Genomic DNA, 58,857 nt, shown 5'->3' with positions numbered 1-58,857 from the left:
ATTTGGAATTCCTGGTAATGTTCTGTGGATTTTTGCTCTGCACTTTGTCTTCTGGTTTTGACTTGAGAGTTTCATTATCTTTCTGGGCCAATTTCCCCATAGAAAGGCCACTGCTTTGTACATTTATGTTAATCAGAGTGAACTTTTAAAAAAATTTTGATTATATTTCAATATAATTTGCTTCCTTTATAAATCCTGTTTTACTTTATATATTAAAAATATCCTGAGAAGGGGTCCTTAAGCTTCTTCACTAGACTGCTAAAGGCATCTGTGATACACAAAGAAGCTAAGCGTCCTGGCTCTAAGCTAAGGCCCTGGCCTTTGAAATCTGTTCTCCCAAAGTCTTACAGGGCACATCAGGCTATAACCACTTTTACTCTCCTTTTCTATGATGAATTTTAAGCTTAATGTTCACCCCCCCCCCAAGTTCCTATCATTTTTACTTCATCCATTAGTTCCTCCTTAGAGACCAAAATTCAGTCTGGTGGTGTAGTTCTCCCTCTCACTTCTTCCACCTTTTGAAGAATGTAATTCTATTAAATAACAAATTTATGAGGTTCCCTGTTTTTGGAAGAGAGCTCCACAAATGTTTCTGCATGGTTGAATTTCCCATCATATCTCCATGCCAGGTTTTTGTGTTTCCCAAATTTCTCACCTGTTGTGTCCTCACTTACTCCTCCTGTCTGGGTGATATATCCCCCCCTCCCCCAACAATATCACTTTTCCTCCTCTCCATTTACCCCCACCCAAATGCCCTCCATCATGTTTTCCCATCTTAGGATCCTGGATTTTATCACATGGGCTATGTTCTTAGTAAATAATGCTTCTCTACTACCCCATTTATCTATTCTGTTCTTTAATATGAGGTAAGCCCTTTCAGAGCCAGCCATGAGTTCCATCCCACACAGACTCAGTGATACCTGCGAAATCTAATTTATCCCTAATATTAGTATCTCTGGTGGCAGCTAGGTGGCACAATGGATAGAGTGCTGGGCCTGGAGTCAGGAAGACTCATCTTCCTGAGTTCAAATCTGGCCTCAGACATTTACTACCTGCGTGTCCCTGGACAAGTCATTTAATCTTGTTTGCCTCAGTTTCCTCATCCATAACATGAGCTGGAGAAGGAAATGGCAAACATTTCAGTATCTTTGCCAAAAAAAAACAAAAACAAAACCCCCAAAACCCCTAATGAGGTCATGAAGAGTTGTAGAGGACTGAAAAAAACTGACCAACAAAAAATTAGTATCTCCAGCTTACTCTGTTTCTTTCCCATATTTTATGTGTTTATGTAGACATCTGAGACAATAGGTTTGGTAGCTGCTCCTCTTCCTGGATATTGTCTCCCTTAAATTGTTGGTCCTCTCTTCCATGATTTTTCCTAGATTATACTTGCTAGTCCCTCAGTATTTGACTTGATGTTTTCATTTAAAGTCTTCTTGAAGCAATGTGGTACAGTGGAAAGATGACTGCCTCTGAAGTCAGAGGATATGGCTTCGAATCCTGTCTGTCACATTCTGTGTGACACTGGGCAAGTCACAACGTCTCTGGGCTTTGGTTTCCTTGTCTGCAAATGAAGGGATTGGATGAGATGGTCTCTGAGGGCCCTTCTAGCTCGGTGATCCTATTATCAGGGTCAAAAGACTGAAAACATACATTTTATCGGACGTAGTTAGATATGATCCTTCTCTGGCCAAGAGCTTATCATCATTCCTGTATCTTAGGGTATATAGAAGTCCGAGTCTTGTTTTCAGAGACCATCTCAACCAAGTGTTCACCTCCCAAATCTGCCTTTGTCTTCTTGAAGCCCCCACTTTCCACTGTAAGCAGTGAGAAAATACTGCCTGTGTTCCTAAAGGCTTCATTTACACGTGTAGGACTTTTGTAATCTTAATAACGCTTTCTAGATTTCATCTAGTGGAATTATTTGTCTCTAGGCTACTTTTCATGTTTTGTTTTGTTTTGAGACAATTAGGATTAAGTGACTTGCTCAGGATCACGTAGCTAGGAAGCGTCAGACAACGTTCTATCCACGTGTCACCTAGCTGTCTCTTACTAGGCCGCTTTCAGAAGTGGATTGTGGTTGTTGGGTTTGACCAATCTTGAGACCATCATTAATGTCCCAGATAAATGGCCCAGTAAGACGGTATCCTTCTCTAACGTACGTGTCAAGTCAAACGTGGCAATCTTGGTATCCCTCAGTAGAGTCAACCACCGTGACGTCTCTTCTTTCTCTGACCAGTACTGGATGGTCTGTCTCCTAGTGATGCTTGTGAATTCACAGCATCTTTCAAGATACTCAAGAAGTGGCTTTCTTTTCAAAGGGTGCAGGGTCTACCCTTGTGTATCCTCATAGTTATTACATAGTTCCAAGGTGGAGTAGTCCATCCTTCTTCTATTACATTCTTCCAGCCTCCTGATGCAAGTGAAGATTCCCCTTCGCCTCTTCAGATTACTTTTCTTCTTTATTTTCACTGTGAAGCATTTCTTTCATCTTTTTAAGGAATTCTTCATTCTTCCAGGAAGTAGAAATATATTCCTCCAGCCCTTTTGTTTTCCTCTTAAGATACCATATTGCATTCTGTGCATACATAGCTGTTACTTGCCACTGGCAGAAATACACACAGATAATTCTCTGCAAGTTACTATAAAATTCACCTTCCTTCTCACATTTGCTAGAATCGAAAACCTTAATTTTCTGGCACCCCGGTGGCTCCGCCCATCTGTTGATTAGAGACACCATCACTTGAGACTCCTGAGCAGGTGGTTATCTATAATGCGCTTTTCTACATTTTCTCATATACACACATATCTATGTGTGTATATACGCATATACATATATTTATTTTTGTGCTTGCTCATCTGCAATTAGTCTGTAATTCCCAGATTCCTACCAAAGCCCTCATACAAACAGATGCTGTCTGCTGTGCATGAGAAGTCAAATGTTCAGCTACTTATTCCTTTCTTTTCTGTCCTCTTGCCTCTGGGCTACTGGATTTGAGGACACTGAGGGACTGTGATGTCAGAATATTTGAAGGGCCATTGATATGAATATTAAAGTTGCTGAGGCTGATGGCAGAGATATAGAAGAAAGAAAGGCAGAACCTGATGTTCAAATCAGGAAGTAGGGAGTATCTTAGAGGTTGATAGATGACTATCAGAATAGCAAAAGAGAAATATAACAGGATGGCATTAACTTCAAAGGAGAGATGGTTGGCAGCAATGAAATAATGGTCTGGAAATGGCAAAGGGAAGGAAGGAGTGTGCCAATCCTTTTGCCTTGAGAGCAAGGGAAAAGATCAGTTTTCCTTTGGAAGGTGCCAGGTTTCACTTAGTGCTGAGAGGTAAAGGAGGCAATCAGGGAAACATCTGGGAGCTGGAGGGGTTTGTTTCTAACAGAGCAGTGCTTCTAAAGTGTCTTGTGGCAGGAGTTCAGAAGAAAAGCAGATGGTGGTGAAGTGGGAGTAATATTTATATAGTGCCTTGAGGTTAGCAAAGTGCCTTTTGGAAATTGTCATTTGCTTCTCAGAATCCTGGGGGGTAGGTGCTATTAGTACCCTCATTTTGCAGGAGAAGAAACTGAATAGACATAAGTTTAGTGATTTTGCCCAGAGTCACACAGCTAGTAAGTGTTTAAGGCTAGATTTGAATTTAGGTTTTCCTAGCCCTAGGTCCTGTGTTCTGCCCGCTGTCTCTGACTTGGTGAGGGAGAAGGGCCCAGCAAAAAAGAGATTTGAGTCTGGAAGGATACATCAGGGGAAGAGAGTTTTCAGTAAAGTGATGTTGCAGGAAAATGAAGATTCTACAAATAATACATTTGAAAGGAGGCTGAAGGGGAGAGAAGGGACTAATCCTAAGAGTCAATAATTGTTTCCCCAGAAGACAGTGTGGTACCTCAGGTTTTAGGAATGAAATATATTGGTAATGAATCATTTGTGCCCATTTCTATATGCATAGGAAAGTGCTAGGTATTTTCCTCATTACATAGTGGATGCTCTGGATTGGGCTCATACTCATTTTCAGTACCCATGATGTCTTGCATCTTCTTGAAGACAAAGTACAGTATGGGAAGAGTTTTCTTTTCCAACATTAATTGGCTTTTCCTGTCATAATTGAAGCAACCTCGAAATGTTCAATAACAACAACAAATGCTTCCACAGATGGTCACAGAACTCACTGATGGCGGACCTGACTTCTATTAAGAGGGAGAGATGAAGTCTTGCCCTAGATGGTCACAAAGCTCTGGTGATGATGGGCACAGCTTCCAGTGCAGGGAGGGGTCTCAAAGCAACAATTCCTGCCTGGGTCTTCAGAGCTGGGGGCCAGTGCTTTCACTTGACCACAGAACATGGAAACCAATCAGGTGAAACACAGGCCTGGATCGCTCTTATCCAGGAACCATCTTTTTATAATCTAAGTCTTTCTAAGAGATAACAACTATTGAAATGGCTTCATGTAAAGAGACTCTTAAATAAGAAATATAGTTATACTGTATTTGGGTTTGTGCTTTAGAAAGTCTGTTTAGTGACTAGTGGGGCCTCATAACAGAGGCCTGATGTAATAGCAGCAGTGGTCTGTTAGGACCTTGTGAAAGAAGTGGACCTCCCCAGCCCACCTTAGGGGGTTATCAAATGTACAGTGCTTTGCGACCCTCAAGGCACTATAAAAATGCTAGTTGTTGTTATTAGTTATACAACCCATACCTTTGCTGTGGAGTACACCCTAGGGTAGATGGGAACACAGTGAGGTGGAACAGGGAAGTTGGATGTTTTTGGGGTTAGGGAGCTCTCTATGTATTTTGTTACCTACTGTGATGGAATATTAGGTTCTCTCCAAAACATTTATTCTGTGGCAAGGTTCCCCACTTGGTAAATTTTATTGGCTGGGAGTCTGAACAGATGTTGCTGTCCTCATCATTACATAATTACATAAATCTCAAATTTGTGTTTCCTGCCTTGGTCACCGTAGCCCTATTCATGGCCTCTTTGAATGTCTAACTTCCTTCAAAGCATGGCTCAGGTGCTAATTCCTCTATAAGACATTTCCTGAGTTTGCTTGTTACTTCTGTACCCAGAAAGAGTAGTCCCTGGATGGAGCATAACATACCCACCCTTAATTCAGGACACAGACTGGGGCTTCAGAGGTACTTTCTCTCTGCTCAAACCTGTCTCAGCCTGGAATTTAGAGGAAAGATCAATCTCCCAACAAGCTGGAAGAATTGTTTTTCAAGGTCTCCCATTGTTACTGATGGCTGGGGAACCTGTGAAAGACAAAGGATCTCAACCATTTGGGGAGCAATTTGGAACTATGCCCAAAGGGCTATAAAAATGTGCATACCCTTTGACCCAGCAATAGCACTTCTACGGCTATATCCCAGAGAGATCATACAAATGGAAAGAGGACCCACATGTACAAAAATATTCATAACAGCTCTCTTTGTGGTGGCAAAGAATTGGAAATTGAGAGGATGCCCATCAATTGTCAAACGGCTGAGCAAGTTGTGGTATATGAATGTGATGGAATACTATTGTGCTATAAAAAATTATGAACAGGCTGACTTCAGAAAAACCTGGAAAGACTTGTATGGTCTGATGCCTAGTGAAGTGAGCAGAACCAAGAGAACGTTGTGCACAATAACAGCCATGTTGTGTGATGACTAATATTGATAAACTTAACCCTTCCTGGCAATACAAGGATCTAAGACATCTCCAGAGGCCTTGTGATGGAAAATGCTATCCACATCCAAAGAAAGAACTATGGAAGTCAAATTGCTATTTTTTTTTCTCTTCTGTTGAGTTTTGTTTCCTCTTTCTGATGGTTCCTCCTATTGGTTTTAATTTTTACTTACAACATCACTAATGTGAAAATATGTTTAATGTGAATGTAAACGTATAGCCTGTATCAGATTGTGCGCCGTCTTGGGGAGGGTGGTGGGGAGGAAGGGGGAGAAAAATTTTAAACTCAAGAGGATATGGAAGTGATTATTGATAAATCAAAATAAATTAATAAAAAAAAAAGACAAAAGGATCTGCCTTGGTGAGACGTGACTACTGTCACTAGAGAGGAAATGGGCAAGAATCTTTTCAGAAACACTGCTGGTGGCCTACTTGATGTGAAGGTTGACATACCTTTATTTCCCTCCCCAGTCTGTCCCAACAGCCATGTTACTTCTAGATCAGCTGTTTCTCACAACCAGGGAAACTCTGGAATGATAGTATGAAGCATTTCTAGGGGGGTGGGGAGGAAGGGGGATGGGGCAGCTTCAAAGTTTCTTCTCTGGAAAAAACATCACCTCTATTATGATCCTCATCTGCTAGTGTAAGGTACTGCCCCCTTTTGTATTTGAAGAGTTTGGTTGTTGATCCTAGGAAGGAGCCATGGCCCATTGGGCTGTTAAGAAATACATCAACCAAAATGGAAAACCTTGGACAAGCAAGCAGGGAAAGGCCAAACCTTATGCAGCAGACCAAGGGCCACCCACCGCCACCAGATCCCAAAGCAGCACACAGACCAGGTCACTAGTTTGAAATGAATTTTGTTACCTGAAGTGTCCTGTGAACTCTGGCAAAGTCACAGTCCCTAGTTCCACACAAAGAGTTCTTACTGACTGCGACAAAATCCCCTGCTTGATGCGGACCCCCTTGGCCAGGGCAGCACCTAGCGTAGCTGGGCCTAGCGATTAACGGGTCACCTAGGGATTCCCGTACCAAGGAGAGAGAAATCTTCCCTTTGCCCCCATTATTCCTTTTTTTCTTCCAAGTCAAAACTGTTCTCAGATTCCTTTTTACACACCCTCATCTTAGATTTCTCTAGACCTGGTTATCACACCAAAGTGTTTGGTCTCCACACAATCGCTGTACTTCATTTCAGAGCCAGCTCTGACCGATGGAGGGATCATGATTCCCTTTTCCTTGCATACCTGCCTCAACTACTCCCCTGAATTGGAGCAGAGACTACCTCTCACTCCTTGCTGCCTCACTCAGTTCTTCTCTACACTTCTGCTCTTGGTCCCCCATAAAGCTAACATCAGGGAGACAGTAGAGGAACCAGGGGCAAGAACCTCATGTCCAAGTGGGCAGCCACTCATGCACCTCAAGGCACTGCCCAGCACCGTCTGCTCTGGCACTTAGGGCCAGCCTCTCACTTCTGAGCCTACCTGCATTTTGCCCCATCTGTCTAATCCTGGGCTTCTGGGCAGCCCCTCAAACACTGTAGCAACAATAAAGAGAGAACAGCGGGGCAGAGCTCAGTCTGTTATAGTTGGGGAAGGTGGAGTAGGTCGGGGCACTCGGTGTAGTTGTCCATCCCAGCTTTATTCTGAAAGGTGGTCTGTATGGATGTACTTCCTCTCCTGGCCACGAAGAGCACTAGCCCAGGCGGAGGCGAAAGGTGGAAATCTCCATGGGCTCCAAGTGGACGTCCATGCTGCTAGAGGGCGAGCCCAGCGCGTACAGTAACGTCAGTGAAGTGGGCTGCAGGAAGCCCACGTCCAGCCCTTGGAAAAGGCTCCCCAGGGCCACCTGCAGGAAGAGTTGCTATGAGCCAAGCACCCAAGTGACAGCATTGTTGGAGCCCGAGAACGTGGGGTTAAATCCTGACTCCTGTCACTTACTACTTTTGTGAGCTGGGGCTTAACCTCTGGGCCTTAGTTTCTCCATCTGTAAAATGAACTGCTTGGAGACAAGATGATTTCTAAGATTGCTTCTGGCTATAGCTATTCTAGATACCCATGATATAAATTTCATCATATAAACATTATCAAATATAAACCGTTCTTTCATTTAGGGGTCTTTTAAAACTTGTTTTTATGTATAGCTTTTATTTTTATATCACCTTCATCTCTGAATGTATCCTTCCCCTCATCTACCCAGCCAGCCACAAGGTTTTGTTTTTTTTTTTTTAAATTTTGTTAAGTTTGTCGAGGATTTTATATAAAAGTAGCTGTGGATAGCGTGTCTATGTTCCATTTATCTGGCCTATGAAAGATTCCTATCTGAGTACATTTGGGGGGTTAGGGTGGAAGGACTTAAAGAACAATGGAATATTGTTCATCCCCTGTCTTTCAAAGAAGTCTTAGAGAACATGGGCCTCCATTTCATACTCCATCATCCTACCTCATCACTATCCAATTGTCCTTTGCCTTGCTATTCCCCAAGCCATCCCTAGGCTTCCCCTTGGCATTTCTCAAAATGAGTTGTCTGCCATGCCAAACAGCTGACATAGACCCATGTGTCATATGTCTGTTTGATACTGTCCCATGCTCACCTTGCCTTGACTTGTGGTACAATTGAAACCCAAGTTCTTGGCCTCCAGGCCACAGTCAAAACCCTTTCGGTGTAGAATGAGTGCAGTCTCAGATGAGGGTAATTTGTCATCCTGTGAAATGGAGGGGATGGTAAGAGTATAGATACTGCCAGGGTGTTTGGACCACTGCACACAAGGGATCTAATATACAATCTTGGAACTCAAAGAACTTCTCTCTATACAGGAGGGCACTTCTGAGATAGGAATGGGTCAAGAAATAGTTGCAGTGAGTGAGAATACAGAAGACTGGTTTAAAAAGTACAGATCAGAGGCTGAAAAGTGGGACAGGGGCACTCACCTCAGCTTGGAGGGTTCTCAAGTTGAGCAGGTGAATGTCACAGGGAAGTGAGGAGGCCAAGGGCTGAAATGAGCGTAAGGTAGGGCCTCCAGGCTGCTCCCTGGCCACAGGTAGGGCCATCACTGGTGTGTTAAGATGCATGGAAGTCAGGTGGCTAAGAAGAGAAGGGAAGCTGGTTGGGCGACCATCTTGCACCTGCAATGTTAGTACCAAGACCTGGGTGAGGCAGGGCAACTGAGGTGATGGTAGGTAGGAGAAGAAATACAGCTACATTCTATAAGATAACCTTGCCTTTCCTCCTGATCCAGGTATAACTTCAAAACATTCTATCCTGCTTTTATCACAATTCATAGTACACAGCCAATGCTTAATAAATGCTTATTGACTAATATCTGATATTTTCCCCCCCAAGCCCATCTAGTGACTACCATCCCCAGACAAAAAAGGTACTACTCTCTAGGCAACTTCTCTCTTCTAGTACTAATTATCTCCCCTACACACAGACACAAGGGACTCTGCTACAGGATCTGAACTTGACAGGGCTCCAGATACAATTACCACTGGCTAGTACTAGACAAAAACTACTTTTTCTGGACTTTACCTCTTGGTTGCTGCTCCTGCTGCTGGGAAATACCAAATGCCTAAATGCAGAGGCCAGTTTGGAAAAGAAGCTAAGTGGCTGATGGCAAAGTAAGTTATGGAATGAAGAAAGATGGATAATCAGAAGGAGTATATCAGACAGCAAGACGATGGTTAGCAGAGTGAAGAGTCGGACAGTAGTGGGATGAATGAGAAATCGACATGCCCCCACCCCACAACCCCGGAAACAGGTCCCACTCCTTGGTCCACTCAAATATACTAACTGCATTAGCTCATCCTCAAGCTGGGGATTGGCAAGCCAATCTGGGGCACTTCCATGGTCTCAGACGGGCCCCAGGAATGGTACCTTATTGGCAGTGGTACGTCGTTCCAACAGGAGGCGAAACCGGTTACAGGTTCTCTTGTTATCTTTTAGGCCTTGGCCTAGGCCCCGGTTGTCGTCCTGCATCAAGCGCCTGTCTAGGATAACTTCCAACTGGCCTGAAGAAATTAAAATGATGAGTCCCCGGGGCATATCTACCCACCTGCCCTGACAGAAACTAAACTCCAAACATAATGGTAGGAGAAAATATCAAAGCTCTCCCTAAGGGAAAAACAAGACGGGATGAGATGCTGAAAGCCTCAGGATAGGAAGATGTCATCACAGCTCGGCTGCTAGAAGGGACCTTCCAGGCCACGTAGCCTAACACCCTTCATCTTGCAGATGAGGAACCTTAAGTCCAGAGAAGCTGTCACCTGTCCCAGGTCACACAGCTACTCAACGGCAGAGCCAAGACTCCTGACTCCCACCGAGTCTAGTGTTCTTTCCACTGTACCATGAGTTAGTAAAGATGACAGACATGTCCTGAAGGTACTTTAATGAATACTTATTGTATTATTGAAAGGTTATTGGAAATTTTGTCCTAGGTATCCTAATTGGAAAAGAAAACCTATTTTTGAAAACAGGTGAAGTGGAAAAGCTTTTGCATTTAAAAAGTTACAAGCTACTTTCTTGATAGCTTGTCTAGTGGTCATGGAAGAGTCAGAGAGCTGAGTAGACACGTGGAGATTCCTGCTCCTTGCAAGTAAACTGCCCTCTCTGAAGTATGAATGACACAGCAGATCCCTTAATTGGCTGAAGAGCAGAACTATTTGTCTGGTCTCTAAAAGAATGCCACTTAAAATTTCTTAACTACTAAATCCAATGACCTTTACTCAGTCCTTGTGATACTCAATCCTCTTTTCTGCTTTTGGTGCTGTTGACCACACCCCTTCTCCTAGATCTGATAGATCATCATGTATTTCCTGCCTTTTTTTTTTTCCAAACTGTGGTAACCCTGAAGTCTCAGTCCTCGGCCTTCTCTCTCCTCTCTCGATGCTTTCCTTCTGCACCCAAGCATTCTATTATCATCTCTATGCAGCTGACTCCTAAATATTTTTCCAGCCTCCAGTCTCTCTTGAATTTCAGTCCTGAACATCTTTACCAAGGATGTCCAAATGGCATCTTAGACTTATGCACAGAACATTTCATTTTTGTTTCTAATCTGTGATCACATCACAGGGAGAGTCTGATGAGCAAATTCCTACTATCAGTACAGAGTGATAACTGTTCTGGAATTTGGAAAACAGCCCAGGGTCACACAGCTAGGAGAACTTGAACCTGGGTTCAAAACAGCTATTATCCCTAAATCCTTCCCATCCTTGAAGACTTCCTGATTTCTGCTGCCACTATTCTTCCAGTAACCTCCCTTCACAGCCTTCGAAGCATCCTTGCTTCTCTCCCTTTTGCATACCTCCCCATAATAAAAGAGTTGCCAAGTCTCAATGATTCAACCTCCACAACAACCCTTCCATTCATACCCGCTTCTCTCTCCTCACACGGCCACCAATCTAGGTCAGGCCCTCATTACCTCTTATCTGGACTATTACAGTATCTTCCTATTCAGTCTTCCCCTTCCAGTCTCTGCCCTCTCTAACCCATCTTCCACATGGCTGTCAAATTAATATTCCTAAAATACAGGTGTGACCTGGGTGCCACTAAATGGTTCAGCAGATAGACTACTGGGCCTGAAGTTAGGAAGACCTGAGTCAAAATCCAACCTCAGATACTAACTAGCTGTGTGACCCTGGGCAAGTCACTTAACCTGTTTGCCTCAGTTTCCTCATCTATAAAATGGAGATGATAATAGATAGCACCTGATTTCCAGGGTTGTTATGAGGAACAAATGAGATGATAACTGTAAAGTGCTTAGCACAGGCCTGGCACACAGGAAGCACTATGTAAATGTCAGCTAACATTACAGTGGAAAGAGTGCTGGTTCTGGAGTCTAAGGACTAGTGTTCAAATGCTGCCTCTGATGCTTACTACCTATGTGACTTTGAGCAAGTCACATAAACTTCCTGGCCTCACTTTCTTCATCTGCAAATTTAAGAGGCTGGATTAGATGGAGGTCCTTTCCATGATTTTGTCACTCACCTATTCAGGAAACTTAGGTGGCATCAAGGGTAAAATGCAAACTCTTCAGCCTGGTATTTAAAGCCCTTATACAATCTGGCTTCCACCTACCTTCCCAGACCCATTTCATACTACTTTAAAAAATTAGGATTATACTTTAGGTAAATAGCTACTTTCCTTGGGAGCAAAGTGTTTATTTACTTTTTGGAGGTATACGAACTCAGGCACAAGGGTACCATTTAGGAAATGCCATGGATTATCTTCAGTCTCAAAAATGGTGTTGCTGGCAGTGTTGCTATCCATCTTTGCAAGTGGAATTGAAAAGTCCAAGATATCAGCAATAATTATATCACTGAGTTGCATATAGGGACCTTAGACTGCTTTACAACTATAACTTCTTTTCCATTAGGGAGTTTTTGGTTTCATCACCTGGTAGACCCATCTATGAGATAGGTCTGTAAGATAGCCTAATGATAAACAGAGAGGATTATGGTTTATATGTGACCAAACTCAACTGCCAGTGACCGCATCTTTTCCCTTATGGTTTTGCTCAAAGTTATTCCCTTTGTTATTAGCTTGCTGCATGTAATCTAATGAAGAGTTCTTGGCCATCATTCCTTGCTTTTATCACGTTGCTTGAACTTTGACTTCATATTGTCCTCAAGGTGTTGCTTTTGCTTCCCTTGCTTGTGATGGTCACATGTCAGTCTACCTCACCTCACATCAGCTATCAAATATCTATCCTTGTTAGCTTTTCAGACCACTAGCTACGTTTTCCAAATTTCTTGATTAAATTTATTTTAATGATGTCATTTTTCATTGTGCTCTTTAGACATAAGAACCTGATAACTTTTTAATCTTAGCAAAGAATTTCTTTGGCCACATGTAAGATTTCTTTTTAGTAGGTGTTAGGTTTCTTATAAGCTCTGACTCTGCATTGTCCATAATCTTATTTGGCTACTTATGATACTAGGAGGGACAGAATAGCAAATTAAAAAAAAAAATAAAAAGAAATTTGCAAGTATATTACAAATTAGAAAAATTTCTAGGAAAATTATGTTAATGTTAATTTCCATATTTCTTGTTAAACCTCAACTGTAGCTGTTTAAAGTAGGTTGACTAAAACTACCTCTACCAGGTGATTAGTGTTGGAGAATGGCTCAGAAATCTACTGAATGTGGGACCATAGTGATTAGAAAGAGTTAATTCATATCAACATAGTAAGCAGTATACTTCTTCCAAGGAAGACCACGGTCATTATGTCATTGTTCAAATTAATAATACTGGAAAATTTGAATTTATTTCCTTGTTTCTTCAGACTGTTTCTGCAGTCTTTTGTTTATGAATGCAGGTATGAAATAAATCACTTTTGCTTATTCCATTACCATTATTTCATACTGTATAGCATTAATCTAAGTATAAAAGAATATGTTTTAAATGTATTTTCAACAGGGATGTTCCATAGAAAAATCAATAAAGTATGTGTTTCATGTTTATAAAAAAAAAAAAGAAAAAAGGAGCTGCCAGGTTGGACGGAGTGTTGGACTAAGGCTGTTCTTCAGAAACAACCTGCTATCTCTTTGGAACAGACTCTGTTCCTCATGCCTAAAATGCACTCTCCCCTTATCTCTGCCTCTTAGAATCCCTGGCTTCCTTAAAGGCTCAGCTTGGGCTCTATCTTCTTCTAGGAAGCCTTTCCTTATCTCTCCACCTGGTGTTCTCTCCCTCCTTCCAGTTTCAGACTGGGACACAGTGTACTGAGTACAATGGGATTAGAACCCGGGTCTACTATCTCAACAGTCAGTATTCTTTCTTTTATTACATAACTGCATTGTTAATGAAAATGACTACAGTATTAATTGGTGGAGCTATGGGACAATTAGTACAAACATTTTGGAAAGCAAGTCAGTATTATGTAAATTAAGTGACTAAAATGTGCATGCCCTTTGACCCAGAGGTTTAACTATTAGGCACATGCCCTCAGGTCATTAATAAGAAATTCCCCATATGCACCAAAATATTTTATGGTAGCAAGGAACTAGAAAGTAGATAGATGCCCATTGATTGGAGAAAGGTTAAACATTGTGGTACATGAAAGTACTAGAATATTACAGTGCTGTAAGGAACAGGATGAATACAGAGAAATATGGAAAGACATATAAACAGTTGCAAAGTGAAGTAAGCAGAGTCAGGGGGGAAATATGCACACTGACTAAAATAATGTAAATGGAAAATTAGGCTGCATGTTGCAAAATTATAAAGAAAAACTTAGCCCCCAAGAAGAGGTAAGAGAAGACATCTCCCCCCCATCTCCTTTGCAGAGGTCATGTTAAAACATTGCATATAACATCAGATTTTTTCCAATGTGTTGAACAGTTTTGCTGAATTTTTTTCCTTCATCCTATTTTTTGGTTAATTCTTTGTTTAAAAATATTTTGGAAGGGGAGAAAGGGAGTGATACAGGGAAATCTAGATGATGCAGAAACAAAGATATCAATAAAAAAGTTTTTTAAAGTGACTATAAGGCCTAGAAGACAATGGCCCTTGTAAAGCTAACCTAAGTCTTCAAGATAAGACATATGCCTGCAATCTGTGTCTCCCTATTTTCTCAGCTCTTTAGTAAGAGTTCACAGCTGTCTTCGTAACTTAACTTAGTAACTTAAGCCTTCTATTCTTTTTATTTTTTCTACTTCAATCTCAGGGCATACATGCTTGTTCTATCTTCTGTGGATTTGACTCTCATCCTTTTTTTTTCTTTTCTCCTATTATATCGTTGAAATAGAAAAGAAGTTTTGTTTTTGTTTTTTTTTTTTTAAAAGAAGTTTTAAAAAGTGGATTACCCTGTACAAAGATCTAAATAACTAATTAATATTTACATTCACATCCCAGAGGGAGCAGAGAGGTGGATCATGCCCATTATAAATTAGGCCCACTGCTTTGTTATAGTAACAAACTCCCAAGTAGCTACACAAAGCAGAGTGATGTGAATTTTGTGAAGGCCTCTGGTCACTGGGCTTGGGATACGTGGCTCTTCAAAGTCATAAAGGTACAGAAGCCAATGAGGGCCATGCCGGTCAGCAACATGCCTCATGACAATCAGCTGCTGCCCCTGACAGTACCTTATTACTGAGGCTTGTAACGGTTATGTCCCATCTGCACCCTGAATGGATCCAACTCCTTACTTAGGTCAGAGATCACAAAATTTTAGAACTGGACCTACTAAAGGTATCCAGGGCAACCAGTTAATTTTTTATGAGACCCAGAGAAGTTAAGTGATTTTCCCAAGATCAAGCAGCTAGATAGTAGCAGAGCTAAGACTAGAACCCAGATCTCCTGACTCGCGGGTTTTTTTTTTAAACCACATCTCTCCAGGTAAAAAAGCATGCATCCCGGCCTCCTTCCCCCACTCCTCATGGATCTGCTTACTGCCAATACAGCTGGATGGGTGGTGATACAATTATACAAATACCACACTCTTTTCTTCCTCCTTTGTACCAACCCTCTATGTGAACAAGTCACGCTAGGCTGAAGACATGGTTAGAAGCCAATGAAGGGATAGGTCCCATTCCTACTGTGCTAAGTCATAAACTAGCTAGAGCTGGTGCAGTTGAATGCTCCTTCCACCACAACTGCAGCATGGCATGCCCACTCACCGTTGCTCAGGCTGGAGACTCCGAGGGCTTGAGCGGTGTGCAGGGTGAGGCGACTCTGGCTATCCTGGATGTAGGCCATGGCTGGCATGGGGTAGAAGTTGGCCTGCAGTGGAAGCTTCTTCAGATACCGACGGGGCTGTATCTGGAGAGGATGGTTACACATGGCCCATGAGAGGCAGCTGGGTATTTTCCTGGGACTCAGACTCTGGTTCCCCTCTGCCCTTTATCCCCCATACAAGAGGCTTTCTTGTGTCATGGATCCCTTTGGCAGTCTGGTGAAGCCTATGAACTCTTTCCAAGAACAATGCATACAGTAAAATATGCAGAATTATAAAGGAAACCAATCATAGTGAAATAGTTGATCAGTTTTGTTTTGTCTTTTTAAAGCTCACTGGCTGGCTAATACAGAAATACATTTTAAATGATTTCACATGTATAACATCATGTTATAGCCTTCTCAGTGGGTGAAGGAGGAGCTGGTGGAGAGAATTTGGAACTCAACATTTTTAAAAAATGAATGCTAAAAATAAATAAATAAATAAATAAATGCTTACAATAAAAACTCACTGACCCCAGGTTAAGAACTCTTTGCCTGCCCCACCTCCATAAACGAGGACTCACAACTACTGTGTTCAACAGAAGTAGGAGAGATGGAGAGAGCCCTATCTAGAAGGATTCCCCAAGTCCTATCCCAAGGTGTCATACCTGGAAGCCATTGAGGTCTGTGAAGAAGGTGCCTTCACTTTCAATGTCTGTCTGGATACGAAGTGCCAGCTCCTTGTTTACATGATCTCGGATGTCCACAAGGGAAGAGACATCTAAGGAGAGACCCTCGACCCCTGGGGGAGATGAGCGAAGCAAATGGACAGGGAGATGAGATAGTGTTGGAAGAGGAAGGGAATGACTTTTCAACCATGAAAGAGATGACTTGCAAGGCCATTATATGGATTAATTTTGCTCGATTGCTTTTGGCTTTGTTACCATCCCTCTGCCTTTCTCTTCATTAAAGGGGGAGGGAGGGAGAGAAATAGTGATTTCCCCTCCCCCCAAAAAAAGAATCATTGCAACACTTTCAGAATAAAATATAGAAAAATTTTAGAAGGCATGCCCTGGTTGATATGGCAACATTAAAGGTAGAAGCGTAGGCCTGGGAGCAGCGTTTCTCCCTTGGCAATACCACTCTCCCTAAGGACTACTTCCGGTCTCCGGGCAGACATTTCTCCCTTGGGACTCACCTGGCAAGTTGTAGAGTCGAACCACTTGCTGCATGTGCTGGTAATAGGCAACGACCTCTGAGAAGAAGGGGCCTTCAGTGACCCGAAGAACAGGGGGCTCCTTGGGGACATAAGGCTAGGAACAGAGCAGGCAGGTGCTGAGCATCACAGCACAGTGAATAAACTAAGAGGAATGGACCCCTTAACCTGCTTAATAACAATAACAACAACTTACATTTATACAGTACTTGACATATGGTATCTAATCGCATCCTGACAAGACCTCTGGGAGACACGCATTATTATCCTTCCATTACAGATAAGGAAATAAGTTCTGGAAATAGCTAAGAGACTCTTAAAGTTAGTCAGGGGCAAGAGAGATTAGAACCCAGGTCTTATGATTCAAAATCCACTGCTCTTTCCACCAGACCACACTCTCTCTAGCTATAATCAACAGGACTCTTCTCCCATTTTACACAGGAGGAAACAGGCAGACAAGGGTTAAATGAGTTACAGGCATTACCTCATTTGATCCTCACAGCAATCCTGTGAGTGAGGTACTACTTTTACCCCCATTTTACAGATGAGGAAACTGAGGCCAAGAAAGGATAAAATGATTTGTCCAGGGTCACACAGCTAGTAATTCTCTGAGGCAGGATTTGAATTCAGGTCTTCCTGATTCCAAGTCTAGTACTCTATTTACTGAGCTACCTAACTCAGGCCCTGTGACTGCCACTTGTGCTGGGCCTCTCCATGTATATTTCTTAATCAGACTACCCAAGGTTCAACTGATGGTGCAGTAGTAAGCTTGGATTTTACTAGAGATTTGGTTTGGGCAAGAAGTGAGATGCTTAGGCTCAGTATCTCACTGGCACAATTCTAAGACTGACATGCACCTGTACCTTGGCCTCACCATCAGGCAGGAAGAGGTAGGCGCCACTCTTGTCTTTGGAGGTTCGGGTGCCGTAGATGAGGAACTCGGTACTTAATCGGTGCTCCTGTGCTTCATCCACTCTTTTGACGCTCTGCCAACAAACACAGCCCTGACCCCTGGCCCCATCCCAGAATATCAGACCTGCCCACCCAGGGAAAAGACTGACAGTCATCTTAAAGGAAATGCATTCCAGGTATTCCCTAGCACACTGTGGTCATTCTGTTTTTGAGTCCCAAATCTCTCTCTCCATCTATCAGTCAGGGGACCCCTCCCTCCCCAACCCTGGTTACCTTTGGAGCCTGGTGACATCTCTGACTTACCCTTAGGGACCTCCCCATTTAACTCTACTAATCCTGGCCCCATTGTCCCCAGCTCTCCTTTCCCTCCCTTCACCTCTTCCCCTAGCCCTCTCCTTTACCTTGAGGAGCCCAGTTTGGCCTGAGAACCAGACTTGCATGTAGCGATTGCTGAGGGCAAAGTCACTGGCCCCAGCCTCATCAACACGCACAGGGAAGATCTCATGCTTGCCAACAGATAGCTGGCGGCCATGCAGGTAGATACGCACAGAGGAGGGCAGAGTGCGGCGCCCATCTAAGCCTGGATGCAACTGCAGGATGCTGAGACCCAGGGCAGGTAAGCGGGCTGGCACAGATACCTGCTCAATGCAAGGCAAAAAGTAAGACCAGAGTAGCCTCCTCACCTCTCCCAAGTTCAGGTTGAGTTTAGCTGCTAAGCTCTCAGCCCATAGCCTATCCCCCAAAATGGGACCGAGCAATGCAACAGGAAAAAAGGATGAGTAAAGACAGGAAGACTTGTGCTGATGAACACAATGAGGTGCTAGTATAGGGAGAGGCTGGGGACTCCAGAAAGAGGCAAGTGTTCATCAAGGAATCACAAGATTCAAACCTCAAGATGACATTTATTCCGTTCCAACCTGAAGCTTACCCTCTTGATCCCCCAGAGCCACTTTGGGTCCCTCCCCTCGGCACCTACCTGATAGACATCAGGCACAATGTCAGTGGCAGAACTCCAGCGGGCACTGAGCTGCACGGCCAAGGGCTGGCCCTCCTCAGAGAGGACCCGAATCCGGGGAGAGTTAATAAGCAAAGAGACAACACTGAGCCTCTCCTGATCCAGGGGGTTGAACAGTACCACAAACCTGCCAGGCAGATGGGTAAAGCTAGACTGCAGAAGGGGCTTCCCAAAGGGAGTTAAACATGAGAACTGGTCTTTGAAGATGGGAAGGGGCTGGACACAACGGGGTTGGGGTGTTAGGAGTACAAAGAATTCCGAAAGAAGCCTAGTCTAACTGCTCACCGGGGCAAGGAATCCATCCGAATCACGGTCTGCTCAGGCAGGGCATCCTGGCTTAAGCGTGTGTCATCCTGGGATAAAGTTATGCATTTATTTTATATATAGATATATGTTTACAGGTCTCTCCCGATAGAATGTAAGTTTCTTGAGGGCAAGGACTTTCATTTTTGTCTTCGCAACTCCAGTGACTATCATAGTACCTGACACACGGTAGGCGGGTGATAAATGCATACTGGTTAAATGACTAAAGGTAGTAAGGAAGAGAAAATAACTATGGAGACAGAAAAGGCCAAGATCAGAGCAGATGCCTGTAGCTACCTTACACCTAATTTCCTACCAGGCTTTGCAGCTGTTCACTCTGCAAAGGCAGAGAGACTCAGGACACCTGCTCTACGCACAGGGCTCAGAACTCAGAGCAAGTATGAGGGCAGGACGGCTCTCCCATACCACTCTTAGGACAGGATTCCCAAAGACAGAAACAGGGAATAGTAGCCCAGTGGCATCTCTCACCATGCTGAGGAAAGGTGTACTGGGATCAAAATGGTAGGTTCCTTTGTCCCCCAACACCAGGTAGTGCGCAGCATTGATGATGACCTGTTTCAGGCTCACAAGAGAACGCAGAAGCCTATAAGGCAGAGGTAGGAGAGGCAAAGAAGGAAAGAGAGAAGGAAAAGAAATCAGTTCAGGGAAATGTCTTGTTCTCAAACTTTCCACTTTTTCCCTGACTCTTCCTACTTCCCACCAAACCTATCTATCTAGTACTGTTTGCCCCTAAAGGGAAAGTACTGGGGTCCCACCTGATCCCGTAGTCCACCACCACTGCCTCCTTGGCAGTACCAGTGATGGCATCATGATGCTGGAAGAGACCTAGGGTGCGACGGGCATCAGTCAGCAGGGTGTAGTCTGACAGTGGGTACTGACTGGTCATGCCAGAATGCCGGATGTGAGCAAGTGCCAGACTGTACAGGATCTCTGCGCCCCTGCCCCAGAGAGAGATGTTACTATCCTTTTCCTTGATACCACCCACACAATTTCCTAGTTTCTTTCACCTTCCCAGTTAACCTGGACCTTCCTTCCTTCTTTAGCTCCAACCCTAAACCCACTGAATTTCCATAGCCTTATGAATTGAATTTCCATATTCTTATGGATCTTACTATTTAAATGGCCACTGAGGTACATTCCAACTCAGAAATTCTGTGATCCTACCCCACAGTTATCCCACCCTGTCTTAATCTCCTTTCTATTACCTTCCACTTTCCAATGGTCCACCTGGCCCTCAGTCCTATCCCTTTCTTTGAATCCCAGGCCCCAATCATTCCTTTATTTATAAGCCTGGTCTCTCACCGCAGATGGGCCTCTAGGACCCGGTCCAGACTCTTGTAGAAAGGCCTGGAGGTGTAATAGCCTGTCCAGTAGTGATCCTCCCGGTCAGCGTAAGAGAAGAAATCCCCACTCAATACAGGAAAACCTGGAAGCTGGGCACCAGGCTCCACCCCTGTCTTCTTGTACAGGGCATCAAAATAGTCAGATAGAGTGCCGAACTGGGCCTATGAGGACATATAATCCCAGCTCCCATTAGCATCGCAGCTAGGAGAGCTCTGTAGGGACTCTAGCCACCTACAGATGGCTACAGATAATTCCCATTTTAGACAGACCAACTCAACCTATCCCAGCTGTTCCCAGGGGAATATTTGGGTATTTTGATATAAACTCGGAAACCTACCACATGTAATGTCTTCTTTTTGAGTCAGTAGTAAGGTGTGCTGTCCCTAACAGGGCTGCAGAAGTGCTAACTACCCCATACACTAATCCAAACCTTGCATTCTCCAAGTCAACCCTAACCCTCAGCTCTTAGTTGCAATCATCACACCTGCACATGGAGCTCAGGCTGGCTATTGAGGAAGTCAAAGAGCCGCTGGTAATTGAAGAACTGGGCATCCCATTCTTGGGGCTTATCATAACGGAAGTCATCACCAAGTGGTACCAGTAATACATTGCTTCGAAACAGCTTGGATTTCTTTCGGTATTGGTCCAGAAGCAAGGCTGCCCTGTGGGGAGGTGAAGATAATACGGTATAGGGCCAAGCACAGGCCCATAGTATGAGGAGAAAGGCAAAGCAACATGGGAGGCTACAACTGGAGGCATTATGGAATCACTGATGGATGTGTTCGAAGAATCCTAAGATAAAAAGCTGACTGTTCAAGCTGCTACATTCTGAAGCAGAAATTCTTAACTTTTTGTGTGTCATGGATCCCCTTTGCAATCTGGTGAAGTCTAGGTACCCCTTCTCAGAATAATTCTTTTAAATGCATAAAATAAAACATATAGGTTTACAAATGAAATCAATTAGACTGAAATAGTTATCAAATTTTTTTTAAAAACCAAGTTCACAGAGCCCAGGTTAAGAACGCTTATTCTAGTGGCTGTTCTAGATCTGGCAAAAACCACTTGGGTTTGAGTTTGGACCAGTCCCAATAAGTTTCCTCAAAAGGTGTGGTTCCATTAAAAATGACTCTGGTCTCAAAGCTTTCCACTTCCATTTTCCAAAGAAATACATTCTAAGACTCCAATCCTAGAATAAATAAAACCCCTAGTTCTGTTGAACACTGAGGACCCAATGATCCAGATTCCCTATGAGGAGGTTTGGGATAACTAGAAATTTATGATTTATAAGGAAGTGTACCAGCTCTGGAAATGTTTTGCTTCAACTTCTTAAGGACCCTTAGGACTGCTGGCAGAAAAGACTCTGGGAGAGGTCTGCTAGAGTTGTTTCAGAGAGCCTCAGCTAGGCTTTGTAACAACAGATCCCTGAGGGTATAAGCAGCTATACTATATAAGGTAGGCCCTGAGCTACAGACAGGTACCTCTCGGCCACGTTGGTCTCTGTGATGGCTCGGGGTGGCACCTTCCAGGGACAGTTGATTCTCCCACCAGGCAAACGCTTGAAATCAAACTGGCAGCAGATCTTGGGGTCAGGGCCACAGGTGTGTGGCACATCATAGCTGTAGAAGGGCATCATATGGCAAAAGATGTCCGTGCTGGCATCTGGGTCTGCAGAAGGCATAACCACCAAGTGTTAACTAGGCATTTAATTAAAAGACAAACACCGTGCATATGGGGAGCAAGGAATAGGCACTCATAAGTTTGCCCATGGGCAAAGTAAGACCTAGAAGAAAGCAAGAAGCTTCCCAAGATGAGGAATCAGTAAGAAGTAACGAGAATGTGGACTGGGAGTCAGGACAGTCAGTTAAGGCAACAGAGAAAAGAGACAGGTGAGTGATTATTTCCTCCGTTGCAGTAGACTACCTCAGGCAAAGAATCACCTGCAGTCTTCAATAAAACAATGCTTTAATTCATCACCTCTCAATTTACTTTCCAAAGTGGGATATGCCTGCCAAGGCATATCTTTTATCTTTTGGAAAGAAGGTCATGAGATAGTGGATACAACACTGGACTTGGAATCAGGAAGACCTGTGTGTGAATCCTGCCATAGACACACCAAGTTGTGTGACCTTGGGCAAGCCACTTAATTTCTCTTAGCCTCCATTTCCTTATCTGTCAAATGGGGACCATAAGTAGCACCTACTTCACAGCATTGTAAGGATCAAATGAAATTACATATGTAAAGCATAAATCTTAAAGCATTATACAAATACTTTACATATAAATTATTATTATTTAAATTCTCAGGAAATCAAGGATTGAAGCAGGACTATCTGGAGGCCAGGAAGGAGGGCTGAAGAAAAGCCAACATAATAAGCTTTTATGCAGAAGAAAACTTGCTCTCCATGCTGCAGATGGTCTGGTCCCAGGGACAGCTGAGAGAGGGACTCACCCCTTTGTTGCCTTCTTCTCTCTGAACACAGCCTCTTTTTTTTTTTTGGCCACAGTGGGGAAAAAAAAAAAAACAAAACAAAACATGCCAGTGATGCCCCTCTCTTAGAACTCAACTCCACACCAACCCTTACCCCACGTCTGTCTCCACATGAACTCCAAGCTGTGGGTAGAAGCAAAGTGCTTCTTGACAGCATAATGCACTCTCTGGATTAACATGCTGGTTAGGTTTGAGCGTCGAAGTAGGTAAGGCATGGTCGAGCTGTGTCCAAAAGGGTCTACGGCCCAGCCAGAGCGTGGGGTCACACCTGAGCAGGAAAAGAGGAAGTCCAGAGGTGCTGAGTACCCTTTTGAATTTTGTCTATTCCATTTGGACACCCTGCCACCCCAAAAACTCTCACAAAGTGCTAAATGAGACCTGAGTCTCTGAAAACAGTCTGGGTGAATGCCACCCCAAACTAAAGGGAAACTGATGTCTATGAAAAGCACTCCTGACCTGGATACACTATTCACCCTTAACCCCTTTCCATCAATACCCGTGCCTAGCACAATCATCATTTCCTCCTACTCAGAAGGTGAAAAAATCTCTGGAAAACCTTACTTTCAGAGGACTGATGATGATTTATACTACCCATGTCTCCTGACAGAGAGGTGATGGACTTAAGATGCAGAACGAGACACATATTTTTGGATATGGGCAATGTAGAAATTTGTTTTGCTTGACTATGCATATTCAGTTTAAGAATTTTGTTCTTACCCACACGTACAAAAATATTCATAGCAGCTCTTTTTGTGGTGGCAAAGAATTGGAAATTGAGAGGATGCCCATCAATTAGGGAATGGCTGAGTGGTATATGAATGTAATGAAATAGTGTGCTACAAGAAACGATGAACAGGCTGACTTCAGAAAAACCTGGAAAGATTTGTATGGTCTGATGCTGGGTGAAGTGAGCAGAACCAGGAGAACGTTGTACACAATACGAGCCACGTTGTGCGATGACTAATATTGATAAGCTTAACGCTTCCCAGCAATGCAAGGATCTAAGACATCTCCAAAGGCCTCATGATGGAAAATGCTATCCACGTCCAAAGAAAGAACTATGGAATTTGAATGCAGATTGAAGTATACTGTTTGCTACTTTTTTTTCTCTTGAGTTTTGTTTCCTCTTTCTGGAGGTTCCTCCTATTGGTTCTAATTTTTACTTACAACATCACTAATCTGAAAATATGTTTAAGGGGCAGCTAGGTGGCGCAGTGGATAGAGCACCGGCCCTGAAGTCAGGAGGACCTGAGTTCAAATCCAGCCTCAGATCAAATGCTTGACACTTACTAGCTATGTGACCCTGGGCAAGTCACTTAACCCCAATTGCCTAAAATAAAAAAATAAAAAAAAATGTTTAATAAGAATGTATATATATAGCCTATATTAGATTGTGCGCTGTCTTGGGGAGGAAGGGGGAGAAAAATTTTAAACTCAAAAGCATATGGAAGTGATTGCTGATAAATCAAAAGAAATTAATAAAAAAAATCAAAACGTGGAAAAAAAGAATTTTGTTTTTCTTTTTTTTTTCCAATGTATGTGTGTGTTGGGGGTGGGAAGTGGGGGGAGGGTGGAAACAGGAGAAAAGAAAATAAACTTTTAATTGAAAAAAAATTAATTTAATTTTTAAAAAAGCTAATACCCCATCTTGGGCTTACCAAGGTTTTTGTCCAGCCACTGGTGCCCTTCGATGAGTTGGTCGATCAATGCAAAGTAGTGGGAGTTGGCTTCATCAGGCATCACCCAGCCTCCAGTTGCTATCTCCAGCTGCCCATTTCCTACTAACCTGCAGGCCAAGGGCTCCCACTCAGAATGGTTCCAGGTCCGAGTGGCCATCCCTATGCTAACACTGCCAGCCAGAGCCAGAGAGAATGACCACCTTGGCCTAACAAGAGCCTAGTCAGGCCAGCTTACTTCAGTTATGGACAATGAGGGGCAGGGAAGGGGAATTCACTGACAGCAATACCAAGGTCACTCATTTCCCCCGTCCTCCCAACACTGGGCTTCTCTTTTCGACTCAAGGTTTCCTTCAAACTCCAACCCTATGGTTTCCACTGCTTCTCCCTAATTCCTTGAGGTCCATCTTTTTAATATATTATTTTCCTTTACATTCATCCAACTCCGATTCCTCTCTTTCCATAGGTGACATGTATCTACTTGGCCAACTATTCTTCTCTAAAAGTCTCCTTGGCCACCATTCCTCCATCTCACTTTCCCTCTGGTACTCTTTCTCCCCCTGTCTTCTGCAGCACACACTGTTTAGGGAAATCTCTTTCCACATCCCCCCTCCCTTGGTCTTTTTCCAATCTGCTCTCCTTCTCTCCTCTAGCTGTGTACTCTAGTCCCTTCCACTGGCACCAACGGGCCCATGCACACTTGCCTTCGGACTGCTGCCCTCTTCTGAGCGTTGATGTTCTCCCACCACTTGGCAAAGAAGGAGACCTCAGCCCAGAGGAAGCGTCGCCTCGGGTCCTCCTGCAGCTTGGGCACCATGCTGTTAAGAATGTGTTGTGTCTGTTCTGTGTAGTATTTGTCAAAAGTCTTGATCCAGCCTGGGGAAAACAACAAGAGAGATGCTCCGGGAGAGAACCCCATTGAAGACTATTCCCAAAGACTGGGGCAGCTGTGCTGTAGTGGGAAGAAGAATGGACTTGGAGTTAAAAGATCTAGGTTTGAGTTCTGACAATTACCAGGTGGTGTAACCTTGGGCAAACCATTTAATTTCCTCATTGAAATGGAGATAATAACGCATGCCCTCTCTAACTCATAGGGTTGTGAAGAATAAAAATGATGCATGTAAAATGCTTTATAAAGTGTAAAATCCCATCTAAGTGTCAGCTACTATTACTATTATTATTATAAAAAAGATTCTCTATCTCAACACAAAGAAGCTTGCCCTTCCAATCACTGAGCTGGGGGGGGGAACTAGGACTAAGTGGTACTACCAGAAGCCCAGTTATACAAACAAGGCCTGGGAAGAATAATCCCCCTTTTCCCTCCCTCACCAGGGGCTTCTGCCTTACCTGGGTCATTGTGGGAATGGGGTACCACAAACACCTGGAGGTTTTCTGAGTCCCAGTCATGGGGGCTGTAGGGGATATCAAAGCCCTGCTTCCACACCCCACCATCCACATTGTCAAAGGGCAGCTCCTCGGACACTGTGAGCATCTGCTGGGCAAGGGAATGGCTAAGTATCTTTTAGGCATGATGGCTCCAGTCCCCAACCATCACATTACCTCGCTGATGCTCACCTGGAGCTCTGTCTTCTGGCCCTGCCCCCCCAGAGCAAACTGGCAGTCTTGGGGGGAAATGGAAAAGAAGCTAGGCCGGGGCTCAGGCGGTACCACCCAGGAGCCATTGGGGGTATGGTAAGGGAGCAAAGCCGGAGGGCCATCCGCATTGGCTGTCAGCTCGAGCACCGAGTCCTTGATGTGGCTGATGATCTCATGATTCTCCTCCAGCAGCTGTTCTAGTTGTTCAATTCGGTTCTGCAGCACTGAGATCTGGCTCTGCCAATGAGTTACTTTGGGCAATTAGTTACCATGTCCTAGGCCAGGAATGAGAATTACTTCAGGGCAACCACCTGGGATTTAGCCACGATCCCTTCTGCTCCAACAAAGGCACAGAAAGGATATGGGGAAAGATGGACTCTATTCAAGATGAAGGGTGAATTCAAGATGAATCTTGTTTGAGGCCTACAAACCATGCAGTTCACAGAACTCTTTATTTTGGGATCTTCTGGTCTAATACCAGTATTGGGTAGAATGGGCAGGAGTGATACTGCACAAAGGCTAGGGCCTTCTCTTGGGGACCTATCCCACAGACCTTGGACTTAGATATTCCGCCTTCAATACCTTCCCTGCTATGAATACTCCCTCTACAATAATGTATAAATCAAAACACCATGAGGATTCAGGAGATGGTCTTTGAGAATTACTGTGGCCTCAAAAAAGTAATCACTCCGGTCAACATGGCATGAGGCTCTCCAAACTTAATTTGACTGGTCTTTGAACAACTGACATAATCTATTAGCAGTGCCACAGCTTGTGAGGACCTGCCGGAGCTTGTGTTCTGCTGGCATGGCCTCCAAGGACCCAGGTCACTTCTGGGCACCAGAAGAGGACATCAGTGGAGGTTTTAGAAATAACTAACAGGAAACCAGCCTGAGAGTACTGGCCCAGTGGGTGGTAGGGTCACTAGCTCTGGCAATTATATACATGTCCATAACTGAAAATTATTTGAACCTGGCCGATAAAGATCCTAGTCGTCAGGAGGCAGGACTCACTCGGGGGAAGTTGCCTCCATTCTGGTACCGGGTGGGATCATGCTGCACTCGGTCGAGCATGAGGTAGAGGGAGAAGACGGCCACGCAGAAGATGGCTGCCCCACATACTGTCACTTGCTTCTTCAACTTCATACCGGTCCCCCTGCACACACCTGTGGGAGGGGCAACACTGTCTATATACCCCAATGGCTCTTCTCTTCCCATCAAGTGACACAATGAGTAAATGAGAAATCAGACCAACAAGTCAGTTCTATTTTCCTGGCCCCAAGCAAAGTAGTTCCCAAGGCCAAGGAAGGCATCAATTCCCAACTTGGCCTGGGAACCTAGTTCTCAGTTGATTCTGTCGTCATGGACGAGAACCAAGACACAAGTGTGTGTGGCCTCTTTCTTAGTGGAAGCCTAAGAAGGAACTCTTTGTTTCCCCACCTAGGGGTGAAGAACAGGCGGGGAAGGAGCTAAGTCTTTCCTGCAAGCTCAGCTCTAGCTAAGGTCATACAATTATTAAGTATTAGAGCTGGGATTCAATCCCAGGCCTCACCTGTTCTCTTTACACAACTGGATACCATGCTGGCTCCTTTGAAAATACTGGACAGGCTGCTAGGTATACTGCCAGCACAAAGCATATCTATTGTCATTCCTCTATATTGTGATGCTAAAAGCACAGGATAAAGTCTGACTGTTCTAGAACTCTAGTGAGTGACTCTAGTGAGTCCTGTGTAGGAAAGGCTTCTTTGGCCTCCCAGGTCACCATCACTGAAACTGGAAGCAAACCTGGTCTCTGAGAAGTTTAAAACTTCCTCAGGGGAGATGGTGAGCCAAACACAACCTCTATTTTGGGGTGAGACCATTTACAAACCAGGCCCCTCCTAGGGATTATGGGTGTTTTATTCTTTGGGTATGAGGAAAAAAATCTTGGCCTGGGTGCTGATACTGCACATAGGCTGGAACACTACAGGCATGGACCCAGAAGCCTGGAAAGACTTGGGGCTGCCTTGTTACAGAAGGAAGGAGCTGTGTCCTACTTAATATAATCCAGGCTTGGTGCCTCCAGGCATTATTTTTAGCCCTAGGAGGCTGGGCCGGGGCCAGGGCCATAGCTGGTGGAGGTGGGGGTGAGGGGGTAGAGCTGAGGGAACAGACTGATTATTGAGGTACCTGTAATCACCGCCCCCCACCCTACAAGCCACCAGGCAGGACCAGCAGGCCTATCACCCTTCTAGACCCAGTATCTCTGTCCAAGACCCCGAGGGTCCATACTCTTATAGCTGTGGGGGTCTCAAAGTGCAACTGAAAACAAGCAATGGTCAGGATGCCTCCTACCAAGCAACCGCTCACATAAGCAGTCGGCTCCTCTGTTTCTGACCTCCACCACTCCGCCTGCCAATCATTTGAGCATCCCACCAGCACCTCCTCCTCCTCCTCACCTCCCTCCTTACGCCACAAACAGCTGGTCCAGCAGCCCCAGCCCCCAAGTGACTCTGAGCTGCTGCAGCTGGGGGAAGGCTGCTGCGCCCCCATTCCACTTCTTTACCCCCGTGGCTCCCCAGTCCTCGTCCCCTAGGGCTCCGGGCGCGGGCACCTTACCGTCCTGGGGCTCCGGCCTCCTCCTCGGCGCCTCTCTGGGCCCCCGGCCGGCCCGCTTCGCTGCCTATCACATTCCCAGCGCCGGCCGGCCGGCCTCGCGTCCAGAGCAGTGAGCAGGAGAAGGAAGGAAGGAAGAAGGTGGGAAGGGAGGGGGACTGCCCCGCCAGCCCTGGCGCCTCCGAGCTCCGCACAGCGGGCACCGCACAGCGGGCACCGCACAGCACGCCCCGCAGCAGCCCCACTCCGCTGCGCTGCGCCGCGCTCCGCCCCGGCGCCTAGGCCGGACAGCGCTCCGCCTCTTCCAGCCTCCCGGAGCCGCTGCCTCCCGGGCAGCGAGCTGCGTGCGGGGCGGGGACAGCCGCGGCCCCACCTCCAGCCCCGGGCGGCCGGCAGGACTTCCCCGCCCCCCCCCACCCCGTCCCCCCCGCGGCGTCCAGGCCCCACGGCTCCTCTGCCTCTGTTCCTCCCCCACGCCTTCCCCCTAAAGAGCCACTACTCCCCGTTCTCAGCAGCTGCCTGGCCCCCGATCTCCAGCCAGAGACTTGAATGCAAGACAATTAAACATACATTTATTAAGCGTCTTTTATGTTCTTGGCATTGAAAATACAAAGATTAAAAAACGAAACAGGTCCTGCCTACCCTCAGGAAGCTTACATTTTATTGACCTCAAGGACCCCTTTTTCATCCTTTTCCCAAGGGCTGTGAGGTCTCCTCTGGCCACGACTGAGCCTCACTCACCCAGATTCCACTTCTCTAATGGCCAACCTGCCTCTCACCCCCATTACCTTGCCCCTGGCCATCCCGAACAAACTGAAGATAAGGCATAGGTGGATTTTGAAAACCGCAGTGCAATAGGATTTAAGGGCCTTTGGTCAAAAAATCACCCCCTACCCCAACTGCTGACAGATGCCTGAAATCCTAGTTAGACCTTCTGTCCCCCAAACTTTGTAGCCCAATTAAAGTGCAAATACAGTACTGCACAATTAATCATTAAATATATTGTTTGTTATGTTGTATATGTTTGTGTTTGTGTGCCTAATCCCTCCAGCTGAGCTGGAAATTTCTTGAGAGTAGGAATCAGCTCATTTTTCTCTCTTAAATCCTACAATACATAAGACAGTGCTGAGGATATGGTAGATATTCAATAAATAATCCTTAATTTCTGGATTCCCCTGGGAAGGATGATACTTGTAGTCTATCAATCACCTGCATCTTAGCATAAATGCCTTTCATATTCTTTTATGAGAGCTGGGATGGGGGGAGAGAAATAAAGGATTTAAGCAGCTGTGGGAGGGTGGGATGATACAGTACAAAGGGAGAAAGGGGTGCAGAATGAAGATTGTTTCATTGCTCTCTCTTAGCTCTCCAACCTGTCTTGACTATTCAGTCTCCTCTGTTGCATCACCCTTCCTCTTTGATCTGTTGAACTGGAGGCCCCCAAAACTATATCCTGGGTCACCTTCTCTTCTTTCTTTACACTCTGGTTTGTTGATCTCATTAGCTCTGAGGATTATATTTCTATTTCAAAAACTCCTAATTCTATGCATCTAGCTCTTATTCTTTCCTGATATCCAGGCCCTGCATCACCAGCTGCAGATATCTCCACCATAGGCACGTCAACCTCAGCAGGTCCAAAATGGAACTCATTAGATTCCTCCCTCTCCTCATACCAACCGTCCTCCAGACTTCCCCATTTCTGTGGGCTTCTTGTCATCTAGGTTGACAGCCTTGGAGGCATTCTTGACTCTTCTTTCTCCTTTAAACTCCACATATCCATTCAGTTACCAGTCTTTCACAATGTTTCTTGCATCCCTCCCCTTCTGTTCATTCACTCTACTAATCTAGTTCAGGCTTTCATCATTTTGTACCCCCTTAGATGGTCTCCTTGTTTTCATTCTCTCTCCTTTCCAATTCATCCTGGACAGAGCTTCCAAATTAATATTCCTAAAACACATATCTGGACATATTACCCTGTCCCTCTCACTAAAAAACCCTAAGTGACTTCCATTGCCACCAGGATGTGATACAAATTTCCCAGTCTGGCATTTAAAGGCCTCTATTGTCTTCCACCAGTAGAATGTAAGCCCCTTGAGGGCATGATTTAATTTTTGTCTCTGAATCCCTCAGACATTACATGTAGTCGGTGCTGAATAAATTTTTGTTAAACCAAAAAAAGAAAAGTTCACAATTTTGGCTATGGTTGTGTGTGTGTGTGTGTGTGTGTGAAGGAGGGAGGTGTTATCACAGCCTTTGGATTCTGTGGCTAGTGTGCCAAATATAGAATAAAGTGAGATGCTTAGTAAATGCTATTCAATGATGATGAAATAATAGGGCAACTGAGGTTAGAGACTTGTTGAGAGGATTATCAATACAGAGCTGGAAGCAGTCTTGGAGATCAGGTAGTCTAGCCCCATCTAGTGGAAAGACCCCTGCACTTGGAATCAAAAGATGAGTTTCACACTTGTCTCTGCAGTTTAGAACCTGAGTGTCTTTAGGAATATCACTTCACCTCTCCAAAGGATAACTTCCTCATCTACAAAACAAGGGAGTTGGATTAGATGACCACCAAGGTCCTATCCAACTCTAAATCTCAAGGTCCTTCATGATTCTCTGATTCATTCCCTACCTAAATCTCTGCAGTCATATTCAAAGTCCTACCATCACTCTCAGTGTCCTTCTGGAGTCATTGCCAGGGCTTGACTTCCACGTTTTCTTACTCAAGGTACCCAAGACTCGAAAGGAGGAGGTTGGGCCTGGGAAAGATAGAATCAGGCCCAGTACTCTACCTACTGTGCCACCTGGCTGCCCATCATAATGGTAAACAAACCCAAGCTTCCTGTCCTGGTACAATCTTTTCAGATGGAGGGTTCAGGGCAGAACCAGGGTTCTCTAGACTAGCAGAAGCTAGAAGGAAGCAGATTTTGGCTCTATATGAGGAAAAACTTCCTAAAAATTGGAGCTGAAAAATTTCTACTAGCCTACTTCACTAAATGATAAACTTGTGGGCAGCTAGGTGGTATAGTGGATGGAGCAACAGACCCTGGAGTCAGGAGGACCTGAATTCAAATCCAGCCTCAGGTATGTAACCCGTGCTATCTGTGTGACTCTGGGCAAGTCACTTAACCCCAATTGCCTCACCATAAAAAAAAAAAGATAAACTCTCTGTCACTGAAAGTGCTCAGTCAGGTGTTTGTTTGGGGAGCATATACACTAAAATTGGAACAATGCAGAGATTAGCATGGCCCCTGAGCAAAGGACGACATACAAATTCATAAAATGTTCCAGATATATTCTTTAAATGTCCACAGCCTTTGACCCAGAGATCCCACGACTAGGAATATACACCCAAGTAGGCCATTTATGAAAACAGAGTTGCCAAATAAACCAAAATACTTATAGGAACACTTTTTGTGGTAGCAAAGAACTGGAAACAAAGTAAACGCCTATTGATTAGGGGGAGGTTGAACAAACCATGGTAACATGAATAAAATGGAGTATTACTATGTTGTAAGAAATGACAAATATGATAAATCCAGAGAATCATAAAAAGACTTAAGCAAACTGATGCAAAGTGAAATGAGCAGAACCAAGAAACCAACATACACAAAGATTACAACAATTTAAGTGGAAAGAACAATCATAAATATATCAAAAATGGATTTTTCAAAATTACACAGAACAAGTCTTGAAGAAGAGATATGAAAAGACACCTTCCCCATTCCTTTGCAGAGGTGGGAAGCCCAAGGGTGTGGATCATTGTGTATAGTTTCACAGATTTTTTTTCGCCAACATATTGATCAGTTTTGCTGGTTGTTGTTTTTTTTTCTCTTCTTCCTCCTTTTCTTTAAAAAAATTATTTTGTATCTATATATATTAATATATCCACATTTAAATGTAGCTTTCTGGGGGGAGGGGAAGGGGGACAAAAGAACAAAGTAAAAAGTGCACAGCAAAGAACAAAAGAAAACTTACAAAGAAGCAAAGATGGATAGCTGTCAACATGACACGTAGTATTTATTACATAGGCTTTCTTGAAATGGAAATTCATTGCTATATATTTTGAATCCTCTCTTACATTCTGCTATGCACATGATTTTTTTTTCTTTTCTTATTTTGTATTTAAGTTTTAATATTTAAGTTTATAATGTAGGGTTTTTTTTCTTTTTTATTGTGTATTTAAGTTTTGGGAAAAAATTTTTTAATTCTTTTGTTATTTGAAATGGCTTTCTGGGAGGGGGAAGAAGAATAATACTGGGAGAAATGTAAGCAATTTAGTTACAAAAGATACCAATAAAATTGTTTTGTTGTTTTAGAAAGAAAGCTCTCAGAGGCGCTTGCCAGATACATTATATACAATGGATTCTTGCACTGTGTAAGAGGTTAGACTAAATAACCTCTAAGTCCCTTCCAGTTCTAAGGCTTTATCACTCAATTACTTATCCTGGGCTCAGTTTAACTTTCCGGGCAGGCAAATTTCTTTTGTTCTTTAGTGTCTGTGGTTCAGACAGGGCTGCCTGCCAAATGGGCTCGAGACTCAGGGCTCTGCCATCTCTCCTTTGTTCCCAGAGACTTGTAAAGGAGGCCTGGCTACTCCCACAGGATGCAGGGTCCCCTCCACCCCCACACATACCTCAGGGTCCCTAAAGACACATTCTTTTCAATGCTGCAAGGTACTGGAACCCAGCCTCACCAAGTAAGCTGCATCCAAAGTGTCCAGAATAAGGATAAGTAGCTTTATTATTTCTCACAGAAGGAAGCAGCTTGCACCCTAGGAGCACGTGAGGGTACAGAACAGACCCAATGCAGAAACATGTCCCTGCACTGATTTTGGCAGTGAGAACTATGGGCCTGGGGGGAATGGTTGGCTCCAACCAGGCAGATTCAGGGTTCCTGCTGGCATCTGCCAGGCTCCCCAGCCCTGGGGCTTTGAAAAAGCTGAGGCTAAGGAGGAGGATCATGCTCCCCCAATTAGGGTATTGTCCTCGGGGATAGGGGCAGAGAGGCAGAAATGAGAGTTCCTGTTCTTGGCATCACCTATGCCGTTTTCGGATCCCCTGTAGCTCCTGGTAGATGGCACTGAAACTGGGTCGCTGGCTTGGATCATAGGCCCAACACTGCTCCATTAACCGGAACACAGCATCTGGGCACAGGTCTGGGCAGGGCAGGCGCCCCCCTGGGAGTGATAAGAACAGATGAATAATGAGAGTTCAGGAGACTGGATGCCCAGAAGAAACCCAATAACCATCAGTGGCTCTTCATCTTTCCCATTGATCTCTCATTTTCTAATATAACACCTACCATCCTTGGATTAATTAGATCAGGGTTTCTTAATTTTTGTATGTGTTATGAACCTCTTTGGCATTCTGGTAAAGCTTCTAAAGACCTCTTCCCAGGTCTTTAGAATGCTTTAAATGTCTAAAATAACCTATATAAAGTGCTTTGCAATCCTTAAGTGCTACATAAATGCTAGCTATTATTAAATATATAAAATAAAATTTATAGTATTACAAAGGAAACAAATTATATTAAATAAAGATGTAATTTTTTTTCTATCCAAGTTCACCTATCTCTTGGAAATCTGTTCACGGACCTTGTGGCCCCAAGTTAAAAAATCTCTGGCCTAGACAAATTGCTAATGTTCCTTCCAGCCCTAAATCCTTTGAATTTTTGCTCAAGTGAAGAGTCTTAGGGATCAATAAAAATCTAGCTGTCAAGAAGGCCTGAGTTCAAACACTGCCTCAGACACTAGTTGTATGACCCTGGGGAGTCACTTAATCCTTCTCAGCCTCAGTTTCCTCATCCGTAAAACAGGGATAATAATGACTCCTATCTCATAGGGCTACTATGAGAACTGAATGAGAGAACACATAAACAATTAGCTACTGAGAAGTGGACTCACAACTTCCCCGATGCAGTTGAAACCTGGAAGTTTACGGCTACTGAGAGGGGAAATCAGTCACCCCTCTTACCCTTTTCTACAAGCTCCCGAGTCTGCTGGTTGCTGAGGTTGGAGTAGGGAGATGCTCCCAGGCTGAAGGTCTCCCAGAGCAAGATTCCAAAGCTCCACACGTCACTCTCAGAGGAGTAGCGCCCTGTGATGAGAATCAAATTGGGAGGAAAGAGAAGCCAGTGATGCCAAGAAGATTCTTGGCCTTCTGACCAAACTCATGAGACAAGAAGAAAGGACAGCTTGTTTCCCTGGTGCCATGTTATACACGTTTGGCTGGGAGCATAACATTGACTTGGGGATGGGCAGCAGTAGAGTAGGCTCTGGAAGCTGGACTAGGCTAATTGCAGCAGAAAGGGAAGAGGCTATAAAGGATGTGTGTGCGTGTGTGTGTGTGTGTGTGAAGTTGGGTGGCTGGGTGAAAGCAGGAATGTTATAAATAAACTCTGACTCAACTCTATGGTACACGATATGTAGAGAGCCACTTCCAGGTTGAGATAGCCACTCATTAAAGAGGACACCCTATGTTAACCTTGATTAGGGACCAGGGGCCAGGTAGGGCCAGTATGATTAGGGGAAAGGAGTTGGTACCATAGTTAAGAGCTTCAGGTGCAGTCCATTTGACAGGGACCTGCCTGAGACCCCCTGAGGCTGCATAGATACCATCAGCCCCCTCTCTAGACATTCCGAAATCACTGATCTTCAGCACATTCTTCTCTGTCACCAAGCAATTCCGAGCAGCCAAATCCCTGGGGAGAGCAGTAGCACAAGGAACTGAATTCATAAGACCTCCCAACTCCGAACCCTGAGTTTTCCCAAGGCCGATCCTAATGACCCCAGCCCCTCAACTTCAGCAAAGGGTCAGGGTGCCGTCCACCATCATCTGGACTGAAGGGCACCATGTCCTCTGAGCACTCACCGATGGATGCAGTGCTTGCTCTCCAGGTACTCCATGCCGGCAGCTGCATCTCCCACCATCTGCAGCAACAACTTAACCCGAAGCCGGGCACCCTCTGTCCGAAGAAAAGTCAGGAAGTCCCCACCTGAGGAGGGAGTGAGGGGAACACAAAAGATTGGCATCTCATTACCAGATACTGGAAAAATCATCGGAGCCAGTCAGAAGACCTATATTCAAGTTATACCTTTGACCCCTCTTATCGAATAAGATAATTTATGTAAAGTGCTTCTAAAACCTTAAAGTGCTGGATCAATCAATCAATAAACATTTATTAAGCACACAATATGTGTCAGATCCCCTCCTCAACCTTGTTGTTACAGAGGGGCTTGTATAACTCAATGAAACTGTGAGCTATGCTATGAAAGGTTACACAAGATAGATAGGTAATAGTAGAGAGTTCTGACAAAATATGCTCCATGGGGGAAGGAAATGGCAAACCACTCCACTATCTCTGCCAAGAAAACCCCATGGACAGTATAGAGGACAGAAAGGCCTGGTGTGCTATTGTCCACGGGGTCACAAAGAGTCAGACGTGACTGAACAACAACAAAAATGTCCCAGAAGCAGTGTTGGATAAACATGAATTATTACTACTGTTATTATTATTATTCCTAACTATGTGACTGTTGGCAAGTTGAGGGTAAGTCTAAGTGGTGGAGTGGATAGAGCTCTGGGCCTGGAGTCAAGAAGATCCGAGTCAAAATCTAGTTTCAGACCCTTAGCTGTGTGACCTGGGCAAGCCACTTAATCTCTGTTTGCCTCATGTGTAAAATGTGGATAATAACAGAACTACCTCCTAAGGCTGTTGTGAGGGTGACATGAAATAATAACTGTAAAGCACTTAGCACAGTGCCTGGCATATGGGAGGTGCTACATAAATATTAGCTATTATTATTATTAACTCAGTTTCCTCATCCGTACGAAGGGGATAAAAATACTTGTGCTAGGTTGTTGTGAGGAAAGACCTTTCTAAACACTGAAGTGCTATATAAGGATGTTATTGTTATGATTGTTATTTTCCTTCAATGCTTCTCATTCATATTTTTTAAGCCTTCAAAAAATACAATTGGATGTTCTTACTCTTGAAGGATGAGAAGCCTTGGGAATGAAAGAGAGAAGGGATCCAGGGATCTGATGAAGGCAGCTGAGTGCCTCAGCACTGCCAGAGGAAGCTCTTTGGCTAGATTGTCTTCTCTAACCTGGAGATACTCACCTTGCACCAGCTCCATGACAATGTAGATAGGCTGTTTCTGGGTACAGACGCCAATGAGTCGCACAATGTTGGGGTGGCTGTACTGCTTCAAAATTCTGTGAGGGAATCACCAGGGGAGGGATCTAGTCATGGCCAGATTCACAACCCTACTTTAACATAGTACAATCTGGGTTCCCCTCTTCCTCAGCACCAGGGAGATGGAGAGTATACCTGGGTAGGGGTGGAACTAGCAGTAGGAAACGAAGGTAGCTGCCCAGGGTCCAACATAGTGGAGGCTAAAAGGGGCCCTTTATAATATTTCTTTTTGTAAATGTACATGTTGTTAATGAACTCTGCTCTCAGTGGCATGGATGTATTTATTGTGTTTTATCAAGTCACAGATATTGTAATGAAGATTTCAAACCCACAAGAAATAATGGGTAATGGTAATAAATAAAGGGTTTGATTTTCACATGCTGAGGAACACAATTTCCAAAATTTATTGAGATATTCAACTGTCTTTTCCAGGCTCTGCTAGGATCTCCCTGTGACATGAGCTATAAGGGGAATGACTATGCCTTGCCGAAACTTCATATCTCTCCCCAAGTGCACAATATAGGTGTTTGACACAAATAAACTGAATAGGAGTTAATCAGCTTGTAAATTAGTTAGGGCTGACTAGGAGCTTGCTATGAATCTATATTACTACTACTCACCTTGCTTCCTGCAGAAATTTGGCCTTGAGATCAGGTGGGAGAGTTTCCCGACAGGACTTCACTGCCACCAGAGTGTTGTCAGCCCGGAGACGGCCGCTGAACACCTCTCCAAAGTTCCCCTGAAACAACCTTAGGTTCAGACTAGAGTGCTCACCATTCAGTCATCTTGTCTTCATCCTGTTCAATTCCCCTTTCCCCCTGGAACTACAGCATTATGCCAGCCAATTCATCTCCCCTTGCAAACTCTCCCTCCAAAAGATGGATTCAACCCAATGTCTCTCAAGGATTTTAAATCAAGTTGGAGAAACAAAAGTACATATGTGATAAGAAAATAAGCTCCAGTTCTCTATGCTAATTGAGAGAAATGATAGAGATAACCTTCTATTTGGATTGGAAATGCCTTATTGTTCAGCAGATTTATCCTCCTAATCATGTTTCTGAGCCAATGTCAAAACTACATACCCTGTTAATGGGAAAATCGGAACACTAATGCATTGCTGGTACAGTTGTGAACTAATCCAACCATTCTGGAGAATAATTTGGAACTATGTCCAAAGGGCTACAAAACTCTGCACGCTCTTTGACCAGCAATACTGCTACTAGCTCTGTTTCCCAAAGAGACCAAAGATAAAGGAAAAGGACCTAAATGTAAAAAAAAATTTATAGCAGCTCTTTTTGTGGTGGTAAAGAACTAGAAATTGAGGGGATGCCCATCAACTGGAGAATGGCTGAACAAGTTATGGTATAGATTGTGATGGAATACTATTGGGCTATAAAAAGGGATATAGTTTCAGAAAAACCTGGGAAGACTTATATGAACTGATGCAAAGTGAAGTGAACAGAACCAGGAGAACATTGTACAAAGTATCAGCAATATTATAATAATGATAAGCTGTAAAAGACTTAGATACTCTGATCAATATAATGATCCATGCCAAATACAAAGAACTTATGATGAAAAATGCTATCCACCTCCAGTGAAAGAACTGATGAATTCCAAGTGTAGGCTGAAGCATATTTTTTCACTTGATTTTTCTTTGCAACATGGTTAATATAGAAATATGTTTTGTATAATTTCACATGTATAAGGGGTATCATATTGCTTGCTTTCTTAATGGGTGGGGAAGGGCTGGGGAGAGGGAAAGAATTTGGAACTCAAAAATTTTTAAAAAGAATATTAAATTTTTTTTAAAAAAAAATTATAAACTTAAAAAAACCCTACATACCTTGAATGTATACCAACTGACAATGACAAGTTACTTAACCTCCCTGGGCCTCAGTTTCCCAATCTGTAAAATGAGGTGGTTGGCCTAGAGGGATTCTGAGTTCCTTTCAAGCTCTAAAACTAGGCTCCTACAAATGGAAGTGGGTGACATGGGGAAGCCATCTTTAAAGTTATCTACAAGCTGGCTAATAATTGGCCAATGCCAGTATGCAAAGTGTACATGAATATTTGGAACAAGCTAAAAGTTGATGACCAGTTTGTAGTCAAAGCTTCCTAGAAAGTGTACCTTAATAGGAGATAATTAGAAGACAAGAGGGAGGCTATTTCATGCATATAGCTTAGGAGATGAAAAAGGGGAGATGAGTATGGAAAAACGGGGGGTGGGGTGGGTGGGGGGAATCAGTTAGGAGTAAGTGTAACTCTGATAGAGTATGCAACTTCATGTAGGGCTGGCGCTTACCCGTCCAATTCTTTCACCTAGCACCAGGTCTTCATGGTTCAGGGCCCACTTGTCCTGGGGAAGGAGTGGATTTGAAAAAATGAAGCTAATGTTACAAAGGAAGGTTGCTGGGCTCTATGGGAGGACTACATGAACTTTGGGCTGGTCAGACCTATTGGAGAGGTCTTTTCCTACTTTGTGAGCTAAGGTGGGACATTCAGGTAAATTCTTGAAAGCCTTTACTTCCCTCCTTTTCTTCTCTGCCCTCCAGGTTCTAGGACAAACTTCTCTTGGATAAGTAACTGGTACTGGATGCAAAAAGGGAAAGGTAAGCCACTAGGGTGGGGAGACAGACCAGTTTACCAGAGGATAGGGCAATAAATCAGAGGTTTGACCTGGGAAAATTACCTTGGAGATTGCCTTGTTCAGACTGATGCCACTTTTTTTGGTGAGGGGCTGCTGGGATCGGAGTAAGTGGTCAATGAGCAAAGGGATGCTGGGGAATCCATCCCCTTCTAGCCGGTACAGGTTCTGTGAGGTGGATCATAGCAGGAGATCAGCACTCCTAGATGAGGAGAGAGGCCCAGCCCCTACAAGAAGAAGCTGCCTGACTTTTGGCTGGCCAGGTCTATGGGAACAACTGCACTGGACAAAGGGACTGTGGTCTTCTTGGCTTAGTTGTTAAGGCATATGTCTTATAATCAACAGATCAGATCCTAATCATATCAATTGGTCATACTTACTCATATCATTCACATACTAATAAGGCTTCCCCTTCGCACCCCCAGATGAAGATACAGCATAATTTAATGAAAAGAACAATGGATTAGAGTAGGAAACCTTGGTTCTACTCCTAGCGTTGCCACTAATTAGACGTGTGATGTTAGATAGTCATTTAAGCTCTCTAAACCTCAATTTCCTTATGTGCAAATTGAAGAGGCTAGACCAGTTCATCTCTCAGATTCCTTATAGCTCCAGAATTTAAGATCCAGTGCCCCTTTTCTGCCCCTACCCTGTATTTTTCTGACTCCAGGGGCTTGCCTGAAAAAGGGATAATGGATACAATGCTCCCAGGGGCTTGGACAAATACATATCCTTCATGAAGTTCCCCTTGAACTCACATCTGAAGACTGGATGATAAAATGCCGAGGCTGCCCATCCCACATCACGGATAGCACGTATTCTTGTTTTCCTTGGCTTTCTCGCACGAGAAAATCCCCAGAATTCACTAGTAACTCTTGCACCTCTGTTCGTGGGATGGCACCATGATACCACACCTGATCCTGCAGAGGCTTCTGTATATCTGGGATGAGCTGCAGTGGTGGAGGGAGCTGGGGGGAGAGGGAGGAACAACCCAGATAAACACATGGAACACTTCCCACTCCCTCCTCCTTAATTCATACTCTCGTTATTTTTCCCTGGACTACTGTAATAACCTCCTGTCTCATCAACTCAAACTTTTCACCCTCCAGTTTATTCTATACATATTGCCAAAAGAACAGCTTGGATTATATAACTCTTCCCTTCCCCTACCCTACATGTCCCCCTCCTGATGTCCTTTGATAGAGCCCTGCTGCCTACCAAATTAAGTACAAACTTCTCAGTTTGACATTCAGAGCCCTTTACCATATGCCCCTCCATCTCTAGTCTTACCTCTCACTACTTAGCAATGTTCCCTGTGCTTTAGCTAAAGCAGACTACCTGCTGTTCCCTAAACATGTTCCACACTTTTACCACATCCATACCCTTATTCTTTTCAGTCCCTCTACTTAGAATGCTCCTCCCCCCACCCCCATACCTCCTGTCAAAATTCTCCCCTTCTTTGTTGCAAAGAAGGGTCTGGTGTAGGGGTGAAGTGTTAAGGGAAAATAACGCTAGTGTGAAAACAAAAGGCAACAATAATATTTTTTTAAAAATCCTACTTATCCTTCAAGTTTCGGATTGGATGCCAGTTCCTTAATCTTCTACTATACTCCCAATAAGATATGATTTACTTTTGTTCAAACCCCCTGAAGCACTTCTCTTAACGCCCTTACTAAAATACTGGGTTAGGTCGTAGTTATCTATGGATGTGTCCCCCCATTGTAAGTTCTCAAGGGCATGAAACACATCCAACTCATGTTTGATAACCTGTAGTGCCTACCACTGCATATGTTAGACTTGATAAAGGCTTGTAGGACTGAGCCCCATTCTTAGAGTAAGGGGCTAATGCATAACTAAAGTGAAAGCCTAGGTAGAGATATTGAAGTCACAGTCAAGGTTAGGAGGTGGAGAGCTGTGGAGCAGGAGGTTGATGGTGAACATTGTGGCTTTGAATTCATAGGGGATATGTGGCTAACCCACTATAGGAAAAACAGCTGCTCCCAAGGAGAGCATTTTTTTTTCCCCCAGAAGTGAAGGCCCGAACTACCCTGCCTGACAGGACACGAAAAGTGATCTTGGAGAAAAGGAGGAAAATAATGTGGGAGGAATGTAGAGTGAATGGGTTTGGGGCTATAGCAATCTAGACTTACTTACTGAGAACTTAGGGCGGAAGATTCCTGAGATATGGTTCTTCAGAATTTCCAAGGTGGGTGTCCTTCCGCCCTCACGCTCCTGCTCCTGTGATCAAGGATAGATTTCAGGGTATGGTTGAGTTTTCAAGAAAGAGGAAGATACATAGTAAGGGTCTACTGAATGCTGAGAGGGTTAGGGAGCCCACATTGTCTGTGGCCAGGACATGCGCCACGCCTGGGGAACATGACAGTGGGGTAAGAGAAATAGGCTTACTGTGGAGGAGGTAGACTGCTGGTCATCCTGGAGCACGAGGACAGGGGGTGGCTCCCCAGGGCCCAGCTGCTCCAACTTGCTCTGCAGCAGGTCCTGCTGGGCTTTCAGTTTAGCTTGGCTGCATAAGGCCATCTGGAGGTCCTGCAGTGCCTCCTGTAAGGCCTGGCGCTTCCCAAGGAGCTGTACTCTGTTGGGTAGACCAGATGGCCACTCTATTCTACCCCTTTTCTTTTTTTTCCCCCAAACTGTATCATCAGTCCAGGCCTTTTGACTCTGCTCCTTCAGTCTCACCTCTCCCTTGGGTGAATGCTTTCTTCTTCCCTCTGAATCTCCCTCTGCATCTGGGTGACAACCTGTTGCCTGCTCATCACCATTTCTGTGGCCGTGGTCAGCTCCTCATTCACTGAAGTTAGGCTATGGACCCCAAAACATGTGTCAGTAACAGCCCCATCCCTTCCCTCCTCCAAGGAAAGAGCAGTTTGCAGCAAAGATGCTCACCATCTTGCTTGTTACTACCACCCCCTCAGCATAACTTTGTAATCTTCAGCCCCCATGCTACATCTTGTGTGTGAAGTCTCCAACCACCCTTCCCCGACAGTAGACTGTGGTTCTCAGGCCATATCAATACTCTTAGCACCGAACTGCCTACACAAACACAAACACAGCGGCATCCCCATTGCCTCACACAAATGTCACATTCCCACACATACGCGTGCTGTACACTCTCTATCGTCAGCTCATTCAACTGCAGCTCTCCAGGTTCCAGCTGTTCACCTTCCTCCAACAAAGTGTCATCAAAGGTCACACAAGGAGGGGTGTTCGGTGATGATCTGTGGAGGAGCGGGTAGTACCATAGAGGTCAGAGTTCAAGGGTGATTCCTGCACTGGGCAAGGAGAAAGTACTCAATAAAGTGGCTTTGGTACTTGATGGGGACAGGAGAAGGTAGGTGAACTCTTCACGTTTACTGTGAGCTTACCCATATTGCTGAAGAAAGCCTTCGTACTCAGTGTAGGGATTGATGCAGGCTGCAGCAGCGGCAATCTCCCGATGGATGGTCACCACTTCATCCTGTACCAGGCTGCTGATCTCAATGTACTCCTGTAGGATCTCTTTCCTGTTTGCCACCCACCCCCAAGCACAGAGGATCTGTAGGAAAGCCCTCTCACAGGATGGAGGGAGCTTTCTACACCCAAAGTCCCCCCTCCCATATCATTCCAGTGCTCCATGACAGACCCAGGATCTAATTAACCCATCCTGAAGCATCGCTCTGGATTCAGAGAAAGCTAGGTGACACAGTGGATAGAGCGCCAGGCCTGAAGTCAGGAAGACCTGAGTTCAAATATGCCCTAAGACTCTTTTTTTTTTTAAGGCAATTGGGGTTAAGTGACTTGCCCAGGGTCACACAGCTAGTAAGTGTCAAGTGTTTGGTCTGAGGCCGGATTTTGAACTCAGGTCCTCCTGACTTCAGGGCCTGTGCTCTATCCACTGCACCACCTAGCTGCCCCTTAAGACTCTTACTAGCTGTGCAACCCTGGGCAAGCCACTTAATCTCTGTCTTGTCTCAGTTTCCTCAACTTTAAAAGGGGGATAATAACACTACTTACTTCACAGGGTTGTTGTAAGGATCAAATGATATAATATTTGTAAAGCACTTACCACAGTATCTGGCACGTAACAGGTGGCTGAGAAATGTTTGTCTTTCCTCTCTTCCCCTTCTTCACCTTTCTGTCCCACCCCCCCACCCCCAACCTCTGATCCAGTCTTTGTTGTCACCTGCTGCATGTCTTTCTAACCCTTCCCCTTTTAATTTCTTCTTAAAGGGATTGGTCAATGGCCTGGGAAAGTTCTGCAGGCAAATTTGGGGTCTTTTGATAGGTGGGAAGAGGGATCATAGGATCATAGATTGAGAGCTAGAAGGGATGTTAGAGGTCATTGAGTTTAATCCCTCCATTTTACAGATGAGCAAAGTGAGGCCCCGATAAGTTAGTTGACTTGACCAAGGTCGCACAGACAGCAGAGTTAAGATTTAAATTCAGACCCTGGGACTCTAAATTTAGGGCTCTTTCCATTGTGCCATGCTGCCAGAAAGTCTATGATAGGACAAACCAGTCTGGGGTTCTGGGGGATGCAGAGGACAATATGGGAGATAAGGAAAGAGATTTGGGGAGCTAGAGAAGCCAAGTGGGGAGGTCTTTACAGGATTAGGGCCATCTCCTGATGCAGGTCCTGCAGGGACTGGAGCAGGCCAGGCAGCAGCAGCTGGTGGTGGTGTTGATGGTGTAGCTGGGCGGCCCGGACGCCCAGCACATAGCGGTTGTGATGCGCGTAGAGTTTCCAGAGGCTCCGAACATACTTATCCTTGGCCTTATCTCGGTCCTTGTCTGTACGGAGAAGAGGCCCAGGACATAGGCAGAGTTGATTAAATCCTCAACACTGAAGAGAAATCAGTAAGATGCACTCTCCAAGGTGAACCTGACCCTCCAGGGCTACCCAGGAACTAGCCCAGCCTTTCAGGGCTCCTCTAGGTCAGGGATGACCCAGGGCTGGGCTGGACCTCCAAATCAAGTGGATCACTCCCTCCCCCCAAGTCTATATGCAATGGGCTTTTCTGGACCAAACCAGCCTCTAAGGGGAAGGGAAAAGGGAAAATTTGGTCCAGATGCTCCCTCTCCAATAGTTTTTCTAGATTAAAGGCTACTGAGGACTGGGCTTGGTACATAAAGTACTATCAATTCTAAGCCCAGGCTGGAGGGTAACCTTTCTGTTACCATCTCTATTACCCAACAGCACTGCCCAAGTATCGATGTGCTGGAGATAACGTGGGGACCGATGGGAATGCCAAAAAGTTAAAACCCAACCCTTACCCTCAATAAAGAAATTTGTATACCTTAGGTTAGGCCAGAGACCAATGAGGCATTTGTATAGGTAGGAACTGGGTTCTTTTCTGTTTGGCATTCTTTCTCTAGGAAAGAAGGCTCATTTCCCCCTTGAGTTTGAACCTGGACATGACCCCTCACCGTAGATAGAGGCACCTGAAGAAGGTACCACTAACCAGTGATGCTACCTACCTTTGCTGGCTTCCTGGTATTTGCGCTTGGCTTGAGCGCTGTCGCGTGCCAGCACTCGGTACTGACTTTTCAGCTTCTCGATATCTAGGCTGTGTATCTGGTAGAGCAAGGGAAAGTACTTTGTCAGCACCTTTTCTAAATCCCCAACCCAGGGGCTGCTTTGGGGTAGGTCTGCCTCTGTTAGAGAGTAGACAGAATCCCTAGAAGCAATGTGACTCTAGTGGAATAATGCCGAAACCCAAGTTAAGCAACACTCTATTCAGAAATAATAGTAATATAAATGTAGCTAGGTGGCCCAGTGGATAGAAGGCTGGACCCAGAGTCAGGAAGACCTGAGTTCAAATCTGGCCTCAGACACTTACTAGCTGTGTAACCCTAGGCAAGTTGCTTAACCCTGTTTGCCTCAGTTTCCTCATCTATAAAATGAGTTGGAGAGGGAAATGGCAAACCACTCCAGTATTTTTGCTAAGAAAACCCCAAATGGGGACATGAAGGGTTGGACACTGGACACTACTGAAAAAAAATGACTCAACAACAGGGGATATAAAAACGAAACACATCAACAAAAACCATTTAAAGGTTAAAACAAAAGATTAAAAGAAAGAGGATTAAAAATAAGCAAATTCCTTTCTTTAAGGTCTGACTCTATGACAACGTAGAAGAGGCAACTAGTTTTCTCAAAGTTTGGGAGGTTATTTTGGACAAAAAAAGATCTAGATTCCTTGACTATTCAGAAGTACAATGTATGAAATTGACAGTGTACTGAGGCCAGGTCAGGAGACTTAGGGGTCTAGTTTTAACTCTTCTGACTTGTACAAGTTGCTTTAAGACCTTATTTTATTTTATTATTAAGGATGTTATTTTTCTTTTTTTTTGGTGAGGCAATCAGGATTAAGTAACTTGCCCAGGGTCACACAGCTAGTGAGTATCACCTGGCTGCCCCAAGGATGTTATTTTTCTAATAGGTAGATGAAGCTATATCAGAAAGTCATACTCATGTAAAGGAATTTTGAACACATAACATTCCTTTTAGAAGGGCTTGTGATTCTTGTCATTATTGAGAATTCCAGATGCGGACATTTCGAGATCTTCAATAAGTCTATTGCTAAGTTTTAGGGAGTTGCAGAAAGTACTTAGAAGTCAAAAGATTTTCTCAGGGTCACCCAACTAGTGTCAGAGGTGGGATTTTCCGAATCTTCCCAGCTCTAAGATCAACAGCACTGCCTTTATTTAAGATCTCTTTCATCTCTAAAAAGGAAAAATTATCTGATTTTATTCTTAGAGTTCTGTCCATGCATCCCAAAAGAAATGAGAAATGCCATAGGTCACATTTTGGCCACTAGGTGCCACCATTTCCACCCAAAGAACTAGAGAATTCATTGGTTATTCGGATACTGGAATCTGAGCCGAGAAGGGCCATGAAGTCTAGGAGTGGAATAAATCAGGCAGGAAGATAGGACCCTGGGGGACTAGAAACACATTCTTAGCGTAGGAAAGTGAAGGGCCAAGTTAGTGCCACTGATTTGAAAGTGCTCAGTCCAGACTACTAGACCCTTAGTAGTCACCTAGAACGGTCTCTGGCAAGCTCGGGGTGGGGTTTGAGGATAAAATTTGGAAAGGAAGGAGCAATGACGACTTTAAAGATCCTAGGTCAGACAATCTTCTCTTTCCTTCAATATTTCCCTTAAACCATACACTGGAATATTTTTCGTGTGGAGGTAGGGGGAGTCTACTAATCCATGATTCATTCCTAGGAGGGATTGGGTGTCACCAACTTTTGCAGGAAGGGAACTGGTCATACAAGAAAGAGAATTGTTTTCAGGTCAATGTGGACATCTGGAGGTGGGAGCAGAGTAGGAGCAGAGGATAAGGCTTGGATAGAATGATGAAGAGAACTGAAAGTAGAACACAGACAGGACCTTAAAGGAAAACTAACAGAAAAGAGGAACCAGAAGAAAAATACTTGCTGAGAAGGAAAGTGGTTAGAGTAACGTTACCAGAGTAGCTAATTTTAGAAAAGGAAGGAGAACTGGCCATAACTAAGGGGCTTTTCTTTGAATTTTGAACCAAGAAATTCTTAGGAAAGCTCTGGAAAAGAACGAAATGAATGGGCAGATTCCCTAAATGTTTCATAGCCACCCTTTGCCACCAAACCTTTAAAAGCAATCTAGAGAAAGGCTCTTCCAGCAATAACCCCCTTCCTGAACTCTCCCCACCCAGGTTTGCTCTTTACTTTTTAGGAGGTACTAAAAGGATGGCAGCGTGGGATAGAGGGAGAAGGGAAGATGGCACCTTGGTGAGGTCTTGTTGGAGCTGCTGCCACTGTTCACTGTAGCTTTTCCGAAGCTGCTGTCGCTCACGGATCAGGATGCTCAGTTTGCTCAGGGGGCCTGAATTCAGATCTTCAGCATGCTGCCGGAGAAGCCGGCTTAGGCTTTCAGTCTGACGAGTTATTTCTGCCCAGGACTACAAATTGGAAAGGACAAAGTAGAAGGTACTAGGGGAGTAGAGACAGTTGAGATTCAGGAAGCAGAGAAGCAGTTGGAAATAATAATAGCTAATAATAACAACTAATTTATATAACACTTTAAGGTATTGACAAAAATACATATATTAATGTATTTGATAATATATGTGAAGAAAGAGGAATAAGGGTGGTGGCAAAGTCCAATTGTTCACATTGGTGTTGCCAGGGTGGCACTAATTTGCCAACCTGTTTGGCCTCAGAGGGCTCAGCTGTGCCTTAACACCTCAGACACTGAAACAACTTAGTGAGACTCTTTTGAGGATGAACTGAAATCCAAAGGAGATATAAAAGAGGAAAATCACTGATGAAGAGCACTGGTTATAAAGAGAGAAGGTGGTAAGAGCACCAGTGAAGGAAATGAGGTAGGAAACAGAAAATAGATGCCCACCTGGCTGATCTGGCTGACATGGTCTAGGTGTCGGACCTGGCTGCCCCCTTCCTGTACAGCCATGTGGTGTAGCAACCCTGCATACTCCCGGTCACTTTTTACTCTCTGTGCCATCCACTTTCTCATACCCTCCAAGAGTCGAAGCTCAGCCTCCTGCAACTTTTGCAGTGCTCCATGCCCCTGAGGGCTACATAATTCAGAGGAGAAGCCCATGGTGTTGCCCTGGAAAGATATGTTTTCATTTCCAGTTGGAATCAAGGCATGAGTTCTGAAAGAGTCCCTGAGTAGGTGAAAGTTAAGCAGAGATGGGGACCCAACCAAGTAGATTCTTGGAGGTATGGTTGTAGGGGTACCCATGAGACAGAGCTGCCCTGGAGGCGTACAAAGGAAGGAGACCTTGAGACACTCATTTCAACTAAGCAAAACAAAATGTCATTTCATTTAGTAATTTTGGGGGGGGGGGGTTCTCGGGGGCTTCAGATCTTTTCTGAGTGCCTGCTTTAAGTCTTAGAGAAAGGCGATCCAGGATGTGTCAAGAACAACTCATTATTACACATCCTCACAAAGCCGAGTGAGACCAGAAAGAGGAACCGGAACTTGCGGTTTAAGCCCTCCGCTTTCTTTTATGGCCACTACCAGCCCCAGGTCAGGGTTTTGTGTCTCTTGCCAATCCCACCCCAGCCCCAATTCCCAAGGTTTTCCTATTCCTATTCCAACCCTCCACCCTGGCTCAGGAGGCCACCAACTCGAAGTCTCCTTAAAATTGATACGGGGGCGTTTCTGATACTAGTAGACGATCCTGGATTTACAGGTGGCTTTATCAAGTACATTCTTTTCGTACTGTGTCACTGGAAGGTCGCACCTTTCCTGTGCCAGTCCCTAGACCTCGAGGGCCATTTGGAAACCATTACTCTAAGGGGATGAATGGTGTCTCGTCCACCTAGCCAGGCAGCTGTGCCTCTGGTCCCCCAAATTCTCCCAATTCTTCTAGAATTGCCCTTCCCCTGACCTACAGGAGTCACCCACCATGCAATCCTACCCCCGCTTCCTCTCCCAGCTCAGGATCTTTGGGATACTTCTCTATCCTCCTTCTCAATCCCTACTAGTCCCGCCCGGTCTCCTCAAGACCCTTCTAAAATCCTCCTTCTTCTCTTCCTCAGCCGTTCCTCCCGCCCCGGGATCCTCGTAGCCTCCAGCTCTCCGCTTTCCCCAGCCCCCCCCGCCCCTAGTCTTCGAGTCCTCTCCCGCACCCTCCCCGCGGCCGAGCCTGCTCTCATCCCCCGGGACCCGCTAAGATGCTACGGCGCCGCGGCTGCGCGGCTGGAGGGGTTACCGGCTCTGGGAGCTGCTCCTGGAGGTGGCCGCGCTGCCCCCACTCCGGCCCCAGCCCCCGCTGTCTCTCCGTCCAGTTCCTGATTCTGTCGCTTCCTCCTCCCGCCGTTTCACGTGGCCCCGGCCTTAGGGCGGGTCGGAAGAAGGGGAGACGGGAGGAGGGGTGGGGGGGAGTGAGGCGGGGGCTGCTCTGGGACCCTCAGTGCGTAGGATGGTCTCTTCACGTCGGCCTAGGATTGGTGGGGCAGCTCGGGCGCAACTTTTCTCCCAATGGAGAAAGCTGGTCATCTTTATTTAGTAACCTGGCAAGCTTCTAAAAACTGCGAATCCCTCGCCCCTCACCCCCAACCCAGCCCGCCCCCTCTCCCTAAGCTTCGGATTCTGGATTCTGCAAAGCCGTGGAACTGAGGCTTGCGGCCCAGAGCAGTCCATCAAGAGGTTCAGTTGGTTGCAGCTTGTGGGCTCGTGGCAGGTGAGAATGAGTCAGGTCTGGATGGGGACAGGGAGTGGTAGACCAAACAGACTGACCTTCCTGAGACTACCCCCCCCCCTTCTTCCCCAGTTGCTTGGAAACCAGGAAAAGGGAGGGAGGGATAGTGAGGGGAGAAGAAAGGGTGAAGTACAGAATGCTGACCAAACCCGCTACCAAGCACGTCTTCAGATGACTGATGATGAAACATATTTTTCACCTCTTGGCAGGGAGAGGTGACGGGACTAGAGGTGCAGAATGAGATCTGTATTATCAGAGCTGGCCAATATGTTGATTTCTTTTGTTTGACTATACTTATTTGTCAAGAGAAGGCTTCTATTTGGTAAAGAAAGGTGGGTGAGTGGGTAACGACATAAAAAAGAGCATCTACAAAACATTTTTTAAAAACACCGAAGGCAAAAAGAGTATGAAGGGGAAATGGCATTTTTTGTTAATTTGTTGTTGAACTTCATTTATATTTCTTTTAAAAGCTGTAACAGAAATTCTCAATTTTTTATATAATCTTTCCTGGTTTTTGTTTGTTTGTTTGTTTTTGTAACTTGAGATGTTTGTGCTTATTAAGTTCACAACACAAAAGAAAACTTTAAAAAGAGATTGGGTCTCATTGGGGTGGCAAGAACCATGAGAAAGCCAAGCTCTGAGTTGGGAAAAGGGTGAAAAGATTGTAAAGTTCTTGGACAGATTCTTTTCCTTGATTCCTTCTTTCCCAGAGGATGGGACTTGAAGAAAGCACATCAGAAATCAGGGAGCTGGATAGACCAAATGATTTGTAAGGTAGTTTTCCACTCCAAATCCATAATCCTTGGATTAAGACCTAAAAATAAGAGGCTAGAGGAAAAATTCAGCCCAGGATAAGGGAAGTTTGGGGGGAACATGGTAACTGCCTTGAAGTGTTTGAGTGGCTGTCACATGGAAGAGAGACTAGATTTGTTTTGCTAGGATTCAAGGGCAATAGTAAGTGGAATTTGAAGAAGCAAATCTAAGCTTGATTTAAGGATGACCTCCCAAACAGAGTAAACCAAAAGTGGGATTGCCTTGAGAAATAGTGAGTTTCCTTTCACAGAAGGTCTTTAAGCAAAGGTTGGACAACCAACTTATTGAAAATGTAGACAGAATTCTTATTCAGATATGTTGGACTAGATGGCCTTTGGGGTCTCTTCCAATCCTTGACATTCTGTGATTCTGAGGCACGAGCACCTTAGAATGAAGAAGTGGCCCAAGGCTATTAGAACTTTTCCTAAGTGTTAAAAATGAGTGGTCACACCTCTGCCAGGCCTATAGGATGGGGAACCCTGGGGAGAAATCAGGTTGGAGACCCTTGGATGGTATCACATATGTACCGCATCAGTCAACAAGCACCTAGGGGGAGCCTTATGGTCTATGGTAGGGATAGAGAAGTGAACTGAAATAGGACACCAACAATGTGTGAATGATGACCATGATAATATAAAGGAGAACAATTATGAAAGACTTCAGATGTGATCACAGGAGTGACACAGAAGACTGATAATGAAGTATGAATCCTACCTCTTCAACAATAAGTTATAGAATGCAGATGGAGAAAGAAACATGAATTTTTAAATGTGGTCAATGAGTCTTCCTAAAGCATATTTAAATAGAACATTTATTAAGCACTTACTATGTGCCAGGTATTGGGCTAATCGATGGGAATGGAAATATATCCAAGGTAGTGCCTGTACTCAAAAGAGGTATGGCAGCACATAAAGGGAATCTGTAAAGGAGTGGAGAATGCTCATCATTGCAAGGTGTGGAGATGGGAAAAGGAGTGTAGGTGTAGTTTAGGACAAGATAAGGTGAAAGCTCATCTCACCTATCAAAAGTTCCTGTTTTCTAAGGGAAGAATCCAAAGTGCCTGTGGGAGAGAGATGAGGATGACTTATTTGGTATAAGGGAGAAATTCTATTTGGTGAAGGGTAAATTAATGGGAAATAATAGAGGAAAAAAATCAAGAAAGCATTGATTCTGGGCATTGTAGGGTATGCCTGTAATGGCTTTTACTGGGGGGTGTTTGAGGTTTGAATCATTCAAATTCAGGGATTGTGAGCTGCAGCAGGGCTAAAGGGAACTGGATGTTTGCATTATCTGGCACAAATATGGTGAATGCTTCGGAGTAGAGGGCCACCAGGCTGCCTAAGGAGAGGCAGAAGGCCCAAGTCAGAAAAACCAAGTTAAAACTTTTGTCCATCAGTAATGGGATCAGACCTGTGAGTGACTACACTTTTAGCCTGGGAGAATAAGGGATCTAGTCTTCCAAAAAGAGTGATTTTGTTGTTTTAGTCATGTCTGACTCTTTGTGACCCCATTTGGGTTTTTTGTTTGTTTGTTTTGGCAAAGATACTGGAATGGTTTGCCATTTCCTCTTCCAGTTCATTTTACAGATGAGGAACTGAGGCAGACAGGGTCAAATGACTTCCCCAGGATCACACAGCTAAGTGTCTGATTTGAACACATGAGGATATGTCTTCCTGATTCCAAGCCCAGTACTCTACCCACTGTGCCACCTACTATCCCTTTTTAAAAAAACTGTGTAACAGAAGTTCACTGTTTCACATATAATCCTTTTTTTTGTATGCTGAAATGTTTGTTGATTAAAATTTCGATGAAAAATTTTTTTAAACTGTGTGAGACTAAGCAGGGAATTCTGATTTGAGCTCGTGAAGAGTCAGTATCTAGATCCCTCCTTGACTCATTCGTTTATAAAACTTTGTATCAGGTTATCACTGAGGACGTTTAGGCAGAAATTTCTGCCGTCCATCAACAGCAACATCTTCTGTGACTGACGTGGAAGGTGAGGTAAGCAGGCAGGATGATGTCACGGGAGCCACTTTTTCCCATTGTACAAACGGTGTGCCCTGAACCCCACCCAAGTTCATATGAGGGATCCAGTGAAGTTGATCTGGCTCTCTGATTTCCGCTTGCCTCGATTGCTTCTTCTGAAACCTTTTCTGGTAGGGCCATTGAGCTAGACTTGGAAGGACCTCTGAGGTCATCTAGTCCAACCCCCACATTTTACAGATGAGGCTCAGGGAAAAGCAGATGCACCTCCGGTTACATAGGTAGGGTCAGAGGGGGAATCTGAATCCAGGTCCTATCACTCTAGAGTCAGGTCTCTTTGCTTTGTACTATACTTAATGAGCCTATTATGTTAACCACTCTCGGGGCAGCTAGGTGGCGCAGTGGATAGAGCACCAGCCCTGAAGTCATTCCTGGACCTGAGTTCAAATCCAGCCTCAGACCAAACACTTGACTGGTACTAGCTGTGTGACCTTGGGCAAGTCACTTAACACCGATTGCCTCAACAAAAAAAAAAAACCACTCTCAGTGAAGGGGATTTCAGACTCAAACACTGACAATTCTCCCTGCCAGTTTCATAACAGCAACCCCAATTTTGCCTCATCCTCCCTTTAAACTCCATACTTAGTCCAATGAGGCAAGAGCCACTACTTTCTTAACAGGAAGTGTATTTAAGGAAAAGGGTGGGGGCAGCTGAAATCAACGTTATGAAACTGAAGCAGTCATATGTTAATGTAGAAACTCTGACTACCTAATTGATTCTGAGTTTTCTTGCAAAAGTGGGTGCTTACCTCTGCTCAGCCTAGAATGACTGTGCCAAGCTAGGCTCTTTCAGCAACCTGACTCAGAACTCAAGATTCCACATCGGTAGATGCTTTAAGGAAGGGAAGTTATGTACTCCATCATCTTCAGGTACCATCATCTCCAGTCCCAACTCTATGGAAACCCAGCTCTTCAGTGGAAACATCCTTGGTGAAACGCACACACAATAGATTCCCAGACACAACGTAACAGAAGACAACATTGAAAGGGTTGTACTAATGTGGCCTCCAGTTCATAAATCTATACTTCACTCTGATTATGGCAGAGTAAAATAGAAATTTCAGAGGACTAACACTGATGCCAGCGTATGTTCTGCCTCCCTGCACAGAGGTGGTGGATTATAGATTTGGAATATATTTTCAGACATACCCAAGGTACTGATATGTTTTGCTTAATTTATTATAAGGAAGGGTTCTATTGGTGGTCATGGAGGGGAGTGATTGGGAAGTACAATGATTTTTTTTTAAAAGCCATAAAATATTTCAAAAGGAAAGAGGCAGATTTAGACTTGATGTAGGAAAACTCTTTGTAACAACTACACGCGAAAGTGGAAACAGTCTGGCTAGGGTGGGAGTGGGTTCCCTTTCACCGGAGGTCTTTAAGCAAAGGCAGGATGGTGATTTTTTTAGACTATGTCATAAAGGGAAAATAGGTTGGACTGGATTACCTCTGAGGTCCCTTATGATTCAGATTCTGTGATTCCAAGTTTCTTTAGGGACCTGTTTAAAGTGAGAATTAACTACCTTAGAGACAATGGCAGACTCAGGAGCTCAAACCCACAGGCAGTTGAAGATAAACTAAAGGCCAAGTCTAGCCAAGTAGGACGTGAAACTTACAGGCAAGTCTAAGTCTCCTTATTTCAAGGACTTCACTTATGGTATGGAGGATAGAGCTGACTCAAAGCCAGGAAGATCTATCCTCTGACAAGCTGGTTATGTGGCTCTAAGTCAGGGCTCTCAAACTCACTTAACTATCTGTATAGAAGTGACATATCGACTTAATTTTAAGATATAATTATACCTATGTTTTATTGTATTTAAAAATTTTTTTTTCCAATTACACGCACACTTGGCAGTCAGTGTTTGACATCTCTTCTCTAAATAACTCTAGGACTGGTAAGTTGCAGAGGTGCTGACCAGCACTGGTAGCAGGAGTTTCCTATTCCAATGAAATCACAGATCCAGTCCGTTCCTTACTCTTCTCCCAAACTTTTGTAGCTGGAAGGCAGTTGAATGTCCTTAAATTAAATGCCTCCTAGTTTTTCTGTTCTAATTCACCTGGTGAGGACTGGCCTCAGTTCTCAGGAAGAGTTCTTATTCAAAGCACAGGATTACAGAAAACCAGAGCACAGCAGCATCAAGCAAGGATTACAGAACTCAGAATTTCAAGAAACTTTAGAAACCATCTGGTCCAACAGCCTCATGGTACAGATGAGATAAATGAAGTGAAGTTATTTGCCAAAGATCATGAATCTATTAAGTGGAGGTAGAATTTGAATGCAGGTCCTTGACTCCAGATTCAGTCTCCTCCTTAGGCAGGGAAGACAGAAACCAGGAAGAGGAGTGGACAGAAACCAAGAGGTAGAAAAGCTGGGCAGACAAGGCCCAGAGGCAGGTGTCACAGTACCAGTGAGCTGTAAATTAAGGGACAGCATACAGACAGGCCATCTGCCTTGCAATGAAAAAGGGAAGAAGGTTCTTTAATGAAATGGGCATTGAGTGGCCAAGGGGAAAGAAAAGGAAGAGAACAGACTCTGGGGAATTTTGAGAAATTTGGGAAGGCGCACTTGGACTGATGCAGAATGAAGATAATAAAGGAAAGGAAAGCACTCAAAAGTCATCAGAATTCAGGCTGATACAATGACCAATTTTGATTCTAGAGAACTGACAGTGAAACCACCTCTTTCCTTTTGTTAGAAGTGGCAGACTACAGGTTAGACAAGGGAGCCAGAGTTTAAGAGTAAAAGAAAACTAGATTGCCTGACCACTGGCCAGCTTCCTTGCCCCACTGGCAGAAGTCTGGATTGATGGCTGAGTGCTGGGAAGAAATCTGGGTCAGAACATAAATGAAGAACAACCGGTTTTGCATAGTCTGCACATTTAATCACTTAAAAACCTCTAACATCATCTCGCGTCCATTAAATAGAACCCACCACACTGGGCCTGTTTAAATTACAAGAAAAATCACTGTGCACCAAACCCGGTATCATACAAAACCAGCCCGGGCTGGCCATGGGAGGACAATGGAGAGGAAGGATGGAAACACCAGGCGTGTGTACCTGGCTGGGAGAGATGACTGCCTCTCACCCTGGTGGCTGGTTAACTCCTAAGGGATTGGGGAGAAAGAAAGGACTCCCAGGTGGGAGATGATTCTGATTGTCCTAATGGGTAGAAGGAGGGGGAGGTGCAAAAGGCACATCAGAAGAGGGAGATTGGGATGTATGGGTGGGGGGGAGGAAACTCAATAGGTCAGTGCTTTTTCCCATTAGGCACAGTGTGGGGAGGGGGTTGGCGAACCTTATGCCACTGTCTACCTACCCCCTCACTTTTCAGCCCTGGCACAAGGAGAAATGAATGACCCATGAGCCCTTGGCACTACCAATCACTGTTCTTAACACAAAAAAAATACTCCTTTCTCTCCTTCCACCCCATATGACCCCCTATCATCGATTCTCCCCCTGACCAATGCCCTGTCCTGAGCTCAACAACTCAGTTTTCCCACCAGGGCCAGGGAGGTGGGGAGGGGAACAGCAGGACAAATGGTATGGGTGTTCCGGCTGCTACCCCAAGTTAAAAATACAAAAAAATCAGCATCTAAAGTGAAATCACAGAGTGAAAATATATCCTCGAACGGCCCCTGAGATCCCCACAGGGGAAAGCAGCATTGGTGGGGTGGGGAAAAACAGGTAGGATGGAGGGGAGGGTTCTGGGGATGATCTCCCTCCCCTCCATGCAGGGGCTCCAGAGCTGTGAGGGGAAACAGCTCAGAAAGCCCCAGGCTCAGAAAACAAGGAAAAAGTCCCTGGCTGTACAAGGGGCCTCTGGTCTCCCTGCACAGCAGGAGGGCAGGAAGAGGGATGGAACCGGACACAACCAGCTCTGCTCGTTGCTGGAGCTGTGCCCTGGCACCTGCTGCCAGCCTGGCTGAGCGGACGGTACTGAGCTCGCCTGGGCTTCTGGGAAGCAGTGCTGGAGGCACAAGGTGCAGAGATATGTGCGGGAGGAATGGGGTGGTCCAGGAACACACTTGGAGGCAGGGGTAAGGGAGGGTCCATACATACATACATACATACACACATACATACATACATACACACATACATACATACATACATACACACACACACACACACACCCTTGAAAGCACCTGCCCTTCCTTGGTCCCTTCCTAGGACAATCACTTCTACGGCGCAGGCCACCAAAGCCTGTGGCTTTGTGGGGAAGGACACAGGCTGGGATGGAAAATTAGAGGGGACAAGAACCCTTGGAGAGGTGTCCTCCAGTAACCCCAGACTCCCAGGCAGATGCCAGATAGCTGCCCAGTGCCTCCTACTGGCTGGATTGGGACCATTATTGCTTTAGAAGGAACTGGAGCAGCTGGAAAGAGCCTGGGCCAGAGGGAAGCAGGAGGTACCCAAAGAATTATAAAAGGGAGGGTTGTGACAAAGAATCTACTTTCCCTCCCTTCTCTCCCCACACAAACCACCCTGCCACAGTAGCCTCATGCTAAGTACATCTGGAAACTGAAAAGGAGGGCAGTCACTGCCCCAATGTCTCATTTTCTCCTCCAACAAAGGTGGGTTTGGGGGTAGGGGAGGGATATGGCATAGCCCCCGAAGTGACAGGAAATGCCTTGGAGACTGACTCTGCTCCTGTGTTGACTAAGACCACCCCTTGTCCCCTGCCTCTTCTGCCCCAGAGCTTGTCCCACAAAAAAGCTGGTATGAGTCCCAGCCCTGTACCCCACATTGGAGGTGGCAGGTTAGGACCTCAGAGCTCCCCAGGTAGCATGAGAGGGGAATGAGCAGACCCTACCACTCCATACCCTCCCCTGGGCTGGGGGACCTGACCCAAGTCCCGATATAAAAAAATACTTTGGTGAATTAAAAAGTGCCCGAGGAGGGGGGTGGAAGGTGTGACCAGGAGAGTCAGATAAGGGGAGGGAAAGATCTGGTGCTCATCAAAGGGCACTCTGGTCCTTGATGAAAGCAGTCCTCTCGCCCCGGACCTCATCCTCATCAGAATCGGAAGGGCATTCCTCCTGCCAGGCGTCAGGGGGCAGCCCTTTGTAGGATATGATACCACTGTCCAACGAGTACACTTTGACCCCCCGAAAGCTGAAGCCAGAGCGTAGCTGAAGGATTAGGAAGACAATGATGAAGACCAAAACAATAAAGGCGCAGCTCAGGCCTGCGACAACTACAGGGAGGTGAGAAGGCAGCAGCCCTTCATTATGAGGGAGCTCTGGAGACTTGTAGCTGGCCTGCCTCTGCTGGGTGCAAGTCAACTCCACCAGGTCGTAGTCAGAGAAGATGGGGCAGCTGAGGCAGTCTGTGGACTCGATCCCCTTGCAAGTGGCACAGGAAGGGTGGCAAGGGGAACAGACATTGGCGTGGATGGGCTCCATATTGTTCTCTATGCCATACTGTGTGTTGACAACTTGTGAGATGAATCCTTCGGGACAATGCCGCACACAGTTCTTCTGGTGCAGGGAAAATCCTTCTTCACACACTGGCAAAGAGGACAGAGAACCGTTAGATCACTGCGGCATGGCCTAGGTGAATTCTATACCCACAGAATGCCAAATCAAATCAATAAGCACTTATTAAATTCCCGTGTGTGAGACATCATGCAAGGTGGTTGACACTTAATCCTGGGGGGCCAAGTTCTCCCTTTTGAAAACTGCCTCATCTTTTGATGTAACACAAAGCCCCAGTGGACTTTCTGGTATAGAATTAAGAACAGGGAACTTCCCCACTATACACACACCCCTACAGAGGGTTTGGTGTCAAGATGGCCAGAGTGTCTACCCTGATTTTACCAGAGCTTCCCCGAGGGCCTGCTGCCTCTCAGAGGATGCTGTTTTTACATGGTATCAATACTGCTGGAACAGAGATTCAAGCCTATAAGCAAAGAGTTGAGTGGTTTCCTCTCCTGCCCCCAGACTCACCCACACAGGTTTGGCTGGAAGCTGGGGTCTTGCAGCCAATGCTTTCAGATGGTGTAGAGAGATCGGGCTCCTCAGTGGCTGTCCCATAGAGTACGAGGGTGAATTTGGTCAGCGTTCCTGTTTCCAGAACAGAAAGGGTTAATAAATTCTTCCCCAGTCACCGTCTGGCCCCCTCCCTGCTTCCCAACCCTCTCCACATGCTGCCACTCCCACTTTCCCCTGCTCCTGCCCAAACCACTCCATACCGTAGTTGTTTGCTTCACTGGTGTTTTCAATTTCTAGGACCCAGTCCCCGGCAGGGTCCTCATCCCAGGAATGGGTAGTCATAAAGGCCCAGTCATTAAACCCATCAGCCGAGTAGTCATGAGGTCTTGGAGGTAGGGGACAACAAAAGAAATCAGGCTTCCTATGGGGTTCGACAGGGGTCCCTAACGTCTTCTGGGGGGGTAAGGAGTTATTCTTCATTTGAAGCTTTATGATTACAGGAACACAGGGCCTCTCATTTTATG

At 44.9% G+C, this 58,857-nt stretch overlaps 3 protein-coding genes and 1 non-coding gene across 5 annotated transcripts in view; 1 reads left to right on the top strand and 3 right to left on the bottom strand.

Moving 5' to 3' along the window:
* Nucleotides 1-6,104: 6,104 nt before the first annotated feature.
* Nucleotides 6,105-28,579, bottom strand: MAN2A2 (mannosidase alpha class 2A member 2). Of its 2 annotated transcripts, XM_027852073.1 has the most exons (24): nucleotides 28,492-28,579; nucleotides 26,908-27,059; nucleotides 25,874-26,131; nucleotides 25,646-25,790; nucleotides 25,003-25,174; nucleotides 24,281-24,408; nucleotides 22,717-22,890; nucleotides 21,613-21,799; nucleotides 20,619-20,796; nucleotides 20,093-20,295; nucleotides 19,546-19,728; nucleotides 19,259-19,373; nucleotides 18,752-18,819; nucleotides 18,428-18,593; nucleotides 17,853-18,089; nucleotides 17,403-17,525; nucleotides 16,522-16,636; nucleotides 15,992-16,125; nucleotides 15,287-15,428; nucleotides 9,546-9,679; nucleotides 9,201-9,278; nucleotides 8,600-8,794; nucleotides 8,263-8,373; nucleotides 6,105-7,517 (listed from the first exon to the last, which is right to left on the bottom strand). In XM_027852073.1, exons 2-24 carry the CDS (start codon nucleotides 27,037-27,039, stop codon nucleotides 7,365-7,367), a joined length of 3,531 nt encoding a protein of 1,176 aa, XP_027707874.1. In that variant the 5' UTR covers nucleotides 27,040-27,059; nucleotides 28,492-28,579; the 3' UTR covers nucleotides 6,105-7,364. The 2 variants fall into 2 exon arrangements, with proteins under 2 accessions (XP_027707874.1, XP_027707873.1); XM_027852072.1 differs by lacking the exon at nucleotides 9,201-9,278.
* Nucleotides 28,580-31,677: 3,098 nt separating this feature from the next.
* LOC114035847 lies at nucleotides 31,678-31,782 on the top strand. The gene has a single exon (XR_003568264.1). It is a non-coding gene; the product is annotated as a U6 spliceosomal RNA (small nuclear RNA).
* Nucleotides 31,783-33,203: 1,421 nt separating this feature from the next.
* On the bottom strand, nucleotides 33,204-49,161 carry FES (FES proto-oncogene, tyrosine kinase). Its single transcript, XM_027851912.1, has 19 exons — nucleotides 49,055-49,161; nucleotides 47,722-47,943; nucleotides 47,099-47,272; nucleotides 44,807-44,903; nucleotides 43,936-44,119; nucleotides 42,715-42,852; nucleotides 42,448-42,567; nucleotides 42,029-42,151; nucleotides 41,738-41,924; nucleotides 41,486-41,569; nucleotides 40,090-40,299; nucleotides 39,377-39,499; nucleotides 38,990-39,043; nucleotides 37,305-37,423; nucleotides 36,610-36,704; nucleotides 35,358-35,481; nucleotides 35,030-35,187; nucleotides 34,461-34,583; nucleotides 33,204-33,664 (listed from the first exon to the last, which is right to left on the bottom strand). Exons 2-19 carry the CDS (start codon nucleotides 47,932-47,934, stop codon nucleotides 33,522-33,524), a joined length of 2,469 nt encoding a protein of 822 aa, XP_027707713.1. The 5' UTR covers nucleotides 47,935-47,943; nucleotides 49,055-49,161; the 3' UTR covers nucleotides 33,204-33,521.
* A 6,098-nt stretch (nucleotides 49,162-55,259) lies between these two features.
* FURIN (furin, paired basic amino acid cleaving enzyme) overlaps nucleotides 55,260-58,857 on the bottom strand; it is a 16,785-nt gene continuing 13,187 nt past the window's right edge. The window contains exons 14-16 of the mRNA XM_027851519.1: nucleotides 58,594-58,718; nucleotides 58,349-58,465; nucleotides 55,260-57,909 (exon numbers count right to left, since the gene is read on the bottom strand). Of these exons, the coding sequence (XP_027707320.1) occupies nucleotides 57,359-57,909; nucleotides 58,349-58,465; nucleotides 58,594-58,718 (793 nt within the window). The 3' untranslated portion in view covers nucleotides 55,260-57,358. The remainder of the gene's footprint in view (nucleotides 57,910-58,348; nucleotides 58,466-58,593; nucleotides 58,719-58,857) is intronic.

This window comes from Vombatus ursinus, unplaced genomic scaffold (genome assembly GCF_900497805.2).
Source record: "Vombatus ursinus unplaced genomic scaffold, bare-nosed wombat genome assembly UNPS02009205.1, whole genome shotgun sequence".
NCBI lineage: Eukaryota > Metazoa > Chordata > Mammalia > Diprotodontia > Vombatidae > Vombatus > Vombatus ursinus.
This window is presented reverse-complemented; position numbering and strand designations above follow the sequence as displayed.

Coding starts and splice junctions, on each gene's coding strand:
- FES (XM_027851912.1), bottom strand. CDS start 47,934: ATGGGCTTCTCCTCTGAATTATGTAGCCCTCAGGGGCATGGAGCACTG. Junction 41,925..42,028: donor AGCATTCACCCAAGGGAGAG/GTGAGACTGAAG, acceptor TCTACCCAACAG/AGTACAGCTCCTTGGGAAGC. Junction 40,300..41,485: donor TCTTCCGCCCTAAGTTCTCA/GTAAGTAAGTCT, acceptor CTCTCCCCCCAG/CTCCCTCCACCACTGCAGCT.
- MAN2A2 (XM_027852073.1), bottom strand. CDS start 27,039: ATGAAGTTGAAGAAGCAAGTGACAGTATGTGGGGCAGCCATCTTCTGC. Junction 25,175..25,645: donor CCATTCCCACAATGACCCAG/GTAAGGCAGAAG, acceptor TGTTTTCCCCAG/GCTGGATCAAGACTTTTGAC. Junction 9,279..9,545: donor GACGTACCACTGCCAATAAG/GTACCATTCCTG, acceptor CTTTGCCATCAG/CCACTTAGCTTCTTTTCCAA.